Source organism: Pecten maximus, chromosome 4 (assembly GCF_902652985.1).
Source record: "Pecten maximus chromosome 4, xPecMax1.1, whole genome shotgun sequence".
Taxonomy (NCBI): domain Eukaryota; kingdom Metazoa; phylum Mollusca; class Bivalvia; order Pectinida; family Pectinidae; genus Pecten; species Pecten maximus.
In genome coordinates this window covers 34,030,623-34,102,711 of record NC_047018.1, presented here as the reverse complement: position 1 = coordinate 34,102,711, position 72,089 = coordinate 34,030,623, and the positions used below count along the sequence as shown (strand labels likewise).

Sequence of the window (72,089 nt, the reverse complement as noted above, 5' to 3'; positions counted from 1 at the left end):
ACCTAATTAAACGATCAGGTCATATTAAGATACGATCGATTGTCCTACACACGATAAGAACACGTTTCACGACTATGACCAAGATAGAATATACTGAATATTAAATCTCGGAATCAAAGATAAACATCTTTGTTGAGTATTCAAACCCCAATTGATATACCCACGGTAACAAACCGTGTCCTTCTGTTGGCTGACTTATTTTTTTGTTTCCATGTTGATGGTGTGAAATGTTATCAAAGTCATCGACCATGTTGATCAGATACATGTACTCTCATGAACCTGACATGACGGACACTGCAGACAATTCAGCACCAGTCGCTTTCCTCGATTTCTCAAATTCTCCAATTATATATGTCTCAGCCGATTTGATATTTAAGGAAATGTTCCCAATATCTTAATTGCCATGGCTAATATTGATTGGAACACACTGTGAAGCATGCATAGCAGGACATCGAGTTATGCGGATTGATGTTACGACGGTAAAATCCAGTTATTTTACAACAACACCGAAACAAGTTCAAAATCGACCGAATCAATTTACCAATCTTGTTCGGCCAATATGGAAGCACGCGAGGGTAGGTGACCCCCATACCTTTTCACATCCGACTGGGGAATTTAACCCCAGTCACCAAAGTGAAAGGTAAGTGGGTTACCACCCGACCACCTATGTAAATCGATAAAGGTCTATTGGAAGTTTGATCGACAGTCGACAAATTGATGTAGTTGGGAGATATTCTATTTCCTTGTGCGATGTAAAAGTCTGATATGGTCCATTTCCCTTGAAATGCCTGTTAGCACACCGCGGATGTGTCAAAACCTGGATTATATTTATTATATTTCACTTGGCGGTGTCGTCGATGAAGTATTTGACGCACTATCTATTAACTGGTTTGACTTGCTAATCTATACTAACTATAACAAGTCACATAGAGGCCATTTGAAAAGTACAACAAGAAAAAGACCAGGTGTACTGGAAGGGTAAGGGTCTTCTTCTTCATCGACGACATCCGCCTTGAAAATCTAGGTCACGACGACATCCACCTCATACAAATTAGATCTAGGTCACGACGACATCCGCCTTGTAAATCCAGGTCACGAGGAAATCCGCCTTGTAAATCCAGGTCACGACAACATCCGCCTTGTAAATCTAGGTCATGACGACATCTGCCTCGTAAATCTAGGTCACGACGACCTCCGCCTTGTAAATCTAGGTCACGACGACCTCCGCCTTGTAAATCTAGGTCACGAGAAAATCCGCCTTGTAAATCTAGATCATGACGACATCCGCCTTGTAAATGCAGGTCACGACGACATCCGCCTTGTAAATCTAGGTCATGACGACATCCGCCTTGTAAATCCAGGTCACGAGGAAATCCGCCTTTTAAATCTAGGTCATGACGACATCCGCTTTGTAAATGCAGGTCACGACGACATCCGCCTTGTAAATCTAGATCACGACGACATCCGCCCTGTAAATCTAGGTCACGATGACATCCGACTTGTAAATCAAGATGAAGTCTGAAGGTTTTTTAATATTTTTAAAATGATAAGTATGGTTGACACTCAAACCACAAGGCATATATCAACAAACATCGATTAAATCTGTCTTCTTTATACTGCATAACAAGGGCAGAATATGCTATAACACTAACGCGCGAGATATCCCAAAATACAGACTAATGTGGGTAATACATGATTATAGATGATATGTATATATAGATATAGTAGTTAATTAAATATTATAATATCGTAAGCGAATGGCCGATTGGGCCTGCGTGAGGACAGTTTCTGTAGTATCACTACGCTCTCACGAATCGAATTATTTTGAACCTTAAAAATCTTCCTTTACTGTCATCAGTTTTATTAAAATAAACTTACTTCAAACACAACAACACGAAGAATATGAAGTTGTAATTCCCCTGATATGCTGAAGAAAATCGCAATGTATTTCAGCTCGTTGAGATTGACAGGAAATGCTGGCCAGGAACGCAAACTGAAAAAAGCCACCACAAATCGAGGGTAATATATTACGTACTTATTTCCGAGAACCTGCGTTGGATCAGCTGGACGATTTCCTCTCTGACATTTATAGAAAAAAAGTATCCTCGTAAATGCTGTGTGCACTCCTTTCCGAGGTTTTTCCGTGTTAAGAGACCTCGGAATGGCGATAAAAAATCTGCCGGGGTCCTCCAAATCTGCCGGGGTCCTCCATAAACCAGACGTTTCGCCTCCGTTGTAGATTATACACTCCCACATCGGAGATATACATCGGCTGGAGACAAGCTTGATATAGCTCCATCAACTTAACAATCTCTTTAGTTAACTATAACTATTTTCTATAGATTCTGCATGCAAATACAATATGTACACAGGACATACCTATCATATTTGTTATCTGATTACAAGGTGTATAATTATCTCGGATTTTAGAATGTATATTACACATTATATAGTTTTTTCGTTTATAATAATCAAATGTCACATATATTTAATTTAATGTTTATGTTTTTTATATAAATTTTGGAAAACATAAATAGATTAGGATAAATCGTTTCTTTAAAATCCCACGTCGAAAGCTTTGATGTAATTACCCGCCCCCGTTTAAAATGAATCATCTGGATTCTTACATAGATACTGACCTTCTTGCAAAATGTGGAAGTGAATATATTGATATTTGTTTAAAAAAAGATGTAAAAATGACTTCTGGAGGGATGTGTTTAAATCATGGCTTTCCATTAATGCTATTTACTATAAAAAAAGCTATGCATAAACACATACTAAAAGTACCAATCTGGTATAACTCTGATATTAAGATATGAGGATTTCGAATCTTTTATAAGGCATACTATAAGAATAATGTACTTTTTATTAATGATTTACTCAAAGACACCAGCACTGGTTCATTCTATTCATTAGTTGAATTTATTCAGAAATTTCATGTCAACACAAACTTTCTGCAGTAGCTAAGTCTTATATCAGCAGTGAAAGATTTTATCACATCTCATAACATACCTATTGATAGTTCATGTTTATCATATCCTTACATGCCGATCAATTTGGAACTTCTCTTAAGAGACAAAAAAGATTCAAAAATGTTTTATGATGTTTTGATCGAATCTGACTTGCTTCCCACAGGTGCTAGAAATGGAACGATGATTTTGACAATACAGATAAACAAATTTGGGAGAAATATTTTAAAATACCTTTTCTTGTAACTACTAATACAAAGCTTCAGTGCTTCCAATATAGGGTTTTACATCATATATTAACAACTAACTCATTCTTGTGTAAAATTGGAGTAGTTACCTCCCTTTTTTGTAAACTATGTAACTCTGAAATAGAAACCATTTGTCACATTTTATGGAAATGTTCAGAAGTGCAAATGTTACTGCAAAGTTTTGAAAGACTACTGGATGCTTTACTCATCCCTTTTTTATTTAACAAAATGTCTTTTATATTTGGTTTTATTTTTAACAACCATCTGTTTTTTTTTCTTTGTCTTTCTTTCTTGATCTCTTTTCCAATCAGTTCTTTAAAAAATAAACACAAAATACAATGTGCATAAAACCTCTATAGGCTTTAATAATTTCTTATATGCGAGAATATGTATGTGTTCAATTGGTGTGTTGGTATGTAAGTTCATATTTGTACACCAGACTATGTATAATTCCTTTGGTATGTGAGATAATATAAGTTATATTGGTGTGCAAGAATATGTATGCTCTATATTGGTATTCGAGAATATATTTGTTTGATATTGATATCCAAGAATATGTATGCTTTTTATTGGCATACGAGAATATGTATGTTTGATATTGATATCCAAGAATATGTATGCTCTATATTGGTATGCGAGAATATGTATGTTCTATTGGTATGCGAGAATATGTATGGTCTACTGGTATGCTAGAATATGTATGTTTGATATTGATATCCAAGAATATGTATGCTCTATATTGGTATGCGAGAATATGTATGTTTGATATTGATATCGAAAAATATGTATGCTCTATATTGGTATGCGAGAATATGTATGTTTGATATTGATATCCAAGAATATGTATGCTTTTTATTGGTATGCGTGAATATGTATGCTTTTTATTGGTATGCGTGAATATGTATGTTTGATATTGATATCCAAAAATATGTATGCTCTATATTTGTATGCGAGAATATGTATGTTCTATTGGTATGAGAGAACAAGTATGGTCTACTGGTATGCTAGAATATGTAGGTTCTATTGGTATGCGAGAACAGGTATGGTCTACTGGTATGCTAGAATATGTAGGTTCTATTGGTATACAATAATATGTATGTCATATTGGTACGTAAAAATATGTATGTCCCATTGGTATGGAACAAGAACATGTATGTTCTATTGTATGGTGTGTCATCATAATGTATATATTGGTGTTTTTGCGTACAATGATCTTTTTGTACGCCTTGAGTTTTGCTATACCATAATTATACCGGTAATAATCACTGCGTAATTAGAGTGTGTGTGATAATTATTATACAGAACTTCCTAAGTATGTGTGTGGTTATGTACCAATGTATGAGCAGATGTACGAGTGGTGTTATGTAGTGGTGTAATAATCATTATACCGAATTACTTCTTTGTGTGTGTGTGTAGGTTGTACCAATGTATGAGTAGATGTACGAGTGGTGTTATATAGATGTGTGTAAGTACATTTAAGTAGATGTTGTGTGAAGATGTTACATAGTGCTCTGTTTAACATGTACATGTATCATTGTATTGAATAAAAAAATTAAGTTAAAAAAAAAATTGTAAGCCACGAGACAATGTCGTGAGCTGCGTATTTAAATATTTACGTAACGGTGATGAACGCAGCAATATCACGTTATAAGTAAAGACCTACCTTTAATAGCCCTGACCGACTTAGGTCTGTCATTAAGGAAAACCTTGGCTATCACCCAATTGGAAAACATCTCATTTGAGATTTAAGTTACCAATCCATTACTATTCTGATATATGACAATGTAACGCATTTTATGATGTTTCCGTTAAATGGTTTAATTTTCCATTCGTTTTTCATCTGTTTGTCTTTTCCTGTTTAATTTAACTTTTCATTTGGGATGATGTGAGTTGTTGGTCAAATGGTAATTTCTGCAGAGACATTTATGAGTTTTAAGACTGGTCTGTGATTTCCATTTCTAAGTGGTAACATTCCTAGACGAGTGCCTTCCTGTAGTTCAACAAAGCGCAGTCAGCTTCAGCACTGGCAACATATCCGGAAAGAACAATATATACTCGGAGAAAATATTATCGTTACAATATTATACCACAGGGAAACGTCAACATAAACTCCAGAACAGACAGACGCAAATCTGTATTCACTTCGACATCCCATCTACTGTGCAAAATAAACGGAAATTAAAAAAAAAGTTTAATCGTGTATGTATACGGTTCTAAACAGCAGAAGATAGTCATCCAATAATGGGCGAAACGGTTAATCTTCGCCCATCCAACAGACTACCAACAGTTTATAGTTTTATTGGGATATCAATAGCATTTTGATAGTTACAAACGAATGTATACAAGACAGTGTTGCGCGAAACACAATACCTAATACTAATGTATATCGGTGTATTGCAGCTCTGTAATTCCTCTTGTTTATTTCCACCTAACATACTTTTGAACTAAAGGCGGTATGCATGAAGCATCGGTAAGGATGAATAAATATCGGCACGATAACAATATGAATTCCATCTTGGTAAATCTTATCAATTATCATAAAGAGACATCATAACGAGACAAAACTTAAACAATTTACCTTGTAATATCTTCAGCCTTCAAGACGACAATAATTGACTCAGTTTTAATGATTACGAGGTTTGTCGTAACATTTACGTTTACCATGTAATCAAATACAGAAGATTAAGATTGAATGGTGTGGCTATCTTACCTCCTCATCTAGATTTTGACATTTATTTAAACTTTTTCGTAGTTTCCCCAGCTTCACTTAAAGGTGCCAACACTTTAGGCCATGAGCATCATTGACGAGGCCTAGAAGGACTAAACAGCTCTAGGATATAATTTATACATTGTTGACGCTACTGCATATAATTTTCATTGAAAGGTGTTAATGTCTAGAATCTCATTTGGAAATATTTTATTTCCTTATACGAGGTCGTAGCTTGTTGAAATGTCTAGTGGTTCCATTGTCACCAGAGTAGTTCTCATTCATAGAATGTTGATTTGACCTAGATCTTATCGATGAAGCAGATGGCCTTTTACTTCTATATTCTCCTCGTAGTTTTTCAATGGTCTCCGAGCTAGTCTAGATATACAATGTATTTGTTTAATATTGTGATCTCGCTTATCAATTTTTGAGTAAGAATTTGGATTTTGTTATTATGTCGGTATTCTCTCGCGTTTTTGAACAATCCTTGCAGCGCATTAGCAAACAAACAATTGTAAGTTTACTACATTGTAACAAACAACTGTATGTTTACTACATTGTAACAAACAAACAACTGTATGTTTACTACATTGTAACAAACAAACAACTGTATGTTTACTACATTGTAACAATGAAGCAACTGTATATTTACTACATTGTAACAAACAAACAAATGTATGTTTACTTCATTGTAACAAACAAACAACTGTATGTTTACTACATTGTAACAATCAAACAACTGTATGTTTACTACATTGTAACAGACAAACAAATGTATGTTTAATACATTGTAACAAACAAACAAATGTATGTTTACTACATTGTAACAGACAAACAAATGTATGTTTAATACATTGTAACAAACAAACAAATGTATGTTTACTACATTGTAACAGACAAACAAATGTATGTTTAATACATTGTAACAAACAAACAAATGTATGTTTAATACATTGTAACAAACAAACAAATGTATGTTTACTACATTGTAACAAACAAACAACTGCAGCTTTACTACATTGTAACAAATATTAGTTTCCCAACAACTGGTAGTTTGCCACCAGTTTAGTAAACACGCTTATATTACTATGCAAACTCATTACAACTTTTTCTACACTAATTGTCTTGGTACATCACTCATATTTGTTTTTGATGTATTCATCATATCGTTAAGTCGACTTTGCTTTTCATACACTTGTTTTATAAGACGTTAGCAACAAAAGCAAAGACAGATTTAAGCTTAAAGAAACGATTGTTAAAAATGTTACTATCAAGATACTATATATACAGAAACCTCTCGCAGGAAATAATTATCGTGTAAAACAAATTGGGAAAGTTATGTGAGGTCACCATAAAAACCTGATTGATATAGATGCTAATGAATTCAGTTTTTAAAGCAATGTTACATTTGAAGGAAGTTATAACATGAACAGCAGAAAAAGACAATAAATGATCAAATGAATAAATGTTCCCAAATACAGGGTTTATATTGTACACGTACCAACAATGGCCGTTATATGGTATCCTGAGATATCAGTCGTAATATATTGTTTTTTTGGTGAGAATGTCTCTAAGCCAGAGGTCCAGGGTTCGATGATCTCTGTGCATTATTTTATTTGGAATCTTTTAGATAATTCCTGTCCGTATGACGAGAAATCTGTGAACAGGCGCAACATTAAAGCCATTGTGAATTATATCCTCAATTCAGTAGAATTTGACAAGCAAACCATACAACTGGCTCTCTGGTCATTGAATGGTCATCACAAGTTACTGACATTTTGTCCGAAGTAACTTCCGCTAATTAATTGACTATCTATACCAATGACCGATGGACAGCACGCATTATTTCACGGAAATGGGATTAAGTACTTTCAGGTAAACCTAGATAATGTGAACTAGACTCAAAATCACGATATGTCAATGTTCGGTCATTTAAATAATTAAAATTTAGCATTCATTACATAGTGTAAGGTAACATCAACCAACCTGGTCAATAATTGCTCTATATCCATGGCAATATTCTAGGAATAATTACTACCATTTCCATTGAATCAAATATAATTGAATTACATTAAAAAAGTATATTTCGGTTTTGATGCCTCCTTCATATTAGATATAAATTTAAAATAACAAACAAAAATCGTTAAAATAATCTATATATGTATACATATTTATTGTGAATTTTTGTTTATATTTCTAGGGTTTTACAAGAACAATATTATACCATAAATCAGAAATCTATAATTGCAGATAAAAGCTATGACGTCACACAATCTTCGATTAATCTTGCACATACATCAACCTGTCATATACTTTTAATGTCAATGGAGACCCACTTATTTGAACCAGCACTTCAACCTGAGCGAAATAGAGTGTACAGTAAACGGAAAGCACTCTTACCGGAAGTTATGGTATTCACCGCGCCGTCATTGCTAATGGCTGACTCGGTAAATTTGTTAACCTTCGCACGTAGAAGAGTTATGGAAAGAGAGAGCGGATAATGACATTGCATGTTCACTCAAATTTGGCTAAGTAGACGGACATGACGCATACATAATAAACCAATGTGATGATTCTTTATCTTCCTGAAAATTATTAGATTTTTCTTTTAATTTTCATGAAATTGTTGGTTTTCGGATGATTAATTCCCATGAGGTACAGAGAATATCTATCGTGTTTTAAAATAAGAATAAGAAGAATGGGAATGAAAAATGCTATTTAGTATTGATCTTGAATAATTCATTTTGTTTTTATAGTTGAACCTTATTTTATCAATGGGTATATTTCGATGTCATCAATGTCATGTTCATGATAAGCAGGTGTCTATTGAAATTGTAAAATGTGAAGGACAACTGTTTGGATGAATGTAATGATAAATGTAAGTAATAATTGTGAAATCAATTTATCATATGGATTACTGCAAGACTTTTGTAACCAGTGGATTAATCTATTATCATGAAATGATGACGTCATCACTTTCATAGTGACATCACAATGGACGATTATGTTGATCATAAAAAATATCATGAATGTCTACACACAATTTTATTGAACCCCTTCCCCGCCCTAATTCTCACATCTCACCTATACACTATACATGGCATGTAACACACAGCACGCTATATCCTCACTCTCTCTCATGTTATAGGTTTGTTTCATTATAATATCGGGAGACGACCATATTGATTGTCTTTCTTTCGATTTTCCAAACAAGAGTCTCTCTTTCAAAAAATATTAATAAGAATTTAAAATCTGATTTATTAAACCATACAGACTGAACAATGAGAGATTAAATGCCAACATACTGTCATTTACGAAAACAAAATTACAGGCTATATGAAATGTTGATATATATACGTTAGCCTTTCCTTGTTTTGGTGTGATTTCCACTAATACAATTTACTCTTCCGCTTCGAAATAAGCACATTTTCTAATTTTAATTAAAGTAAGGGAATAATTGAGGTTCGGCTTGCGGATGTATACCCCATATCACTGACGATTACGGAGCCCTGATCCACTGATCACTGTTATTGTGTATCGTGTGATAAAGGGCTATGCTATATTGAGTTTTCTGCGTAATCTTTAAATCTATGAAGACTAAGCTTATGACAATTGCTAGTATCAGCTGCAAAGGAAAACACAATTAACTTCAAAATTTACATTTATTTTGATAGATTCTGATAGTAATTGACCCTAATATCCTCATGTTGGCATATTGCCCGTGTCATATTACATCATCTTCACCCGCTTCTTACTTTCTCTCATTCATCCTTTTTGTCCACGTCTTCTATTCCTTCCTTTTCGTATCCTTTCTAGTATTTAGAGAATCTCCCTCGCCCGCACATATCCCCCAGTTCAAAAGTTGACATCATGCCATACCAGATCTCCCTACATTAAAGTGCCCGTGTGTCATTATTGCCTGTGTGTTTATGTCCAGATACACTACGGACTTCCTGGAGGAACTGACCCTAAACCAAAAGCCATTTTATTGCCTCTTAGTCGTCAGTCAATCTACCATTGTAAGCTTGATGTTTCCGAAATAACACTAATGCTATATCTCGCTTATGTTCATTGAATCTGCGAACAAAATATCAAAACATGCTGTTATACATCCTGTAGGGATTTGGGGACGAGCCGAGAGCGAAGTCCCGGTTGGTTTCGAGCCGTTACTGGTATGTCATAATCTGTTTTTGCCGAATACACGATAATTGGATTTTGTTTGTTGTTTGATGCCTTTGTAAGAATCAACCAGTAAAGGGATACGTATTGAAAGCTGTAACCAAAACAGGGCTTCGATAGGGAATTTTATTGTTTACCTGAAATGCATCCCGTTAACATGGTAAATCGAATTATAGTATCATGAATGTCTATTGAAAACGTTTATTGACTTTAAATATATCCCCATATATATCCCCAAAGTTTGCCGTAACGTGCATGCCACGTCGTAATGCATCTGAATAGTTGCACGGCTCAATTGATCTAATTATGGGGCTATTCCATTGTAAATTTCGTGAGATTTGTTTCGGCCTATTTTGTGTTCCTCCGTCGCCTCCTAGGTTCCTAGAATATACGTAACAGTTGTATGATGCAGTTAAATGAATTTTGGCTTTATTTACATCTTAACTGTGAATTCGTTATGGAGGTGCATCTTGTGTGCCGTTGTTAAACCCTTCTTCACACCAAATAGTCGAGTGAAATGTAATGATATTTTGTCAAAGATAACTTTTTAAGAAAATAGTTACCATCGAAATTAAATTCATCGCCAAGGTAATTAGGTTATGTGTACAATCTGTTATAGGAAGAACTATGAAACGATACAACCGACAAACACAAAGTAGACAAATGAAACAGTATATATATGTACATTGCATCTTATTGTTTTGTTGCCTTTGTCGGCTACATGTATCTAATAAAAACAACATTCTTTGTTAATGTAGCGTTTTAGCAGCAACTCATACCCGAAACATTCAACATCATTCAACTTCTTATTAATCCGCCAATCACTGAAGGGTCCCAGTATGACGTACATTATTATTATGACGTGCATTGTCATTCTTTATTGGTTATAAAAAATGAAATGAATGATGACAAAGAACTTATTTTCACTTTAGCGTTTCTTTCATTATTCGTCAAAGTCTGAAACCTTTTAGGAGAAAAACCACATCGTTTCATGCCAAGGGATGGAGTCCTCAATTGATTTGAAAGTTTCATTAATTTTGCAGGTATTCCTTTTAATCCGATAGATTATTTTTTTTATGAATTGACTTGATAATTAAAAAGTCGCATTGCAGGCGTTTTGGTGTCGTTGGTGGGATTGTTTAAGTTGTAATAGTCATCTTAGAAACAATTACAGAGCTCAAATTACGAAAAATATTACTGAAGATATCACTTCAGATATTAAATGGTTCGGCTGCTACTTGATGATCTTTTACCGATTTTTTTATTTTCATTTGGGTGCGGTAATTTAATCCCTTTTACCAAATTAGAACTCTTGTAAATGATTCCACATTTGAAAATGATACTTAAGCCTTCGGTATGGAAGCTCCATCTGGTAGTGTTATTGTTGTCTTTCATTCCATGTGGTCTTGTCATAATGCTACATTTCGAGGATGACACCGGTAACAATAGGTACATGTACATTAAAAGTAAAAATAGGAAAATATCGGATTCTGTTTTATTAATTCTCCCTTTCTCCTGAAAAGTTTGATAAAACATCAAAACCATGAACCGTAAAATAGACAGATCTAACATCCGCGTTCGCAGACATTTCATATTTTCCAATTCTTCTTGCTTGTACTAGTCAGGTTATACAAGGTGGGGGAACCTACGTCACAAACGTTTTCGTGAGAACAAACACGTAAAATTGTAGCAATAATACTCACAGAAATACCATAATAACATTTGCATTTTTTCAGCCAAAAATCTTGATGTATTAATTAGTAAAGAGACGAATCGTGTTTTATTGGACGTATTTTGACATTATTCCATCTCAATATTCCGTCTTAGCTTAAATTGTCGGATGAAACCACGTCCTGACAAAACACCGTCAAAGTTACAAGTATAAGAGGACGGTCTTTGAATGCTAGAAACAACGAGATATTCTGTCAATAATCCGCTTCCAGTCAAAGAATCCTGGATACATCAGATGTACTTTTGACCATTTCGACAAATAGCAAGTCGCGGAATATGAGTAAAAAGTGAGACAGACTCGCCGAGAAGCGCGATATTCATCCGCCATCTTGTTGTTCTCTTAGTAACGTTTATGACGAGGTTTCTCCATCGTGTCATAGATTCTAATGATCCTTGAGCTACACTTTAAAACCGTTCAGATAATACCATGGGCTATAATGTCACAAATCTCTCACAAATTAGTCTTTAAACCATTGCCCAGTTCAGAGCAAATCATGGCATTGCCTATACATATTTATTTCAACAATAAAAATCAAATTGGTTCATTTTTAGTGTTTTGTGTGTCAAACAAGGAAGCCCTATATGATTCTCTAAAGAGAGACCTGGCTCTGCAGGGGAATTAACAGTGACAGTGTCCAAAAGAGGTAAATATTCATATTTTAAAGATAATTTCGGCTCTAAATATAGAAATACTATAGCTTTGGCTAGCCTATAGACTTCCTGGAGGATTATGAATAACCGTTGTTGAGTCCAGCCATCCGTGTAGATAATTTTCTGATGAACGGATGTTTCGATGGCTTCAATCCCTAACACATATCTCTCTATTGTATAAAGAATGGCACGGAAGACACATACGATATTAGCAAATCTATACAAATTGGAAGTTAGATATAGGAGAGCTAAATATTAATTCGACAGCATCATACACCTGTTTCATCCTTCTAGGACGCGTTAGTGATGCTGTTTCTCATGAGAAGGTGCATTCGATAACAACATGTATTTCCTCCCCAGTTAGCAGTACTGTTTATACATGTAATAATACTTTACATGAAAGGACAATCTTCTTCAGATCAATTCCGATGTCGCATTTATTTTTTATTGAATGAACACGGCACATTGTAATAAACGTAAGTGAAATAAATCTGTTATAAGCCCGATATTCTCCAACAAATTGAATTGAAGATTGTAAGATTTGTACGAGAGATATATATAAAAAGAAATGCGAATTAGGTGTTATGTACGGTAGTTTTGTCCTATCAAGTAATTTTCCGAAAGATTTGTAATCGAATTTTCCATTACTCTGTTCGAAATCAAATCAGATTTATTTCCTCTGCTAATTGAAATAATGAAAATGCACTTTTATATTCACGCAGTAAACATTCTCCGATTTCTTTCATTTTTTGTAAGCAAATATTTGATTTGTAGCGCTTTTTATCGATAAACCAGCGTTTCGTGTAAAGCGCAGATAGCGTTTGTTTAACGAAAATTGTCTAAAAATAGGCGTTGTTTCAACATGATATCATTGTTCAAATCATTGAACGAATGTTGCGGGATCGTTTTAATCGTAAGAGTTAATTTTTTGAAAGTGGTATGACTTTCTGATATAATTGATTAATTATAAGAATTAACATTAAAAATAAAAATAAATTCATTATTTATATAGGCAATCTATATATAGCTATTTACTGGTATTTACCTGTATTTGTATCACATTATAAATAATCAATATGAACTTTGTTTTCTAGGATTTAAATTATGATTTTATGCAAGGATTTTCAATCAACGTGACCAGTTGTTGTGAACGGCGAAATAAGTCACATGATTTTATTAAGGCAGGGCCCGAAGAGAGAGGACAGTTACAATGGTATACATGGAGTCGGGCCCGAAATTCCGGAATTCTACTTTCCCCTCGACGCTTTGCTTTGCCCCAGGGCTGACCGTGACTGATGCTTCAATGTCCACGTCAATGGAGATTAATATGTTGACCGCATCTAATCGTTATGTCACGTTGTACACTGAAACGTCACTTGCAGTGGTCAGAGTCAGAAGATGACCACAGGGGACATCTTGAGCATCTCGACACAGCCGCAGCTGACGTTGACACCGATCTGAATGCCTTATAATGGCGGTCACACACAAATGTAACGTGGCAAAAACTCAGAGATTGGTCCCGATCGTAACAATAGAATCATAAGATTGGAGACCAGGAGAGTATTACTACTACCCAAGCCTTGATTTTCAGTTGGCTGAGAAGGACAAGGTGTTGTTTGGTTGGGGTCTCTGCAAAAGACGACGACTATTACAAAGGAAATTGCAAACGGAGACCATATTCGGTTTCATTATTGATAACGGAGAGAAAATAAGATACTCAGTCGAACTAATCACTCTTTGAAATAAGTAAAATACGGGTCCAATGTATACATGCTTAATATTTTCCTTTTATTGTAAATAAATCACGTAGTAAACGTGAATTAGGAAAACGTTACACCTCCATTAGATTAATGATCTCATAAAAGAAACAAAATAAAATGTCGATATTAATATTTACCGTCTATTCTTTTAACAATAACTTCGTTTAAAAAGTCAGATACAGAGATTTACCTGCTATGATGTACTTTCAGAATTATTTTAACTTCAAGTTTCAGCCATTTGTAAAAGCCCTTCGCTGGCTGTTAACCCCTGCCACTTTCTACGTGACAACATAAGAACAATGTTCAGGTGTATTAGTATTTAACATAAATAGTTTGATGAAAGCTAGGCATGCGGTTTGTAAGTGAACACTGACACATGGTTTGTAAGTAAACACTGACACGTGGTTTGTAAGTAAACACGGACACATGGTTTGTAAGTAAACACTGACACGTGGTTTGTAAGTAAACACTGACACGTGGTTTGTAAGTAAACACTGACACGTGGTTTGTAAGTAAACACTGACACGTGGTTTGTAAGTAAACACTGACAGGTGGTTTGTAAGTAAACACCGACAAGTTGTTTGTAAGTAAACTCTGACACGTGGTTTGTAAGTAAACACCGACACGTGGTTTGTAAGTAAACACTGACGAGTGGTTTGTAACACTGACACGTGGTTTGTTAGTAAACACTGACACGTAGTTTGTAAGTAAACACTGACACGTGGTTTGTAAGTTAACACTGACACGTGGTTTGTAAGTAAACACTGACACGTGGTTTGTAAGTAAACACTGACACGTGGTTTGTAAGTAAACACTGACACGTGGTTTGTAAGTAAACACTGACACGTGGTTTGTAAGTAAACACTGACACGTGGTTTTCGGAAAGAAGTTTCCCAATAATTACATGATCTCCTTGTTTCGTTTATTTTTTTTTGTATGGCTTATCGCCCATTAAACAGCTAAGGTCATTTTAAGGCGGGGTATCATTGTAATAGTTAGTGACTACCTCACTAAACAACTTAATGGAGGCCCAACACATGCCATCCAGAGCAGTTAGAGTAAAGCGTCTTGCCCAAAGCATAGACTGGTTCGTTGCTCAACTTCCCGCGAAATACAAAACGACCTTGGTTTGGGAGCGAAGAATATCGGATGTTCACCTCACTTTAAGTTCTACAGTCAAGTTATTGAGAAATATCGATTCATAACCAGCGGCAAATGTTAGATATTACTTAGTCAATACATTCTTTCATTGTAAAAACAAATAAATAAAACATATAGTGTAAACATTTGGACGAGCGATTCGCCGTACACCAATATAAGGGTATTAATTTCTACAGCAGGCATACACAATATGATTTCGCTTTTCCAGTAAAACAATTGTAAGTCAGAAGACCTAAAACGTACGTGGTACTAGAATTATACTATCATGAGTTACGTACACAACATCTGCCTCTGTCTGCATGATGCTCAACTTTACATACGTACGTCATACCTCAAACCCTCGGAGACTTTAAGACATGTATTTCTTGTAGGCTTTCAGATTCGATTATTAACTTTGAAGGCTGAATGAATTCACAAAGGGTGTCGGAGGATTTTTTCTTTAAAAATGACGATAATACCATAGGACAATTGTTCACTCTCCATCTTTAGTCTTGTTTGTAACTTATCTGGGAGTGGTATGCTAGGCACATTCCACTCAGGAGGTGAACACAATGTAATGTAATTGATGGACCTCACGCAGAATCGGAGTTTTCTTTCTGTCTTCTATCCCGGTACAATGAAGAGGACAAACTTTACCCGATAACTTTCTTTTTTTCTCTTTCATTCTTTCTTTGTCATCCAAATACATCCATCTTTATATGACCCTTTGCTGTGTGTGTCCCCTAGACACCGTCTTCAAATGGTCCTGACTGTTAGTGTCACCTAGATATAAATCCTTATATGAACCGTGCTACTTTTGTCCCTTTAGACATCCGTCCTAAAATGACCCTTCTCCCACAGATACCTGTCAACATATAGCTCTGGCTGTCGGTGTTCCTCCATACAACCGTCCTCGAATGGCCATGCCTTATATGACCTTTTCCTTTTTAACGAAACGAAGAATTCGAGATAGTCATTGGCTCACTGTCCACCTATCACAACAAGTTACTGTCCACCTATCACAACAAGTAACTGTCCACCTATCACAACAAGTAACTGTCCACCTATCACAACAAGTAACTGTCCACCTATCACAACAAGTAACTGTCCACCTATCACAACAAGTAACTGTCCACCTATCACAACAAGTAACTGTCCACCTATCGCAACAAGTAACTATCCACATATCACAACAAGTACCCGTCCACCTATCACAACAAGTAACTATCTACCTATCAGAACAAGTTACTGTCCACCTATCACAACAAGTACCCGTCCATCTATCAGTTACTTCAGCTAAATACCCAAGCTAAGGAGCATTGCTTCAGAATAGCTGATCTTACCCCAGGGAAACAATGTTTATTTAAAATTTTAACTTACGCTTCAGTTCACGAAAAAATGTACCTACAGTCTATGTACAAAAAGTAGTTGAACGATAATCGTCCCACGATGACGACACATTGGTTTCCGCGTTGTCGAAGTCGGAACTAAATGCGGTATATAAAGCACACCGACACCGCTTACAAACTGAATCCCCGCTGGCAGCGGATTCGTTATTCGAATCTCCAAACCGCTGCTGGCAGCTCTGGTAGCGGATTTGTTATTCGCTGGCAGCGGATTCGTTATTCGAATCCCCAATAACGAATCCGTTGCTAACTTTAGCCCGTTTTACATCATCGGAAAGGTCTTGGTCTCGTGCTTGAATTGGCGTTCTATTTTTGTCGTCTGCTCGCATGGTTTTTGTTTACAAATAGAAGAAGCGAGATGGAGCCAAAGTCGAGATACTAGAGTGAAGGACAGAAAGATATAGTAGATGTGTTTGCAAGAAACAAATTAGGATTTCTCCTGTCAATAGAGTGGAACGGGTAACGTGGTGTAATGAAAAGCGCCTGTAGACGGAGGCGAACTGGAGAAAAGTTATATATTTTCGTATGAAAGTCAGATTGTGATTGGCAAGAACAATTGAGTGTGTATTTGGAGAAAATCTTACGAAGCTTATCGTCCTGAGTGTATGTCTTCCAGAGTAAAAGGTAAAAAACTAAGCCTTTTGATCTGGGGTTGCATCACATATCACGTGCAAGAACACTCAGTCGTGTTGACGGGAGCATTAATTCTGACAAATACGTTGAAAGTTTTGGCCAAAATTTGTGGCTTGTAATTGCTAGGCATTTTTCAGATAATAATTACGTATTTCAGGATGATAATGCTCCTATCCACCGTTCCAGAGTCACAAAAACATATATGGAAATAAACCAAATAAGCACAATGATCTGGCCGGCACAGAACCCCGACCTTAACATTATAGAAAAGTTGTGGTTGATAATTAAGAGGGCAATTGAACAGTCAGTTGAAAGAATAGAATCTTCCGAACAACTTTATCAAAAAATAGTTTCCGTTTGGACTACTTTTGAGGTGGAAACAATCCAAAATCTTTACCTGTCAATTCCAAAAAGAATCTCTTCTGTAAGAAGAGCCCGCGGATACATTAAAAATATTAGGTAAATAATTCAACATACTATATATTAATCAATATTCAATATAGCTACGATCTTCTTCTTTCCAGTGATATAATATTTTTTTTAAAGTGCAACGTCACAATCGTTCCACTACTTTTGTCCATAGACTGTATATATAATCTAATTGTTGTAGAATATGTCACGTCCCTGGTAAAGAACAACTGTTTAATACATACAACGCATGCTCCTCAATTAAGATGATAAACCCATCACTGGCCAATTGTTTTAACCATGACACTTGTACATGTATGTGTATTCACACCATTAAAGCAGTATCTCCGATCACTACTCGTCTGACTGATTTCCACACATGCTGTTGATGCTTTCTCTCCTGTGTTACGTCTCGTATTCATTCCGATTGCGTGATTCCTTCATTTCACTATTTACCACAAAATTGACATTTCTGTCCAATTTCCTTATCAGGGTATTCCCACAGGAATAGGACTTTCGCGGCGGTAAAGTGTACATTATATGTAAGTCGGGAAAAGTATGTCTTATCCAAAATTATGTATATAAATTGCTTTTAAATGGAACAATAAGTGACGTACATAATCGAAACATTCACAAGAGTTTCACCATGTCAATGTTACATTGATATTTAAATCAGACTTTAATCAATCGCTGTCGTCTCAAGAATTGCACTTGGGGACATACAATCTATAAAAACTGAAAATAAGATATTGTTCAAGATGTCATTCAAAACGAATGGTTGTCAAAATTTGTTGAAGGATATTATATTATTTGATTTTTTTAGAATGTTTCATTCATTTAAGTCTGTTGAGATATCGTTTGTTTTGGATGAGAAAATTTGGAAAAATAATGATAATAAAAAAAAAACAAAAAAAAACACAACATAAAAATATCTTTTATATATTAAATATCAGCTACGTTATTACACGGAACTTCATCGTTAACAGAGGAAAGCATTATCTATAAAAACAGATCTGTTGTGTTTTATCGAGTAATAGTCTGGCTAATAAAAAGAAAAGAAGTTAAAACCGCAAAAGAATGGTTTGGATATTTGACCTAAAGAAATGAACCTAAAATGTTACAGAAAGCTGAGAACTTCCAAGATTAATTTGAAACTATGCCCTTAGCTGTATATTTATACACAGTTTTTACATTATACAATTAAAATTGACTGAGTGTTTCATGATTTTGTTATGAATGAATAGTATGATTGGCAGCATGTTCTAGACTTACTAGTGACAAACAGATTATCCGCGACAAGCTGATTATGAATCACTCCAGAGAGAAGAAAAGGACGAGCACCGATTTTGATTATCTGAAGTGTGGGAGAAGTAGTTATGTATACAACAGACTCACATGCACGTATTTCCAGTTGAGAGGGACATCTCATTTAAGGCCATTGGGAATTACCCTTGTTCCCTCTAGTTTTGATATTTTTGTCAACGAACACGCACATATAATGCTGTCTTAGACCTTTGTCGAATCTGACTGCTACATGTAATTACTGACTACAGCCCACTGCCTACGTATACTGCTTATACTGCTTACTGGTTACTGGTTATTGTTTACTATTTACTGTCTACTGCTTACTGTCTACTGTTTACTGTCTACGCTCTACTGCTTACTGTCTACTGTCTACTGTCTACGCTCTACTGCTTACTGTCTACTGTCTACTGTCTACTGCTTACTGTCTACTCTCTACTGCTTACAGTCTACTGTCTACTGTCTACGCTCTACTGCTTACTGTCTACTGTCTACTGTCTACTGCTTACTGTCTACTGTCTACTGTCTACTGCTTACTGTCTACTCTCTACTGCTTACAGTCTACTGTCTACTGTCTACGCTCTACTGCTTACTGTCTACTGTCTACTGCTTACTGTCTACTGTCTACTGTCTACTGCTTACTGTCTACTCTCTACTGCTTACTGTTTACTGTTTACTGTCTATTGTCTACTGTCTACTGTCTACACCTACTGGTTACTGTCTACTGTCTACTCTTTACTGTCTACTGTCTACTGTCTACTGCTTACTGTCTACTGTCTACTGTTTACTGTCTACTGCTTACAGTCTACTGTCTACTGTCTACTGTCTACTGCTTACTGTCTACTGTTTACTGTCTATTGTCTACTGTCTACTGTTTACTGTCTACTGCTTACTGTCTACTGTCTACTGTTTACTGTCTACTGCTTACAGTCTACTGTCTACTGCTTACTGTCGTCTGTCTACTGTTTACTGTGGACTGCTGTGGACTGCTGTGGACTGCTTACTGTCTACGGCTTACAGTCTACTGTCTACTGCTTATATATACTGTCTACTGCTTACTGTGTACTGTCTACTGCTTACTGTCTACTGTCTACGCTCTACTGCTTACTGTCTACTGTCTACTGTCTACGCTCTACTGTGTACTGTCTACTGCTTACTGTCTACTGTCTACTGTTTACTGTCTACTGCTTACTGTCTAATGTCTACTGTCTACTGCCTACTGTCGTCTTTCTACTGTCTACTCTGGACTGCTTAATGTCTACTGTCTACTGTTTACTGTCTACTGTCTACTGTCTATTGTGGACTGCTTACTATCTACTGCTTACTGTCTACTGTTTACTGTCTACTGTTTACTGTCTACTGTGGACTGCTTACTATCTACTGCTTACTGTCTACTGCTTAATGTCTACTGGCTACTGCTAAGTGTCTACTGCTTACTCTACTATTTACTGTCTACTGCATGCTTACTGTCTATTGGTCACTGTTTGTTGGTTTCTGTCAGTTTGTTTCTGTCTACTAGTTATTGTATTTTGATCTACTGTCTTCTGTCTATCATCTACTACCTACTATTAACTGGTAGCTGTCTGCTGGTTTTTGTCTACTGGTTACTGTTTTCTGTATACTGTCTACTGGAAAATGTCTGCTGCCAACTGCTTACAACCTACTGCCTACTGTCTATGCATACTGCTGTCTACTGCTTACTGGTTCGTGTCTACACCTACTGGTTACTGTCTACTGTCTACACCTACTGTCTACTGTCTACTGTCTACACCTACTGTCTACTGTCTACTGTCTACACCTACTGTCTACTGTCTACTGTCTATACCTACTGGTTACTGTCTACTGTCTACACCTACTGGTTACTGTCTACTGCTTACTGGTTCGTGTCTACACCTACTGGTTACTGTCTACTGTCTACACCTACTGGTTACTGTCTACACCTACTAGTTACTGTCTACTGTCTACACCTACTGTCTACTGTCTACACCTACTGGTTACTGTCTACTGTCTACACCTACTGGTTACTGTCTACTGTCTACACCTACTGGTTACTGTCTACACCTACTAGTTACTGTCTACTGTCTACACCTACTGTCTACTGTCTACACCTACTGGTTACTGTCTACACCTACTAGTTACTGTCTACTGTCTACACCTACTGTCTACTGTCTACTGTCTACACCTACTAGTTACTGTCTACTGTCTACTGCCTTCTGCTGTCTGTCTGCCAACTGAATACTGACTGCTTAATGATATTGTCTACGATTGTCTATTGGTTTCTGAATATTCTTTACTGTCTATGTATACTTCCTTGTATCTATTGTCTACTGCCTACTGTACACTTTCTTCTGCCAACCGAGTACTGACTGCTTAGTTGTATTGTCTACTGTCTACTGCCTACTGCCTACTGTTTACTGTAGACAGTCTTCTGTTAACTGTCTACTGCTTACTTTTCGATGCCTGCTTCTAATTGTCTGCACCCTACAGACCGATTAAAGCCTACTGCTTATTGTCTATTTCCTACTGTCTGTTTATAACTGTCTGTTTGTAACTGTCTGTGTCCTACTTTCTACTACCTATTGCTTACAGTCTACTGCTAACTGCCTATAAACCGTTTATGCTTACTATCTGCAGCCTATATTGTCTTCTACCTATCGCTTATTGCCTACTACCGACAGACTGTTTACCGCTTACTGTCTACTGCTTATTGTTAATTAACTGTCAACTACCTAATACCCACATTTTATTGTCTAGAACCTACAGTCTATTACCTATCGCTAGGTGTCTAAGTAACACCCACATAGCCTCGCATCGAGACTTCGTTGCAGGTGGAACAAAAAAACGGATGGGCATTCTTTGTAGAATTTATATTTATATATATTAAATAAATATCCTAAAGATATGATTTGGTGGTGAAGGCTGTAGATATTTCTGGCTAGGCGATTAGTATATAAGTGTCGTAGACCGTAATTTGCGTTATAATATATTTTATGTTTTACATCAATATCAAGTATGTTACGACTGATATATGAATTTTTCGAAGTCAAACTTAACACACTTGATATGTTTCGAGTGAAAACACAAAATGTAAACAGAAACACATCATAGCTCCATCGTCTGCAGGGTTCTATTTATTTTACCACAGTTTTGAAAACAGACGGAGGGAGATCGTGCTTAATGAACGATGATGGACAAATTGGATTTCTGAATATAGATCCAATTTTAAATCTAGGTCAAACTTGTCAAATCGACAGTGGGTGTTTTTGTTGCCTAACTGACAATGGAAAAATGTACTCTTAATATAATATAGCATCATTTTAATTTGTCTAGTAATTGACATATATGCATGATAAGGCGGAAATGGTACTTTATTTTTCTTCTAATTTCTTCAACGTCCTTTGTTCTGTTAATTTTGCTATTAATCATTAAATTTTGTAAGAAATGTTTACATACTCTGTGTGTAGTTTGTTTCGTCTTCGGACAGCCCACGCTCCTTTATTTGTATTGGCTGCTAAGGAGCTGTATTTGCTGCTGAGGAGCTGTATTTACTGCTGAGGAGCTGTATTTGCTGCTGATGAGCTCATCAGGGCTATGTAAGAGCGGGTGACTGATTGATCAACAGCAATGAGGGCCCGCGCCCCCTTCCTTATTCAGCAGCGATCTTGGATGTACCAAAGAGAGGAACATTTTTGTCGGTTTTTAAATCCCACCCCCTGCTTACCCTTAAATCTTATTTTAGCTTACAGTTGAGCTATTGTTATCATAGCTATATATCATTTTCATGGAAGTAGCCTTTCATTGGTTCGGCGAGTTTTGGCAACTCAACTAGGTGATATTGTCACTTTTATTTGTGTATTAGTTGCTTCTATTGTTTATAGAAGGCAATTACAGGGTATTAAATTTTATCATTATCTGCATTTCAATGGGTTCTGAGTCATGGTTATGTGTATGAAATAAATTTTCATTGTCACTATTTCGGTGGTCATTTCCAATCATATCTGATGTCTGAGTTTTCATGTTAGAAGTGTATGGAATTAAGAATCTCTATAGAGAGTTACAGTAGACAATCTCTATAGAGAGTTACAGTAGACAATCTCTATAGAGAGTTACAGTAGACACTGGGAAAATTATATCTCTATAGAGAGTTACAGTAGACACTAGATATATATATATGTATCTCTACAGAGAGTTACAGTTGACACTAGATATATATATATCTCTACAGGTACATGTATCATGATACATGTGGACCCAGGTAGGATTGGGGCCTGATAGGACTCCAGGTAAACTTGGAGTGCACTCCGAGTGCACTCCAAGTTTACCTGGAGTCCAAACGGAGTGCACTCCGAGTCCAAACGGAGTGCACTCGGAGTGCACTTTGTGTAACCTTTAGTCTTCACTCAACTGTATCTCTACAGAGAGTTGCAGTTGACACTAGAAACATATGTATCTCTACAGAGAGTTGCAGTTGACACTAGAAACATATGTATCTCTACAGAGAGTTGCAGTTGACACTAGAAACATATGTATCTCTACAGAGAGTTGCAGTTGACACTAGAAACATATGTATCTCTACAGAGAGTTGCAGTTGACACTAGAAACATATGTATCTCTACAGAGAGTTACAGTTGACACTAGATACATATGTATCTCTACAGAGATTAACAGATGACACTAGATACATATGTATCTCTACAGAGAGTTACAGTTGACACTAGACACATATATATCTACAGAGAGTTACAGTTTACACTAGACACATATATATCTCTACAGAGAGTTACAGTAGACACTAGACACATATATATCTCTACAGAGAGTTACAGTAGACACTAGATATATATATATATATATCTACAGAGAGTTACAGTTGACACTAGACACATATATATCTCTACAGAGAGTTACAGTAGACACTAGATATATATATATATATATATATCTACAGAGAGTTACAGTTGACACTAGACACATATATATCTCTACAGAGAGTTACAGTAGACACTAGATATATATATATATATATATCTACAGAGAGTTACAGTTGACACTAGACACATATATATCTCTACAGAGAGTTACAGTAGACACTAGATATATATATATATATATATCTACAGAGAGTTACAGTTGACACTAGACACATATATATCTCTACAGAGAGTTACAGTAGACACTAGATATATATATATATATCTACAGAGAGTTACAGTTGACACTAGACACATATATATCTCTACAGAGAGTTACAGTAGACACTAGATATATATATATATATATCTCTACAGAGAGTTACAGTTGACACTAGACACATATATATCTCTACAGAGAGTTACAGTATACACTAGATACATATGTATCTCTACAGAGAGTTACAGTATACACTAGACGCATATATATCTCTACAGAGAGTTACAGTTGACACTAGATACATATGTATCTCTACAGAGAGTTACAGTTGACACTAGATATATATGTATCTCTACAGAGAGTTACAGTATACACTAGATACATATGTATCTCTACAGAGAGTTACAGTATACACTAGATACATATTTATCTCTACAGAGTTACAGTTGGCACTAGATATATATGTATCTCTACAGAGAGTTACAGTTGACACTAGATATATATATATATCTACAGAGTTACAGTTGACACTAGATATATATATATCTCTACAGAGAGTTACAGATGACACTAGATACATATGTATCTCTACAGAGAGTTACAGTTGACACTAGACACATATATATCTACAGAGAGTTACAGTTTACACTAGACACATATATATCTCTACAGAGAGTTACAGTAGACACTAGACACATATATATCTCTACAGAGAGTTACAGTAGACACTAGATATATATATATATATATATATATCTACAGAGAGTTACAGTTGACACTAGACACATATATATCTCTACAGAGAGTTACAGTAGACACTAGATATATATATATATATATATCTACAGAGAGTTACAGTTGACACTAGACACATATATATCTCTACAGAGAGTTACAGTAGACACTAGATATATATATATATATATATCTACAGAGAGTTACAGTTGACACTAGACACATATATATCTCTACAGAGAGTTACAGTAGACACTAGATATATATATATATATATCTACAGAGAGTTACAGTTGACACTAGACACATATATATCTCTACAGAGAGTTACAGTAGACACTAGATATATATATATATATATCTCTACAGAGAGTTACAGTTGACACTAGACACATATATATCTCTACAGAGAGTTACAGTATACACTAGATACATATGTATCTCTACAGAGAGTTACAGTATACACTAGACGCATATATATCTCTACAGAGAGTTACAGTTGACACTAGATACATATGTATCTCTACAGAGAGTTACAGTTGACACTAGATATATATGTATCTCTACAGAGAGTTACAGTATACACTAGATACATATGTATCTCTACAGAGAGTTACAGTATACACTAGATACATATTTATCTCTACAGAGTTACAGTTGGCACTAGATATATATGTATCTCTACAGAGAGTTACAGTTGACACTAGATATATATATATCTCTACAGAGTTACAGTTGACACTAGATATATATATATATCTCTACAGAGAGTTACAGTTGACACTATATATATATATATCCCTACAGAGTTACAGTTGACACTAGATATATATATATCTCTACAGAGTTACAGTTGACACTAGATATATATGTATCTCTACAGAGAGTTACAGTTGACACTAGATACATATGTATCTCTACAGAGAGTTACAGTTGACACTAGATATATATGTATCTCTACAGAGAGTTACAGTTGACACTAGATATATATGTATCTCTACAGAGTTACAGTTGACACTAGATATATATGTATCTCTTCAGAGAGTTACAGTTGACACTAGATATATATGTATCTCTACAGAGAGTTACAGTTGACACTAGACACATATATATCTCTACAGAGAGTTACAGTATACACTAGATATATATGTATCTCTACAGAGTTACAGTTGACACTAGACACATATGTATCTCTACAGAGAGTTACAGTTGACACTAGATATATATGTATCTCTACAGAGAGTTACAGTTGACACTAGACGCATATATATCTCTACAGAGAGTTACAGTTGACACTAGACGCATATATATCTCTACAGAGAGTTACAGTAGACACTAGATATATATATATATATATCTCTACAGAGAGTTACAGTTGACACTAGACACATATATATCTCTACAGAGAGTTACAGTAGACACTAGATATATATATATATATATTTACAGAGAGTTACAGTTGACACTAGATACATATGTATCTCTACAGAGAGTTACAGTTGACACTAGATATATATATATATCTACAGAGAGTTACAGTATACACTAGATATATATGTATCTCTACAGAGAGTTACAGTTGACACTAGATATATATGTATCTCTACAGAGAGTTACAGTTGACACTAGATACATATGTATCTCTACAGAGAGTTACAGTTGACACTAGATACATATATATCTCTACAGAGAGTTACAGTATACACTAGATATATATGTATCTCTACAGAGAGTTACAGTATACACTAGATATATATGTATCTCTACAGAGAGTTACAGTTGACACTAGATATATATGTATCTCTACAGAGAGTTACAGTATACACTAGATATATATGTTTCTCTACAGAGAGTTACAGTTGACACTAGATATATATGTATCTCTACAGAGTTACAGTTGACACTAGATATATATGTATCTCTACAGAGAGTTACAGTTGACACTAGATATATATGTATCTCTACAGAGTTACAGTTGACACTAGACACATATCTTCATTTAGAATTATAGTAGACAGTAAATACATGTCTCCATACAGAGACATTTCAAAACAACTTTGTCACATTGATATCTATTCATGTGACAAAGTTTTATTGAAATGTCTCTGTATGGAGACATGTGTTTTTATATTATATTTACTGTATATGTTCAGTGATGACGTTTCCATATTATAGTGTGTGGAGCTGACTATATTATGTACTGTTACTGTGATTTGCAGTAGGCAATCCTCCCCCCCCCCCCCCCCCCCCCCCACACACACACATGCTGCGACGGGTCTCCCGTATGTTGTTCAGTGAGGTAGTCACTTTCTACTACAATGGCACCCCGCCTCAAAGTGACACTGGCTGATCTCGGGGCAATAAACCCAGCAAGAAAAAAAAAAACAACAACAAAAAAAAAAAAAACAAAAACAAACAACACTTAAATGATAACGGCTTGATAGAGTTCTACATCACCTAAATAAATCTAGCCAATGAAAACTAAGAGGGTGAAATTAAAAACAAGAGTATGTTCTTAATGTTGAAATTTCAATTAAATTTTTTTATATCAATTTACACATTTACCAATATTCTGTGGTATAACGCAGTGGACGCACGCTATGTCGGAACTCCACATTTGTATTTGATAGAAAATTATATCAAGTTTCTACCAGTTTAGAGATTATATCTCACTTTCCTAAGGCCTATCTGCCTTTGAATCTAATATAGTTTTTTTGATGATATCGTATAGCTGTATAATCTCACACTACCGACGCGGTTGTGTGGTGGAAACATGAAATATCTGTGAAATGCGATATAAAAATATATTTCTTTAATGGAGGAAACGTAAATTACAAAGCACAGATAGATACATAATATGGAATTAATTTCATTTTAGAGTTGTAAAATCGAGAGAATTTTAGATTATATTGCAAAATAATGACAGGTGATTGTTACGATACAGACTGGCAATTTGCATCGCAAAACTATAAACGGCACACTAGTAGTTTGTCGTTGTTTCTCGACTGGCTTTAATGGTCGACGGGCCTGGTTAATTGATACAGTGTCATTTTGCCGGGAACAACGGATGTTAGACATCAGTGTTCATGGAGCAGAAGCTGTATACTACGTAGCTTGTTATACATAAGCACTGGAATATCCGACCGTACTTACCAGCTGACGCTTCGGCCAGCTATGGTCATTTATACAACTGTCACGCGTGTTTCGGTCAAGCCTATGCATATCATCAGATGTTTGCTTTCTGTCAGCTAATAATATCAGGGAAGGTTTTGCTTGCAGCACGTATTCGATAAGCAAGCATCTAAACACCAGTTTTGAAATTTTTACAAATTTCGTTATAAAAGTTGTATAGAAGGCACCATTTGTAAAGAGTATCAACGTAAAAGAACGGTTAGTGGAAATATTTCCAGCTTTGAGTGTGTTTGATATTAATATTGATGATCAAATATTAGAGGAAAATAACCGATACTTGATTATATTATTGAAAATGGATGATACGATAAACAAATTTTGGAAATTGCATTTTTGCTCTGGCAAACAATACCAATAGAAATGCAACGACGTAATTCCAGATTATGGATACTTGGAATCGTCTGGTGATAGCAGTTAACTCCGGAGAGTAACTGTGGACGGAACGTGCACACTTCACAGAATTTGTGCTAGGACGATTTTCGATAGATCTAAACACATCGCACACAGAGAAATCCGGATGCCTCAGGGATAAATACAGTTTACAAATGTTTGTTCAATAACTAATTTTAGGTAAAACCGCTGAAGTGGAAATTTGCATGTTGTATGTACCAGAGTGATGGAATTAAAATCTCTGCTTTCGAGTGAAACAAAAGGATGACGATCTGGTAACGATTTTAACACGTAAAACCCGTATAACAAGGGTGGTCTCCTCGTGTACTTTGGAAATTAGTTTGATACATCTCAGAACAAGCTGTTGATACAACGTGGGGTTACGATACATCTAAAACACTAGTCGTTATGGAGTTACAGAAACTTGGCGTGTCTCTAGCGTATAATGTTGTAGATACAGTGGAGCCCTGTGTTAACTCGTGTTTATCGCTGACCGGATGTGTGTCCGCAGAAATCTGCCGGAAACATATAGAGGATTATATTTTCCCGCGTCCTCTGGAATGGGCCTTTATTGTCGTGTATGGAATTTTGTTCTGTTTTGGTCTTATTGGAAATGCCCTTGTGTGTTACGTAATATGGCATAGCCATCACATGCAAACTGTAGTCAACATATTCATCTTCAACCTTGCCGTTGCGGATTTCCTCGTCATTTTCTTCTGTCTACCGACTACAATGCTAGCACACATAACCGAGACGTGGTATTTTGGGGACATAATGTGTAAAATCATACCTTTTCTACAGGTAAGTAAAATTTACTTATTTACATTTATGTGAGGTTTATGTTTGAATGAGAATTATATATCTACTAGGTGTGTACGATTGGTATCGCAAGGTAGTGAGAATTAGGTATATGAAGTTAAGTGATGATTAGGTATTTGGAAGTATGTGAAGATCACATCAAGGTAGTTTTTGTTACTCAAAGCACGGCTAATGAGTCATATATAGTTTGTGAGGAATTAAATATACAAAGGTAAGAGAAATGTGTGTCTACAGGTAAATGTTAAAGAAAATCTGCTTATATATGTAAGACAGAATGATGTAACTGAAGATAAATGTCTACATACATGTAATATATTACCATACCATAGCAATATTATGTAATGTCACTCGTCAATGAACAGATGCATTTTAAATTTCATTAAAATCATAAAATCAATTCACCATTTTTCGGATTTGATAATTCATCATGTATGCACCTATTGTGAGGTCATTACAGTATTACAGTATACCGACCTATTAGAATCGCCTCAGTCAATGTTTTATATTTTACCACGTTGAGATAACACGATATTGACCGAGATAAATGTTCTTTATCTTTATATTAGATATGAAAGTTGTTTGCACAAAGGTGGACATTTTATAATAGATATCTTGATAACACGAAATTCACATTTGGGGAACGCAATATTAACACGTTGTCTCTAAAATTAGAAACCTCAGGTCAATTTCTCAAAATACAGACATCCACGTGACTAGATAATAAGTGACAATAATAATCGAGGAAAATCGGATCATATCTAATAATAAAACTACATGTATTATGAGCTTCGTCGATAATTTTTTTATTGTTCTCGATCAAAATTTAAAATCTGGCTCATTATTGAATAAAAATACATGTATGTTGTTATATAGACCAGCTATATGGAAAACCCAGATGTGTTGATATTTTAACAGTATACATGTATCAACATGGGCGATACGAGTTTCGTCCATAAGGTGTAAAGTCACACGAATATCATGTTAATATATTTCAAAGAAATATATATTATCACACAAAAAACGTCGATTCACCGTGTTGATTATAACTCTGTAACTGGAATGAGCAACAACATCCGTACATCACGATTTTCCCCGTAAAATTGATCACTTCCGTTTAAATACAACGTATTGATTGAGCATATCATATTTAATCAATATGCAAATTAGACTAACGCTCAATAATTACATCAGCTCACAGAATATTTTTATCATTATTTTTATTTTTATTTCTAACGATTTAACTATTTCATTACTCCTGCAGTAGAATTATATATTGTACGTATATCACACCAGCTATTATACCAGTTACATGTGACCTTCACCCAGTGTCAATTTCACTGATAGACTAGTAAGTATGTATTGTGTAATGACAAGGTATATTCCATTGATGTCCCTATCGCTGCTTGCCGGGATGTAAACTGGGATGTTTATGTTAGAAAATAAATTAAATTTTATTGATCAGAAGTGTTTTGCGTATCTATAAAAGCTTCACTTTATTCTGATGTTATGTTTAAAACATATTTTACAGCGTATCATTAATCACCCCGGTAATGAATCATTATCTCTACGCCACCAAAAATAGCAAATACGGTGTATATCAATTTAGCGGTTACATTGTACATGGTTTGATTTGAGAAACAAAATCTTAAACTCGTACGGTGGTATTTTCCTTCATCGCCCCTCATTCATTTAGATGTACATTTAAGCAATGAACAGTGGTTTTAATGTTGTTATAGTCGATATGGCAGCAAGATGTATGGTGGGCAAATGGCATGGGAACCCGTTAGGGTTTCCATGCTACATTTGTCCCTATACATCTTGTCGATATGGCAGCAAGATGTATGGTGGGCAAATGGCATGGGAACCCGTTAGGGTTTCCATGCTACATTTGCCCCTATACATCTTGCTTCCATATCGACTATAACAACATTAAAACCACTGTTCAATACTTATATTTACATTGTCTTACCATTTTCGTCAACTTTGAAAAAAACTAAACCGACACAAAAAATCCCGCCTTTTTTAATGTCACATCACCCACTGGGTGTTACAGCCTGAGGCACTGGGTGTTATAGGCGTATGGTGGCAACTGCCTCTTAGCATTATGTTAATGGAGCCAATGTAAATATTTAACAAACACAGCAGACTGTCGAACTAGCTTGTGCTTTTCACAGGGCAACTTTTACGTATCCTATCACAGGGACTTAACACGAATACTGTGCAATATTGATCGTTGGTTGGGAGTGCATGCCATGTTCACGTGCATGATAAATGTATTTAACGAATATTGAAAAAAGGATCATACAATATTATTATATGTAATCCCCTCCTCCTCCACCAATTATTATGGTTAAAAAATAATGAAATTAAATTCGTTGTATCTAAAAGAAGTGGATTAGAAAAAAAAATAAAAAAATCCTGATACGATAAATCTTTATGTATGCATAATCGTTAGTGCTGTGTCCGTCCTGTTAAAATGTACACGTACTGAAGTGAACCTATTGGCTTGTGTAAAAAAAAAAGAAAAAAAAAAACCAGCAGCCAACTCTCTGAGAAAATAAATCGTGACTGGTACCTGTGTCCACGACAATACATAATTAACTAAACGGACACGTTGATCCGGAGACTTATTACTTGGGCGTAAACGTGTACATGTATAAAGACGGAAGGAACATTTTAAATTCTCTTCAATTTTGCAGATTTTTCTACAGAAATCAAACATGGCCAGTTACTGGCATTTGTAATTTATTTTACTCGAATATCGGCATGAATCACGCACGCAATTATCCTTGTAACATTTCCTTCGAACGAAATAAATATCAGGATTTGTTTGTTTGAAAGTCAATTACTCGATTTTTTATTATATATTGGAGTACCGGAATTCTATACACTGTAACTAAATCATGACTTATCATCGTTAATACATACACTGTAATCGAATAAGGATGTGTATTGTAATTACTTGCACTGCTGTAAAAAAGGACCTGTTATCGTAATTACTCACACTGCTGTTAAATAAGGACATGTTATCGTAATTACTCACACTGCTGTTAAATAATGACACGTTATAGTAATTACTCACACTGATGTTAAATAAAGACACGTTATCGTAATTACTCACAATGCTGTTAAATAAGGACATGTTATCGTAATTACTCACACTACTGTTAAATAAGGACATGTTATCGTAATTACTCACACCGCTGTTAAATAAGGATATGCTATCGTAATTACTCACACCGCTGTTAAATAAGGACATGTTATAGTAATTACTCACACTGTTGTTAAATAAGGACATGTTATCGTAATTACTCCCCATGTTTTTAAATAAGGACCTGTTATAGTAATTACTCACACTGTTGTTAAATAAGGACATGTTATAGTAATTACTCACACTGGATGTAAATAGGACATGTTATCGTAATTACTCACACTGATGGTTAAATAAGGACCTGTTTATAGTATTACTCACACTGATGTTAAATAAGGACATGTTTATCGTAATTACTCACACTGATGTTAAATAAGGACCTGTTATAGTAATTACTCACACTGTTGTTAAATAAGGACATGTTATAGTAATTACTCACACTGATGTTAAATAAGGACATGTTATCGTAATTACTCACACTGATGTTAAATAAGGACCTGTTATAGTAATTACTCACACTGATGTTAAATAAGGACATGTTATCGTAATTACTCACACTGATGTTAAATAAGGACCTGTTATAGTAATTACTCACACTGCTGTTAAATAAGGACATGTTATAGTAATTACTCACACCGCTGTTGAATAAGGACATGTTATAGTAATTACTCACACTGATGTTAAATAACGACATGTTATCGTAATTACTCACACTGATGTTAAATAAGGACATGTTATCGTAATTACTCACACTGCTGTTCAATAAGGACATGTTATAGTAATTACTCACACTGATGTTAAATAAGGACATAATATCGTAATTACTCACACTGCTGTTAAATAAGGACATGTTATAGTAATTACTCACACTGATGTTAAATAAGGACATGTTATAGTAATTACTCACACTGATGTTAAATAAGGACATGTTATAGTAATTACTCACACTGCTGTTAAATAACGACATGTTATCGTAATTACTCACACTGATGTTAAATAAGGACATGTTATAGTAATTACTCACACTGATGTTAAATAAGGACATGTTATAGTAATTACTCACACTGCTGTTAAATAAGGACCTGTTATCGTAATTACTCACACTGATGTTAAATAAGGACCTGTTATAGTAATTACTCACACTGATGTTAAATAAGGAAGTGTTATCGTAATTACTCACACTGCTGTTGAATAAGGATATGTTATCGTAATTACTCACACTGCTGTTAAATAAGGACATGTTATAGTAATTACTCACACTGCTGTTAAATAAGGAAGTGTTATCGTAATTACTCACACTGCTGTTGAATAAGGATATGTTATCGTAATTACTCACACTGCTGTTAAATAAGGACATGTTATAGTAATTACTCACACTGCTGTTAAATAAGGACATGTTATAGTAATTACTCACACTGCTGTTAAATAAGGATATGTTATCGTAATTACTCACACTGCTGTTAAATAAGGATATGTTATCGTAATTACTCACACTGCTGTTAAATAAGGACAAGTTATCGTAATTACTCACACTGCTGTTAAATAAGGACATGTTATAGTAATTACTCACACTGATGTTAAATAAGGACATGTTATAGTAATTACTCACACTGCTGTTAAATAAGGACCTGTTATCGTAATTACTCACACTGATGTTAAATAAGGACCTGTTATCGTAATTACTCACACTGATGTTAAATAAGGACCTGTTATCGTAATTACTCACACTGATGTTAAATAAGGACATGTTATAGTAATTACTCACGCCGTAATAAGATAGTGACGCGATGTCATAATTATGTCACCAAATAGGGACCTGGTATATTAATTAGTGACACTGTTATCAAAAAAGGACGTACAGTATCTTTGTAATTGCATAAGGGTGTGTACTGGTAATTACAAACGCTGTAATTTGTTACAAATTTACAAATATTTTGTGCTACTTGCAAAAATCGACTTAGGGAGTTTTGGAGAAAAGTCGAAAATACCATTTGTTTACGGACGTACGTCATTGAAGGAAAACAATGACATATTCATCCTAATTACACAACGTAGTTAAATAACGACCAATTAGTCGTAATTACTCGCTGTAGAATGGTGTTTTTTGTATATCTTTATAGGGATTTATTGAATTAGAGGGCACAGCGTCACAAAATTACATACAACAATCATTCCTATATCGGGGATACACGAATTCTCTGTACATCCAATATCTGGGATACACGAATTCTCTGTACTTCCAATATCTGGGAAACACGAATTCCCTGTACTTCCAATATCTGGGAAACACGAATTCCCTGTACTTCCAATATCTGGGATACACGAATTCCCTGAACTTCCAATATTTGCCAATTTATCATTGCTTGGTTCTGTTCCAAGTTAAGTCTTTGCATATAAATACTGATTGAGCTCTGCGTGAGGTTATTTTCGGTAAAGACTATTTAGGATGTTGTTATTATAATATGACCTCTATCTTTTCAGGTTGTCATTTCAGTATGACTACACTTTATGTTAAATTTTGAAACATATAATTCTACATATGACTGCATAAAACCGTGATGTGTTCAGTCAATTAAATAGATTGATAGAATACAAAGTTATCCTCTTACTGTACATATTTCTCTATTTATCATTTTTTCTTTTTTCATAGCATTTCCGGTATTTTCTAAATTACAAAGCTCGATGTTTCTAAGGTAACTGCAATCGATACTTTCAAGGATACCAAGAGTATCAAAATGCTTTCTCTTATGAATTCTGGTTCGATCGCCAACGTTGATGGAAGACGACATTGTCTAATAGGCTTCTACAATGAAAGACCCAACCGAGCGTATGTTTGTTGCCGACATCATAAATAACGCTAATTGAAATAAACATAATTAAACGGGCCAAAATGCAACATCCTAATGTTGATTGGATTCCATTGCGATTTTCCTGTAGCTTTAAAATCTAATTCCAGTGTAACGCACTACTCAAAATATTGCAGTATAATGTATGATATTACGAAGTATTAGAGTATGGCTTATTACAGTAAGACATATACCCCAGTCCGACATTTCACTGTAAGACGGATTTGTTTGGTTTATTGTTGTTAATTTCCTATCAACAGCTGAAGAGATTTAAGGACGACCTCCGTGCGTGCAATATACATGTACATGCGTGTGGTAGTTCCGTATTTGTGTTATGGGAGGCTGCGGTATATTCGTGTTAAGTCTCCTTGTGACAGTCCGGAACTTTTGCCGATCTATAGTGTTACCTCACTGAACCATACTGCCGAATATACCAAGCAGAACACCCCACCTGGTCACATTATACTGATGTTTAAAGACTCTGCTATGTCGCGGCCAGGGGACAGATCCCAAAGCCTCCCTCACAGGGGGCCAAGGCGCAGCAGGTACAATTCGTACGCCCTACCTGCAGGACTGACGACACATCACAGTGCGACATATCAGAGCACTGCACATTACAGTACGACATATGATAAAAGAACATATGGCAGAACGACCCACCACAGAACGACACACCACAATACGACACATCACAGTACGACACACCACAGTACGACACACCACAGTATGATACCACAGTACGACACAACACAGTACGACACACCACAGTACGACACACCACAGTATCACACCACAGTACGGCTCACCAAAGTACGACACACCACAGTACGGCACACCACAGTACGACACAACACAGTACGACACACCACAGTATCACAACACAGTACGGCTCACCAAAGTACGACACACCGCAGTACGGCACACCACAGTACGACACACCACAGTACGATACCACAGTACGACACACCATAGTACGGCACACCACAGTACGACACACCACAGTACGACACACCACAGTACGACACAACACAGTACCACACGCCACAGTACGACACACCACAGTACGACACACCACAGTACGACACACCACAGTACGATACCACAGTACGACACACCACAGTACGGCACACCACAGTACGACACACCACAGTACGACATACCACAGTACGACACAACACAGTACGACTCCACAGTACGACACACCACAGTACGACACACCACAGTACGACACACCACAGTACGACACGCCACAGTACGACACACCACAGTACGACACACCACAGTATGATACCCCAGTACGACACAACACTGTACGACACACCACAGTATCACACCACAGTACGACATACCATAGTACGACACACCACAGTACGACACACCACAGTATCACACCACAGTACGATACCACAGTACGACACACCACAGTACGACACACCACAGTACGACACAACACAGTACGACACACCACAGTACGACACCACAGTACGACACACCACAGTACGACACCACAGTACGACACACCAAAATAACACAAAACACTGCTAGGACGTAATGTACAATGGAATCCTTGTAGAGATAGGAGCTTGTTTGTTACATGAACCACACCAATGCCTTTCCGGAAGTACTTTCGATACAATATCAGCGAGTCATTTATATGGAATTTTTTTCTGATTAATTTTAGAATTATACTACAATACCCTAATCACTCTTGCTGATCTGGTTTTCCACTAAATTACGCGTTCAGTTTTCAAGGTCTTCTGGTTTACTTGATTGTTCACAACACGAATATTAATTTTGTCGGAGACGACTATCGCGCATGTGTCCTCCAACTAATAGATAGGGACCGTTTCCGATGTCAAACCGAGACTTCACCTCGGCATGACCCGATACATCCGGGTATTTGGTTTAAATTCCGATTGATCTTACTTAGTATTCATACATCGACAATTTAATGTCATTATCTGAGAGAGAGAGCGGAATTATTGGTGTTTGTTTGGAAGTTTTTACGATCCGTTTCACTTAAGACACATAATGACATGCTGTTCTATCTAACATTCGCTAATTAACTAGAAATCCAGTAATGCTATGTGTTATACGGGGATCAAATAACACCAATCGTATTCTGACTCCCACATCAAGCTATAAGGAAATAGTACTGGACATTCTTAGGTATAGTGTAATAACGTTGTTATTTCAACAACAACCCACCACCAAGACATTGATACCATACAGCGCGCCATGTACTGACACTCCCAACGGCAATCCCACACATACTGTACACTTTGGATTGAATACTGTATATTCTCCCCTATACGATGAGAGGGCGTGAGTTAAACTACAAAAATAACGTATTACCAATCCCTTTGTTACCTTTATGACAATAAAATATTTCTAATCTAATAACAGTCTGCATTTGTCATCGTGGTCCTTAACTTTTCCGGCATGTTTTCTACTGAATTATATAACAGTTAACACTTTAAATTGTACAAACTACATTCCATCTTCCGCGTAGGAAGACATCGGGAGTGTTTGAAGATTCAATTTCGACAAATTGTATTACAAATGCAAACCCGTTATAAGCCTTCTCCATATAACTTCCGTATGATACAGTCATTGAAATTACCAAACAAACATATGATAAGTACATTATAGTTCCCACCAGACTATATATATACAAAAGTAAAATACAGGCCGAGTGCGATAGAATTCTTTGTGTTGCAATTGTTTAATTTAAAAGATAAGAAAATAATAACGAGTATAAAGCTCTTTGTTTAATGAATCATTAATTGATTTAGGTTTCAAATACTACCTTCACAGTGTCCGTATGTCTGTCTGTCTATATTCGTCCAACTTTCGGTCCATAAATCTCTTCGCCGTATAGTACTGATTATTTTTCAAGCAATACTATGCGAATTTCCTTGATATTTTATTGGTATTTTTTAACGTCAACACAACCCAATGATGTCTTTTAAGGATGGTGCCTACTTTAATGAGGATCAACATAATTAAATTGGCATCATGTACATATCTTTGTCCATCACAATGATAAGGGAATGGACTAGTTATGTTACCCACGTACGTGGTAGGTTCCTTTCATTGCTTGGCGACAAGAGATCATCTAGTACCAATCTTAACGACGTTTGTTTGTACCGGCCCAAGGACAAAACTCATTCATGCTACAATACATCTAATGGCGAAAAGATAATTGTCGAGGTACGAGTTACAAAATACATCGTTCAGTGAAACCGAGGTTTGCGACAATTTGCCAGTTCTGGATAATAGCGTGTGTTTAACCGGAAGTGACATTCATGAATGCAAATCATTGCCTGCTATTTTAGAAATTTGAAAAACCAAAAGTAAAAATGAGTCGCATAGCCCACGACCTGTTGTTGAGAATCATAAAAAAGTAAAGTAAATGCAATATGCATCGTATTAAATGTGTAATTCAAATCAATATAAACACTTGGTAGCTATTTCCGGCAGTTGACATTTGAAAATACAAAATATGAAAAAATGCAATACCGCTGAAAGAAAAAAAGGTTTAACTAGGGCATCTACATCAGTAAACATAGTATTTCTGGCTTTTTGATTTTAAAGAAACAGAGAAATATCAGAAATGAAATGTCGCAAATAGCTAAAGGTACAACTAGGGCACGTGTAGCCCGGAAAAGCGTGCACACAGTAAACATTGTATTTCTGGCTTTTTGATTTTATATAAAAAAAACAGAAATATAATTAATGTCACCAAAAGCTAAAAGAAAAATAGTTTACAAGTATGACATGTGTCTAAACTAAGAATAGATCAGTTGAACGAATTTCAAGTTGAACCCAAGAAAAGCTCCGCGGACTGACACATGGACTATTTCCCTATTTCTGCTGGGAATAAAACACGTCTGTTCAACATGTTAAATATACATGTATCCTTATGATCACTATTGTTCACTTGTTTTTGCTTGCTATTGAGCATTTGGCATTAGTTGATACATCTAGAACTGAAAACAATACATCAACTACAATATAGAATAATAACAATCCCGTCATCAGTTTACATAACGCACATTATTTCGTTAATATGTTTAGTTAACAGCTATATGGAAATAAAGGACCAAAAAAAATCCTAACCTGAAGGCAGGGCAGAAAAATGATCTCAGTAGATATACTTGACTGGCTATCCCTTGGTAACTGTTCTCCCTAGATAAACATTTCTCCGTCCACTCCAAGGATACATGTAGGAAAATATCATTATATACCATTATGTCCACGCTGCATTTTGCTTCGGAAAAAAGTGAAAGCGGTGGAAAAGTTTCTTTACGACCAACCTTACGCGCTGCCTGTAACTAACTGGCCAGTTCATCCTAAAGTCAAATGACAATTGCATCAATTACGAAAATTCAGTATAATATAATTTCTATGGATACCATCGAATCTAAATTCAAGATGTTGAGTGACTATACAAGCTCTCCAGAGATGCCAAGCTTCAAAGAAGATGCTTTATTCCAATTAGAAAATGGATTTACAATTTGATTAAATATCTACTTTCTAGGAAGCAAGGATTCTTTAATCGCGGCGAGTATGGGAAAGCACTGTGAATTTGTACGATGTGATAACATTAATGTTTGATGTACGGTATTTACTTGTCTACGGAGCTATCTGGAAGATTCACAATATTAAGAATGTTTCTGTCGGTCAAATCATGTGTTATTACAGACATATTATTTTCAGATGATGTGTCTTTGTTAAGATCGGCACATACCAATGTTGCTCCTTGCTCATAATATTGATGATATTTTGCAGACAACTGTTTCAGTTCTCTTTGTTAGTTTCGTTGCTGGGAGGCAACATCTATCACACATATTCGTTCTGCTTTTGGCTTCCAAATCAGACAAAGCACTGCTGTATTATTCATCCCTTCTCAATGCTATTTGAAGAAGCGATTGCGCTATTGAACTCCTGGATAAAATCGCTTTTCCAGACTTCTGTAATGATACGTTGCCCCGTTTTACAGCTTCAAAACAGTCCCGAATGTTTCCTTATCAAGCCAGTGATCATATATTACAGGCGCTCCATTACTTTAACTTGGTAGACAGCATCACCAGGGAATCACTCTCGCTGCCAACCGGGAAGTTCATTTTAGGCAAGTTACTCCGTCCTTAGATTTGAGTCCTATACTAGCCACTTACCTCTTGCAGCAATACTCAATTGTAAAATTGACTATGGTATATACAATCCGGTTTCCTCTTCATTTTAGCACTTATACCTCTAAATCATTTTGCAGCGGTATTCTAAGTTCAACTTCCATATGTCAAACATTGTATCAGTTGTACCATTAACATCAAGACATTAACGCGTTACCCGAAATCGCATTGTACTTATGGACGAGCTGGTTTTCGGAACCTCTCTGTGTTGCTTGTAATCATATGCACTATGCACTACACTTGCTTTGAGAACTTTAATGTCGCTTAGAATCCACGTTAATGATGTGTAGTGCTTGTCTGCTTCTTTTTTCATCTCCTTTCTCAAGAATACAACGTTATGTTTGTGTTGGAAGACATTTGCCCTTTCATGAGTTGCCAAATTGTCTATGCTACTATGTTATGCACCATTCCGTTGTTCATTAACAGAGTTAAGTTGCTGCAAAATAATATCGATATGTGATCATTACCACGTGTTCAAAGCTTTTCCACTATCATAGTTACTTTGTTTTCCTTCCGGGTTAGGGAAGCTGGGCTCAAATTTAGCTTTAAAACCGCCATTTCGTGTTGTTCAGTTTTGGTAGTTTTACGACATTGCTGTGGCCTCCATTCAATTGATCGTCTTGAAAGGTATACTTTAAAGAGGTTTGTAGAGGTTCGATATCTGTTTTAGGCAATAGACGACGCCGGAGTCATCAAGAGTCAGGGGTTTTACACTAGGAATTTGCGGCAGTGACAAGCGTTCTGATACTGATAATTTGACCCCGCCTTTCACTCCCCTCAATTGTCCCAACTTTAGTTTTGAATGCCTTATATCGACGTTTATGTCCACGGAAATGTTTACAGATCAAAATTCACGTATTTCTTTGCACTCTATTCTGTAATGGAGATGCTGTCTTTCATTACCTGCTTTAGTTGTATGACATTTGGAATTAGTCTGTTTCCGTCTATTTGCCTCTTTGATATTTGAAGAAATCGGTTTGACTATAATCCACTTTGGTAGATTCATCTCTGTTTGGACGCGGACGCATAATTTGGTTAAGGGTATAGGGCGGCTATTTCATTATGCATTAGAAGTGTTGAATCTAACCGTAGTCATAGACACTATGCCATGCCATGTTTTCTTATTGTATTTTTCTCTAAAGCCGTTTTAATAATGTTGTAGCACTTTAAATCTCGTACTCATAATCATCGTGCATGACACTTTAATTGACGCAAAGATCCCCAGATCTGTTCTCACATTTTAAAATTGGATGTTTCAAAAAACGCGTGGCTGTTGGTGAAACTGTTTGATTGGGAAAATGTAATTTGATGAAATTTTATTGGCATATAACTATTTGTCATATTGCAATGCTGTTCCGATCAGCGCGTAATGATAGAAACAAAATTACTTGCTATATCTTTATTTTATCCAAATCCGTCATCATAATATATAATAACGACACGGTGAAAAAAAAGATTGAATCGAATTAGAGTATTAACAACGTCGATGGAAAATGAAGTGCAATTCAACGGCAATTCAAATAGATGCTGACCTCGTCTGTGATTTCCTATAAGGGATTTCAACATTAACAATGTAACGCGCGTGTTGCTGCGTACGGAAGACGGTTTACAATACATAGGAATATACCATATCATTATGTTGCGTCAGCATGTAGTTAAAAACATGAAATCCTACATTATCCGGCGCGGGCGTAGTTAATCATGCCTAACCGACTGACATATACAGCGTGGTGTTAGAATTGATATCACATGATGCAATAAACTCTAATACAACACCTGCGCCTTCGATTCAAAACACATTTTTCATTTTATAAATATTTTATCAGATTTGAAGCTAGTAGAAAATATATATTTATTTAGTCGACTCACATGATATTTAATCAGATTGTTCCATGCATGAAATACGCGTGTGTCATTCGGGATGTCCTTGCTGAACCGGCCCACTCAGGTACTACATTTGTATATACGTAATATAAAATATATGTAAGTCGCGTCAGCTTTGTTTGGAAATGACTTGTTGACTTAATACGAATTTGTATGTCAACAAATAAGGTAACTATTATTTTAGCGGTGATCTTGTTTTAGCGATTGTCGTGTTGAGACATTACGTTAAGATATGATTTACGTTTATCGCAATTTCTATACTATTCATATAGAAAATAATGAAGATGTTCCTATTCATCATTTTGTATTTTGATCGAAATTGAGTGCACCGAAACCAGTACGTATGGCTCTTAACAGAATCGCGTCTGCCCCCCACCCTCGATTTCAAATCCTTTTATGAATACTATCCATTCAAAACATTGAGAACTCGTAGACTATTCGTTACTTTCCCTCGTCTGAACAGGTCTGTACACACTCATACATATACAAAGGGGTTATCTGTCTGTGTGGTTCAATAGGGACTCTGTTAGGAATATTGGCGAAAGTCTCACTACTCGTACCACTTAGAAAAGGCACTTGTTTGGTTTAGCCGCTGGGCTTGTGTGTAAGTTTGTCTGAAGTAGAAGAACTTCAACCACTTCATCACTTGTTAGAGAAAGTTAACATGTTTTAACACATTAATGCTGACGAAAACTCATTAATATCTACTTTCTTATGCTAACACAGCACTGAGTCAACCTTGAGACAGGATTTGAGTTATGTAACGCACACACACGTGTTTTTCTTTGGTCATGTGTTTTGTTTCTGCTTTTATAAAAGTCGTTTAGAATGACATTCACATAAAAAATACGTTTTTTACTCTTTTATCTTCGTGTATATTGATGTATGTCAATTTGACCAACACTGTAACCAGCATCCTTTCACAGTCAAGGTCTGTGATACGGAGATTAAAACAGAGTTTCAGACGATTGATGGTGTCTTGGGCTGGTTTGCTCCAATACCTGTATTTTTCAATCACATTTCTGTCGGCCAATCTCGACGTAAATTCACATTAAAGCACGCCTTTGTTGTATATTTGGGTTTTTCTCTGTCTTTGCCATGGAGTTCTGCCAATTTATGGATTTAGATAATGAAAACTTGGATTTAGGTGTGTCAGTGATATGTGATATGGTTTCATATTGCACAACCGATTCTAGTATAGGAACCAACCACTTGTTTTCCCATAAACTTCAGTGTTAGCGTTTTGGAGTATATTATTAAAATTCTAGAATTTAATTTGACCATTATGATTCAAAACAAAAGTTTAGCGTCTTATTTAGCATTTAATAATAAAAAAATGCTAGGTGATTTAGCTCAAACTTTTCCAGTGTAGTCATTTTGAAATTGGATGAGTTCCACAGTGAAAATTCTAAGAAATCTTAAATGCTCTCTTTTTGTTATTATGGCATTAACTTTAGAACAAAAACGCAGTCTGACTTACCAGATTGATATCATCATTACCTATGATAAGTTACCTTATCAGGCTAACAATCAAATTTGAACCTTCATGATATACTGACAAATCAGAGGCTGCCAAACATTTTATCCTTGGCGCAACCTTGTATGTTCGAATGGTTGGTTGTTCCCCAGCATTAGAACGTTGCAGTTATATACTCGAAATCGGCCATTTTAAGTTTTTTGGAAGGTTAGAAATAAGACAAACTTCTTTATTCGATTTAACTGTATAGTATCAATTATTATTTATTACTACTTTGGTATGAAATGAATAAATATTTTACTGTGTCAGTGATGTACAAATTATCATAAAATGTTGTATTGCATTACTGTACGATTTTCCAAAGGATGACCAACCTGTCATTTCGATTTGAACGCTTACATTAAATTAGCTCTGACATGTTCATTCATCTGTATCATCACACGGATGTCACTGCTGCTTGAATCATTTTATTCTAATATGATAGATAATTTGATACTTCGTAATTTCTTTCGTTCACATTTATGGAATATAACAATGGCGTCTAATTGAATATGATATATGATGATATGTCTAGAAGCGTTCCGAATGAGTTATGCAGGACATGGGATAAAGCTGCAATTAAGCAAATTATGGTAAAGGTGATGTTCCGCGTGACACCGTAGTCAAACCTTCATCTAGATAGGAACTGCGATCAGTCTTACAATCTTAATAAACGTCCTCTGGTGATTGAATCCATTCAATCATCATGTATATATGGCGTGATGCACTTCGACCGTTCAGCAAAATGCATAAAAGTCGTGATAATTTGTCAACTAATGTGTTTCTATCACGTTCTAGTCACGTTCCTTTGGTAAATTGAATACAACATATATGTTTTGATCAATTAATGATACGTATATTCAAATATCACGAATGCTCATGTCGACCTTGACCCTCGACCTGGTTGTGCGATCCTATAACAAACCCATTCACTTGTGTTGCGGTACAGATGATAACTGATTTGAGGCCGTATTCTCAGTCTCGTGGGAATCAGCATGTGTGACTGAACCTCAAGGTGTTTCGGCATCGATTATCTCCTTAGCGAATAACCTACATATTATACCAGACAGGTTCATTCATACTATACATCAGAACGCCGGAAATATCAACTATCACTCACAAATAATTACCAAATGGGAACTAAATTAACGCCAACAGTATATCAGTATTGTACATGAGTTTCGTTTCGATATATTCACTTACAAATAAAAACGACTCTTTTCTCTTAGATAGTATTTCGCCGCAGTATCAGCTAATCAAAAGCGACGTTACCACGGTGTTGTCACATTTTACATTATAGACATAAATATTTAATCTAATAAAATGCCTGTCACATGTAAGATTGAATTATTCAGAAATATCAATTAGGTTACCAACTAGCAATGTATGCCTGCAACACGAATTCATTATTACTTACAATGCATATGGGCATATGGTACTCTACAATCATATATATTATTTGGTTATAGTTTAAGATGCAAAGCCAAAAAGCATGTACATTTAGTCAGTTAGATTAATTGACAATATAACTGATAGATTGCTATACTGAAATATATATATATTTAATTATATAATGTTGTCATGCCAACTAAACGAAAAAATGATTCAATTTGATATAAAGAAAAAAAATTTTGTTGATACTACATGTATTTATTTACCAAAACGACACAAAACATCAGATGATTCTTATAAAATTGGCTTATTCAATAACTTGATCGGCAGAAAGATACATATGCATGATCAAATAAGACTAATTCCGTCATAAAGAGTATACGTATCAACTGATTTAATTTGTTTTTCTTCCCCAGACCACTTCTGTAGCTGTCTCCGTCCTCACACTGAGCGCGATATCTGTCGAGAGGTACTTCGCCATTTGCCAACCACTGAAAGTCAGACTCACCAACCGGACGATTATCAAGATCATTGTTGTGATATGGCTGGCCGGAATGGCTGCATCTATACCGGAATTAATTTACAATAAGCTGTGGGAAATAGTTCCGCGTCAAGTCACGAAGTATTTAGTGCACTGTGGAAAGGAGTGGCCGGTAAACTATGACCATAATTACCAGTTATTTATTCTAGTTGTCCTCTACTCAATCCCTATATGTCTTATGGCCTTCACGTATTCCGTGATTTCCCGCCAATTATGGAGGAACGATATTCCTGGAACAGCCGAAACTAGTAAGTAGCTTTATTCAGTTTCCGACCTCCTGATCCCCCTTTCTCCTCAATCGCCATAAACATAATCAAATTTCTTCTCCGTCGACGGATATTGCCCTCAATGCATTCAACTCTCAGGCAACATTTTGTTGATAGTTATGAATGATAATGAATGTTGCAAGAAGCCTTAAAAGGTTAATTAACTCTCCGATAGCGGTAAGACATAGCAACACATTATATGATTCACTTGATATCTAGACATTGATATATATCTGCGATTTATCATTATCACTTCCATTAGCATTATAATCCGGATTAATTTGTTTTATTGTATTTCGTCTGCTTTGCCCTGATGTCTATGTACATGTTCGGAAGATTTGAACAACTGCTGAGTTTTTACAAGTGTTTAGAACAGTAAGGTATGTCAAAGTGAACTTAACCCTTTAAAGCACTATAATACTGAGCATGACTGTTTCATGCATTTAATTTCCATCAGTGATAGCATTGATATATAAAATGCATTCAGTTTGGTAGACAGTGCTTTAAACAAAACTCGACAAAATAATGGATGATAAAGGTAGCAGAATTTCATTGTACATCGAAATATTGGACAAATTGCTCTTCTTGAACTTTCTCTTTTGTAAGCATCATCGTCCTTATCATCTCTTCATGATATTTAACGTCTGAGATCAAACGTCCCTTTCCACTTCTCTGCAAATCAATTGACCCCATCATCACGCTTGCCGTATCCATTCCCTATTAATCGCGAAACTCCATCGTTCCCATCGACCCCCGCTAACCTCTATTTATTGGTAAACCCTTTATTCCATTATCTCTTTCGTCTTCCTTTTCAAATCTTCCTACAATTCGCTTCCCCTCAACCCGCCCCTCAACCCGCCCCTTTCCCCCCAACATTAAAACTCTATAAGCTTAATAAGTTAAGTGATACTGATCCTGTTAATCCCTTGACTGTTATTGACTTCAGAAAGCCTATATACTTTGGTAAATTGTACATCATTTTTTAATCTATACCGTAACATTTATGTACCCCAATTATCTAGTTCACAACAAACAAAAAGGATAAAACGATAAAAAGATATTTCATGACATAGCTTGACTTAATAATCGCGTAGAACTTTCGGTCACCTTTGAGGTCTTCCATTGCGGTATTCAAAGCAAGTCTGAGAGTACTAATGCATTATATGTGTATCGAATTGTTCATATCAGTGTTCGCAAATGCTGGGTTTCATAGACAAACATATGGCCATGCTTGGGTAGTAAGCAGGTTCATTGGACTTTTATTAGACTTGGACATTTATTTTGACATTTTCAAGACACAGTGTTAAAAGGTTCTTTACTACAGCCGGAACAGTCGCTTAATTTTACTGTTGGTAGATTTCTTCGTCAGGTAGATGACTAATCGATTTGGTATTACCGTAAGTCATATTGATTTGTTTTAAAAGTATCTCAAATCTTTCCTATGTGGCTTTTAATCATCATATGAACAATATTATTATCGATTCCCGATCTCGGCTCGTTTCCACATATTTGCTTCATACGCAAGAATATAAACAAATAATCTGCAATGTAATGCATTTTTAAGCTAAACTGCATCCGCTAAGGCAAATACACGGAAAGAAATTTCCGGAGAATTCTAAAAATAATCAAATTTACGTGTTAAATCTGTGTTTATCACGTAAGAAAATGGAAAATGTCAAATGTGCATGGTGTGTGATTAACACAAATCGTATAAGCACGTCCTGCGAAAACTATTTCCGAAAAAAAAGTACACGTAATTTTTTATTTTTTTTTTATATTTCAAAATATATTCATTTCCACTTATTTTCGAAAAATGGCATTACTTGAGCATGGAAGTATATTTCTGCGCAGATGTCACATGATATTTATATTTGACATAAATCAACCTTCCATATTTTTCCTTGACAAAGAAACTCCAAAAAGTCATGTAAATACTTATCCATGGGCTATTTTGATGGTAGCAAATGCGATACTCTAATTTTGTTTTCATGTGAGTAATGTTCAGCCAAATTTAAGTACACATTTTAAGTTGTTGTGTAATACCTTATTTGTGACATAGTGAACCATTCCAGTCGCCTGTTCTTCGATATTGGTATTGTGAATTTTGATAATAAAAATATATAAAAAGGTACAGTTCAGTTATATAAAAATTAATGCAATGATGGTTATGTTTTCCCTGTTTGATGTTTTAAACAGTCTTCTTTAAGTGACGTTTCTGTTGATACATGATAACTATTATCTAATATTATTAGATGTGAACATTTCGGGAAAAATGGGAAATGGGAATTAGATCTTATGATACAGTTTATTAATAATGATACTGAAATATATCGTAATTTGGCCGCGTGGTATTCAGTAAATACTTAAATGTTATAATTTTGAATATGAATTCATTTTTTTCCATTCTTGGGTTCTTGGTCACTCATTGAACTAGGACAAATGTTTAATCGATATATTACTTGATTTATTAATTTATTGCATAGTGTTCTTATATCGCGCCATTTCTGTTATGACCTAATTTTTGACAAGTCGTGTGATAAAATGATTCCAGTTCATATATGTAATGGATATTTCATATAAAATTCAATTTGAAACTTCACGTGGAAAATAATAAGAAAATGGCGATTTTCGTGCATTGTTTAAAATCTACCATGTCGGTACTAATACCGTACATAATCTGAAAAAAATATCAATGAAGATTGAAAACAATCATTTGGTGACTAAGGGACAGAAACTTAATTGAACAAAGATTCCTCCCCAGGAGGCTTATGGTTCTTTACAACAAAAGGTTCATAGTGGACTGAGCGACTTTGTGAACAGGAAGTGGCCAGGAAGCTATTCCTGGTTTTCTTGTTCATTAGAGCTACTGGAGACTACATACATGTTTTGTCAGTAATCGGTACAGACACTATATTACTGTAGCTAGTTTTCTCTAAGTGATACAGGGTATTGACAGGTAATGACTTGGTTACAGATATATATTCACTTGCATATACAATAAATAAATGGTTTTTACAACGCTACTTATTTTCGGATTATCATAGTCGTAATAAAATTAGAAAAGTATTAACAGTTCATTTGTGTTGTGGACTGTGGTATTTTTTCAGCAAGGTATATTTTGCGATAACACGATTCATTAAAGTCGATTTGATTGATCTTAAGCGACTGTTGAAAGAAAATTTCTATTTCAACAGGGGTAAAAAATGCTTTTGGTCGACGTTTTTACTCTTAACAATTGTTTATAGGTTTTTATGCTACTGAAAAAAAACAATGTATTATAAATCATAATGGGTGATGTCTGCTTGATTGGTTTACGAGGTTAAACGTCCTCTCAGGTGTCAAGGGTCATGCATCGACGGGTTCGAAGGAGACATCAGTCAGAGCCATATGAAGACTGGTGTGAAAGGGAAATCAGTCAGGGTCATATAGGGACGGGTGTGAAAGAGACATGATTCAGAGTCATAAGAGGATGGATGTTAAGGAGAAATCAGCAAAGGTCATGAGGATGGATGTGAAAAAGACATTAGTCAGGGTCATACGATGACGGGTGTGAAGGAGACATTATAAAGCGTCAAATAAGAATGGATGTGAAGGATAATATGAGGTTGGATGAGAAAGAGACATCAGTCACGGTGATACGCGGACGGTTGTGTAGGAAACAACAGTCGGGTTTATTAAAGGACAGGAGTGAATGAAACGCCAACAAGCGGGATTACATGCGGACAGATGAAGGTGACAACAGCAGCCGGGGTTATATGAGGACATATGTTAAGGAGATACCAGAAGAAAACAAATTATAGGGAGAGACGGGGGAAGACAGGATAAGATATTTATTCTTCGTGGTACAGTTGCGCAATGGACTGACATGAAGGAAATCCCGATTAAACAGGGGATCACCTCCTACGATTAAAATTCAGTGGGATGCAGCAGACCCTAACCTGCGGTTCCCCAGTGCTGCCTTAATTTAGACAATTCATCACTGATCCCCCATGAGGGGATGGAGGAAGGTGGGGACACAACTAGTCCTTTAACGCGCCTCAAAGAGTTAATTGATGAAGTTGGTGATCAGCTGCACAACGCTTCCACTGACAAAACTTAATCCATGATGGACATATGTATTTATATCTTCCACTGTTTCATATTTGAAAGGGAACTTCTCATCGGTGAAAATCTATCCATGTCGCTCACTGACTCATGTAACTGTAGTTCCATTTTAAATAGAAAAAATAGAAATAACAAAAAAGATGACATATATCGGTTTGGATTTCATTTGTATGTATATTTTAAATGCATTCTTACATTTGTGTTTTAATTGAATTCAGTACACAATATCCTGTCGATTTTGAAAAAATGAATGAATATTTGTTTATTGATTTAAAACTTCTATATTAGGAAAACATTTAAAACATTTAATCTGATATTTAAAGATTTTTGTATTCACCTCCTACAATCGTAGGAAATGTATCACACTGTTAAATCAGTAGGTTGAAACCCTATATATATATCAGTATATTATATGGTCGTTGGGCCGTTAGCTCGGATTTTTTTTTGTCTCGCTACAAAGCCATGAGCAGTCGCCGCTTTGGGACAGCGATATCCACTCAATACTCAATTAATCCAGCAGACAGTCTACGTATCTTACATAATTGGCATATTATTTACAGAATGCAATTTTCACAATATTGACTACAAGTTTACTCAAGAGCTATCTCGGCAAAACAAAGCTGGTCATGGAAGACGGAAGGAGGTCTTCATATCAATCTACGATTTTTATAGAGATTATATATCTCGCTCCAGTACAATTAATTATCCACTTGTTGGTTATATCCAAATACCAATTTAAACGGAAAGGAAAGTTAATGTTTTGTATCAAATTTCTAAACCCGTTAGATTATAACCATCCGTCAAGGAACAAATGCTAGTGATGCTAGTACACAGTATATGATCGACTAGTAATGAATCTATTTATAGATAGATTGTAGTCGTAGAACAAAGGAAACCATAATTGAAGAATCATTTCAAGAAATGGGTCATGCAGCTGCAAACTTAAACACAAAAGCTATTTTCGTCAAACAGGTGAAATAGTTTAAACTCAGTAAAATAAGATGTTACATTCCAAGAAAGACTGCCATAAATCACATAGCATTATTACGTTCATTAGTGGGGTTCATTTTGGATCATCTTTCAGGATTCTTTTACGAAAAAAAGAAAGCCAGGATCAGAACATCCAATTTGTAACTCGAAATAGGAATGACGTAATGTCAATCGTAAAAAAAATGAAAAGGCAATATCCGGAGTTACAGAATGACAGCAGAACGAATTATGCAACAAAGCATTGAACGACAGTAGTTTACCTGTAAATACGGCCTTTCCGTTAACAACAATATACTACAGTCGTCAAACATAATCCTAACTCAAAACAATAAAATGAGGAACAAACGGTTACACAAATACTATTTTGAATTAAAATTATAATATGACCATGCATTCCGTAAGTTAAAGCGCTTTCGGTTTCATCATAAACATCCTTGATGTGCTCAGAATATGAGCTTGGTGATGACAATGAACATATTAAGTTAATCTAAAAATATTATGTTTTTTATCTGACCATGATGTTTATGTTCACGATATCAGCATTTTCCCATATAGTGCACTGGTGTCACTTTTTTCCTCATTTCATCTTCAATATCAAAGATGTTTATTAATAGCTAAGCTAGGTGAACCCATTCATTATCTGTACATTGTGAAAGCGTTCATTTTCAAGAAAAGCGGACATTCTTAAAAATATGCGACTTTGATCTATTTTGAAGAATTTCCCCTCACAACTCTAATTAATTCCGAGGTCTAAGATATCTTTTACAAGGTTTTCCAGAAGGCTTTTCGATATTTACACCGACGTTTCTTGAATCCCGGATTAATCTGATATCGGCAGACTGGTTTCGAATATCACGATTTTATGTCAGAGTCGATTGCTGAAGACCATATCCTGGAGAGAACCACGCTAATGAAGACTATTTGTAAAGTTTATTATCTTCATCATGATCCAATTAAGATTTTTAACCTATTCCATGCTATGCACTAAGTACCGTTACTGCACTAAAGTGGCATTACATTGTACATTGATATTCTGGTTAAAATCCGAGAGGAGCTTATTAAGGTAATATTTAACATGTAAATGTATTTTTCGTTAGGTTGATAAAGTAAATATTATATATTAAACCACGAATATAGTGGTATGTTGTATTGTTATAGTATTATTGTATGGGCTAACCACGAAAGTTTGAATCTACGAAATAATCTGAATGCAAACCACGAAAGAAGGAACACGTGTCCATTTCATGTTATACAGTAAGATATGGAGTGTATCGGTGTATTAGGCCATGGTAGTTATGACTAACATAACGTATCCTCGCCATTACTATGGCCATTTGTATCAGTTTATGCCAACGCAACATTATAACTTATATATCAACAATAAAGATAATCATTGGAATGTAAAACGTAACATCGAGTGGACATGTTCATGTCAATGAACCTTCGATAATCAAAAAGTGTGTTCATCAGTGCCTGAATGCAAGAGCTCTAGATAATTTTCTGCTGAATAAGTTCGATTGCAAAAACTGTGTTATGAGCCGTAGGAACTACATGTATGTTCTGATTTATTTTGAGATTGCGCTCTATCTGACTTGACACGCTATCAATGCTCCAGACGTCCCCGTCGAAGACTATGTATTGCATTAGTGATGCTCATTTCTCTGACTTGAGAAAAGATATGTATGTATACGTATACATCTATAAGCATGACTGTATGTTTTAAAATCGTATGTTCCAGTGTCCAAGTCAGCCAATCGGATCGTTAGATCATAACTTGCTATTTTGTTTGTTCTAATGTTTGTAAATTATCGGTTATTTTTGTTCATGATCAGCTGTACTGCATCGGATTCTCACTTTGTATTGAAAGGTTTTTATCTTTCGTGTTTTTTTGTACAATCCATTGAGAACGTTACGGGAGTTTAAAACAACGGGTTTATTCTTTAAGCATATTTTACAACAATACCCAAAATGGTCTAGGATATTGAGGATTCAAAAAAGTTTGTTATGGGCTTATTCAAATATGTGTCAAAGATAATATGATAAGCTGTCTTCTCCACCTTTGTGTTATATTCTAAGTTCTATAGTCAGTTTTTCAAACAATCTTCATATTTCAAATATTTTACGGATAATATTTGAAGCTATTCTTATCATTTAACAGAAATGTCTCTTCAAAGCATTTTGGCGCAAAGGTTTGTAAAGAGAATTCTTATTTGCACTAACGCTGTGAGTCACAAAAGCGAACATTGTTGGAACTTTCCAAAAGATGAGCAAAATCTAAGATTCCTGTTTTTTGTTTGGCAGATCATGTGTGTTCCCGTTCCGGTTCAGCTATTTCCGGTCCAGAGAGCCAGCTCCATTCACGTCGCCGAGCTGCGAAGATGTTGATGACGATAGTTGTGGTATTCGCCGTGTGCTATCTGCCTGTGCATATCCTTAATCTCATAAGGTGATTATCAATGTACGGCGTCCGCGCATGCGTGATTAGTTCATTGCAACTGTATATGTTTAAAAGTAACACATTTCTTGCAAAGGTAAAAGGAACATTTGTCACTTGGTTTATAACATCCATTACTTCACATGGATCAATATGAAAATCTTCGGGTTAATTAATTCCATATACATCTCAGACAAATATATTTTATTTCATGATATAACGTTTCGAAACATAACGTTAGGTACAAAGTATGTCACGCGATCCCCGATAAAAATCATGTAAACGGTCCTAAAAAGCTTGTTGAATTCGTGTTTCTAAAATCGATTCTGAATTACTTTAGTGTCAAACACTATAGCTTGCATGCAAGTTAAACTTTAAAAATGATTAAGTTATTAAAGAATTAGTGTAGAGAATGGTTGAAATGCATTTGTTTACCTTTTGCTTTTGCTATGGTTGTATTTGTTCTCAGGTCGATTAGACTAGATATGGACATTATAAAAACACATTAACCATATAATATTGTTTGATGTTTTTTTTATTTCTATATCTTAGGTTCACGGATTCATTCCTGAGTATAGATGAGAATATCATCATCAACGTTGCTCTCATCGCCCACATCCTCTGTTACGTTAACAGTGCGATCAATCCCGTCATCTACAACTTTATGTCCGGTAAGTAAGATTATAATAGTAACGATCCAGTGTTATTGGTCTTAGCTTCATTATGGAACCCTGGAAGGACAAGACGTATTTTGTACAACACGTGGCGATTGCTGGGTGGTACATATCACCTCTGCTCGTTGCTTCCCCCCTTGATACAACGTTTATATGTCTTCATCAATAAATGACCATTTCCCTACTTCTACCTGGTTTTCTACTAGATATATTACAGACGAGTCATAGAAGCACAAATCTGCATGATGCTGATACATATTCATATTCTGCAAATGCTGTATTGATTACCAATCAAATTCTAATTCTCTACTAAACTAATGGCCTTCATATCGCTTTGCCATTGTATGTTGGACGGGTACAGGTACATAGTTCCACTTATGTCTATCACGACCCGTCCCGTCAACAGATAATATTCATATACCCCCTAGCATTCTAATATCAACTTAGAAATATAATTTTACCCTTCTACACAGAGCATTGTGTCATGGCGAAGATACCTTTTGCATAGGAGCTTGGACTTCATGTTCTAATTTACAATCGCACAACAGTAAAATATCCGGAAGGATGCGTTGCCAACATGTTCATGTACATACACTTTCGACTTAAACATACAGATCTAATCAAAGTCAGTACATATTCTGTAAGTAAAGAATTGGGAAAATCAAACTTAAACTATGCGTGAAGACGAAAATAATACCCTTTTGACCTAATATGTGACTGCCTTTCAATCTATTGGTTATAAACACTTTTCCAGGAAGCATGCTAAGGTTGAGGGCTAATTACAGAAAAGTGCTAAATAGGGAATGACAATCACGAACGTACTCTAACTGCAAGCATCTATTAAACAATGAGTAACATAAACTTTTCCCGTGAAAGTAAAATGTCAGTTGGTGCCGTTGCACGAATAATTACAGCTTATTCATCGCATGCCTCCTATATAAATCAAATCAAAATCACTGATAGCTTTGCTTGCTTGTAAACCCTCGGGTGTTTAGTTATGCGGCTGTCGGAGAAGGAAGTGTTTACCGGACTCGGCGTTGGGATAGCTAATTTCCTTCCCACACCATCTTGCATACCAACCAGACACCCACCTGCTGCCATTTCCCGTGACAGGACGACTGCTAGACAGACAGTGGTCAATGACGCAACGGCCACCTACAACTGGAAGTTTTAAAGACAAATAGTGCGACAGAGGTGATGCCTATGGTGATGGCATAGAAGCTGTTAAGATGTAAATATACAAAAATGTAACAATTTATCTTGTACAAACAGTAAGCTCTGCTGGTAGATTTTCGTGGGATGATCTGTACATGACGACATTTTAATGATTAGAACCAAAACAGATAAATCGAAACAACCACAGATCGAATATAAAGTAACACTATATTGAATATTTATTGTCCCTGAGACTTATCTTTTCCAGGTTACAGTAATTTGTTTGTTCTTTTTTTTTAAAATTTGTTTTTTGTTTATATTTTTTCATCGGCCGGAAACGATTATGGCGAAATTGCCAGTGATGAAAAAAAAGAAAAGTTTTATGGTTTAATATCGAGTACATGTAGTTGTTTTCAAAACCCGTAGTTGATAGCTTCATTTTTCGACGAATGCACAACATATATTCTGCAAAAAAAGAAATAATAATATCCGAAAAGTAATTGATGACGTTTTGTAGGAAGCATATCGCAAAACTACACTCACAAAATGATCCAGTTATACGCTATCATAAACGACCTATTCAAAAATTCATCGTGTCTTTGAGCATGCGTTATGCGAAATTTTTAAACATAAGATAGCAAAGATGTCGGAATCAATAGACAATAGAAACGACAATAGAACAGTCTATTTTCAAGTATTACAACGCTTTCCGGAAGCAAAATGCATGGAGAAAAACAATGCATTCTGACCATTTAGTCCCTTTAAGTTACAATTTCAGTGACTGAAATGAAAATATTTCCGTGACCGAAGTTGTTTGTAAGTTGCTGTGATATCAAAGTATGTTAGTGTTCGCATAATTGCTTTATAACGGGTTAAGAAAGGTTCCCGAAAAAACAGAGTTATGTCCCCTCTCTCAAAGTGCCACATCCGGTATGTTCATATACCCTATTTACTTTCATTGAATTCACATGCTTTTGTTTTCCTTCGTGATTTTGTTGGGTTTCTCCTGGGGGCTAATTTTCATTGCTGTCTCCTATTTTCTGTCGATTTTTTCGTTCATTTCCAGCGTAATTGATCGCCTTTGTATTCATGTATACACCTTGTGTCTGTCTGAACAGCTTTGGTCGTAACAAGAGTGGCCAATTACTACACATATTAAGCTACTTAAGCTTTGGTCACAAGTAAATTGGACTATTGATCGAAGTAAACTCATTAGTGCCCTAATTCGACAGCATTTTGATCTGTCACAATGTATTTTAACTGACCTTCGTTAGGCCATGCCCCCATAACATACTCTATTAACCCATAATATACTACAACACCAAGTGAATATGTCAATATGATAACTACTGTTTTACCTGGCAACAGGCATACTTTTTCAATGAACGGAAACAATTTCCATAAAGGTTCATTAGTGTATAAACATGATTTTTTGTTATCAAACGAATTTGGTAAAACAGCTACTGACGATAAAGTAGCATATCAGTTTTGTGTTCAGTTTTAAATTTGAGAAAATGATATATATATATATATACATAGAAAAAAAATGCCTATAACATAATTTGCGATATTCATGAATTCCGTTAATGGTATTTTGACCTGCTTACGCCTAACCGCTTTCTTTTGACTGACACAGATTATTGTAGGATTACATATAGGATTTTCATTTTTCATTGTATTTGTAAAATCGAACATAGGACATCCACTTACATAAGAAGGAGGACATAAGCGAGGTAGAGTAAAGAGGAAAGAAATGGAGGGAGGAAAGAGGAAAAGACCGAGGGGGAGGAGAGAGGAAAGGAACGAAGAGGAAGAAAGAGAAAAGAAACGAGAGGGAGGAACGAGGAAAGAAACAAAAAGAAGAAAAGAGGAAAGGGACTAGGAAAAGAAAAAAGGAAAGGAGAGAGGTTATTGATAAACATATTTGATATTTGAAGTATAATATTGGTAAGTTTTATGTAACAACAATTGTCCGTGTTCCTCAACATGAGTAGCGTTTCGGCCAAAGGATATTATCAAACAACCACAAAACCACGAACATTGGATGTGATATTAATAACAATGCTGAAGTTTTTCCACACAAACCTGTTTCATAGCAGTGTTGAAAAGGAGAGAAATATTTTGTCAATATTTTGTCAATATTGCATTTTCTTTGAAAATATGATTGTCAGAGTTTCCTTTTAATCGTCAGTAACACTAAGTGACATTTCCGGTGATAATTTTGTCGTTCACTGATAGTGCTGCTGCAGATACGATCAGTGTCGTTGTTCGCCAGTCTCTCAATTTCTAGAAGCGTAGGAACTCAAACACTTGAACTGACGTCAAAATCAGCTGTGAATGATCTGTTGTGACAGTTATCATTATACCATGGGCGTCGCAGCATGTTTGTTTTGTTTTTGTTAATAACATTGTGATTGGAGTGTTGTTTTTTGTCATTGTACTTCCAGGACTTTGTCATTCGGAGTGTCTGGTGTTAGTGCAGCTACACACGATATATTTAACAAAGTATGACTATTCAACGATAGCACATGAATTTATCTTTCGGATAATGATAATGAAATTTATTCCTGCATGGAAGGATAGTTTGTATCTTGAGTTGAAGCATCTATAACAATATTTCGACTGTCCAAGTGGTAATTTGAATATTGATATTTTGTTTAAAAATATTTTCAATTTCAGAAAATAAAAATGTTTTAAGCCTAATGATATTCGCTATTCGCGGCTATGAGATTGTATAGGTAGCTGCGCATATAAAGGCAGTGTGACTTCATGTCATGTAAACATTTTCGATGGTTTATTTTTGTTTGTTAATCATACCTTTTTTCCCCGAATTATCGAAAAGAAAAAGAACGTTTTTTGTCGTACTATATAATGTATATGGTAAAAAACAACTATATATCGGCAAAATATCGAAACCATATTCCAAACTCAAAATCGATAATACAAGGGAAACATCAAAGTAAAACAAATCCAGTAGAGCAAGCGTCTTCTGCTTCATTGACGATATCCGCCATACAAATCTAGGTCACGACGACACCCGCCATACAAATCAGGGTCACGACGACACCCGCCATACATATCTAGGTCACGACGACACCCGCCATACAAATCCAGGTCAAATCGATGACACCGCCATACAAATCTAGGTCAAATAGACAACACCCGCCATACAAATCCAGGTCAAATCGAGGACACCCGCCATACAAATCTAGGTCACGACGACACCCGCCATACAAATCTAAGTCACGACGACACCCGCCATACACATATAGGTCACGACGGCACCCGCCATACAAATCTAGGTCACGACGATACCCGCCATACAAATCCAGGTCAAATCGATGACACCCGCCATACAAATCTAGGTCAAATAGACGACACCCGCCATAGAAATCCAGGTCAAATCGACGACACCCGCCATACAAATCCTGGTCAAATAGACGACACCCGCCATACAAATCCATGTCGAATCGATGACACCCGCCATACAAATCCAGGTCAAATCGACGACATCCGCCATACAAATCCAGGTCACATCGATATTTTCCTAAACTAAGAACTAAGATGGTATCGATATAACCACTAGACATATCAACAAGAAACGATTAGGTCTGATTTCATATTGTAAAAAGACATATAGTATTTCTAGATGAGATCGAGATCTCGACCATTAAACATTAAAATTGTCAACCTGCATCACTCAAAAACTGGTATTGATTGTAATTTTTCACGCCAGTAGTCGACATATGTCACGAAAATCATGGTGATAGGAGCGAACCCTTGAATAACTAACCAAGGTAGGGGATGCAGCGCTATGCAGATGCTATCTAGAAAGAGAAAAAACAAATACATTTGTATATCAGTATTCTCGTTTCTCATTTGATATGGGGTCAAGATTGTATAAGTTATTGATCTCAGAAAAAAAATCTGAATCTTGCAATAATGAGTAAAAAGGTAATATTCAGAATGCATTTCTTCAATTTGCAAAAGCGGAAAAATGAAACGCCTATACATGTATGTTAGAGTTAAAGGGACATTTTGCTGTTGAAATGATTGTATGATTCAAAAATAAAAGTAAACTGGAGTCTTGTATTGTCCTCACTTAGTAAAAATTTAAACTTTACCGCAATAAGACACTAAAAGTCTAAAGATACCCCAACTCAAAGTTTTTGAAAATATAACTCCGAATTATAAAAATTAATTGCAGACACGACAATGACAAACGCGGCTCCCCGTGATAGTAATTAGCTGATGAGCTGATGACGGAATCGAGAAGAAAATGAGGACACGACAAGATAGCGAACATCATAATAAGTCGCGCAAATCTTGACAGCAAGTTGGAAAGATAGAGGATAGGGAACGAGGCCGCGTTGGTCGAGTCGAGAGAGGAATTCGCATTTCTTCTGCGGTTTACTCGACAGTCTGACAGGTGCTGGATGTTACAGCTGTACCACGCTGACAAATAAGACATACAAACTGTATATTGCTGTACCTAATCGAATCACAAAATGATATGTGACTGTGTGTAAGTTAATTTTTGTATGTAATATTTTAAATGGTTTTGATATTTATGTATTGCCTCATTCACTAGCTTTACATTATATCTTATGTTATTAGGGAAATAGGATTTTTCATCACAACACAAAACGATATACCTACAGTGTATATCACTCGCCATTCTGTGATCGGATTACGGTTGTTTTTGGTGTAACGTGATGTTTAAACATAATATGACGGAATAGTCAAGTGCAGACGCATGGCGGCAGAGTTTTGAGCATTTCCGGTACAGATTTGATATTAACTTTATCATAGTTAGCCATAAATATGAGTGTACGCCTCTTTATTTATCGATCTTATTGAATTACTGTGCTCATTTGCCGTTCAAACGAAGGAATGTCCCTATAACCAAATACATCACTCTTAAGGTATAATCGTGCTACTGTTGTTGACATGGCTTAGTTCATTAAGTCACCTTACTGTCCAGATGTAAGCTCTCATTATCTTACTGGTCGAAGAATATAAAAAAAATCCCCCATGCACCAAACTCTTTCAGAGCTCACAGACATACCTAAACAGGAATACTTTTCTACCAAGACAATATATCAGTGATTGTCGTCTTTGGTGAAGATGTTCAAACAGTGGTTCAAGAATACTGTAAAAACGTGTTACTGAATGGAAACAAAACATGAAGTTCAGGGTCACTGATCTGTCAAATAAAGTCCATGGTCACTTAATTGACACATGAATTTCAAGATCACTGAACTGTCACATAAAGTTCAAGGTCACTGAACGGACACAGAAGGCTCAAGGTCATAAGAAAGCGTGTGGCTATGGAGACTCTAATTGACGATGTCAGTTGAGGCCAGTTGTCTATTGAGATACCAAAATAAGAATAAAGGAAAAGTATATACTTGGGACAAATCTAAATCTTTCTAGCGTTGTTATGAATGGCAGTAGAGCGTTTTTTCAGTTTCCCTTAATTAGAATCCATCGAAGGAATTCTTCGATTCTGTCATGTACAAACTTCGTGTTGATGTCTCGTCCATGGATAATAATTCAATGGGATACAGCAGGTATGGTCTTTCTCTTAGGGTCTCTCGACAGAAGACACCAATGAGACCGTCATCGCCGAAACCGTGAGTCGCTCTCTAACATTCGAAACATTCAGTGAATAAACCAAACCTTTACCTTCTCCTCTTCCTGCAATGGCTATCTGACACGGAATTCAGTGATTACTCGCACTGTGCTATGGGTGTTTACTGCCAAGTCACGCAACATTGAACTGCCATTGTGACAGCTGGAAGGTGGAAGGAATTTATATATGTATATTTCATTCTAAACACATAGATGCATGAAATGTCTGTTTAATTCATGAAAAATGGTGTTTGTCTATTCATCGATGTTTGTTCAAACAATTGATATGCCTTAAAACTTTAACTCTTCCACCAGAAGCTTGCATTTAGATAATAGTGTTACTTGATCACGATGTGAGAGGGAAAAATATTTCGTGCTTTAAATTGCGAATGGGTGAAGGCACCTTAAGCATAAAACTGCCAGCAATCTGTCAAAAAATGTAATCAAGTCGTTACAGCTGTAATGGTACTTTTATTGAAAACGTTTAATATCAGACTCAATTGTTGAAGAAACAATATGATTGATATTAATATCTTGGTGTAGGATCAATCCAATTTAATAAACAAGAAGATTTGATAACTGGTGTTAGAAGTAGAAACTTCCACGACATTTTAGTACTCACCTTAAAGCATCTCAGCTACTTTTCGTCTTTGCTGTATTAATTGCATTGTGGGTAGCTTAATTGACACTGCAGGGATCGGTCTTTTGTGTGACTTATGGCAAATACCAAACTTTAATTGTTTAAGCCCCACCGAGACCCAAACACAAAGTCGATATAACAGTGGGTTCAAACCTTGACTTTCAATTTATTTTTAATTAAATTTTACATGTTTTGTTCTTTGGTCCCTGCCAGCTATTGTGCCAACCAGATTTCACGTAATATTTACCAGTCTTTGCTAGACACATTTATAATTTAAATTGTACACGTTTCGTGTAGTGTTGATGACAGATACGTTTGGATATAATTGATGTTTCGTAATCACTGCTCCTGATGACGTGCAACCTTTTTTTATTTTTGTATTAATCACATTGGATGTTATGCCAGATTTTGATCTTGATTAATATTTACCTTTTACATGTTTAACATACTGATGATCGATAGGAAAATATACAAGAGATACAATCTTTGTAATAGTAACAATAATGCTAAGTAAGAAAGACAGCGAAAGCTGCATCACAGCATTACTGCGGACTTCCAGGACTGATCAATGTTTCGTGGGGGTGAAAGTAGGCAAATCTGCATTGGCATAAAGACGTCAAAATGAAGCTACATACATATAGTATTGCTGAATAGTAGCAAGTAGGTTAGTAGATACCTATTTCGTAGGGGACTGAAAGAGCTGTGTATATAGAATAAGAGAGAAACAGAGGTCACCAGCGTCGGGTGGGCAAGTGGTATGGTTTTCTCCGGGTACTTTTGTGCTCTCCCTCTGTAAGACCCCTCTCACCTTCATATCATAGGTCATAATGAGTCATTAATAAAAGTTGATATATCTTGTTTTGTAATGGCTGTAAAATAAATAAAGTTTACATTTATATTAATGCTGACGCCGATTCATGATGCACCACAGTAGATATGCTAGTATGTATATTCTGAACTGGTACCAAATTAAATCTCCTTGTAATTACTCTTAGCATATAAACGTTTCGTAAATATACATTATTGTATCATTGAAACCCAAGTATTCACTATCAGACCACGTCTTCTTGGAAGGAGACAAGTTTTGTGAATGTTATCGCCTGATGACGAATACAATTGTCACACGTTTACAAAAGGTTCAGGTTGATGAAGACTTGGAAAGTTTATCGTCAGCATTGGGATATCAATATTGAATAGCCCTACTAGAGCTGAGCAGTTTGATGACTCGTCATCGCCAACCTGTTTCTCATGATAAGGTTATAATTCATTTAACTTTAATTCCGGAACACCCTGTCCTATCTTATCCTTGTATTTGGTCAATGTTCTGAATGAATATCAATAATTTGTTCTTAATGTCATGCCCTCAATATGGACATGGATATAGATATATAATTCGAATAACGATCTTATTTACCTGACTTTTACCGTGAATCCATATGAAACAGTTATATCTTATTAAAACTCCATTACCTTACATCGTATACACGTACTGTTTGCAATCATTAAAACAAATACCTATTGTTAATGGTAATACAATAGTGTCTAACATAAATTCAATGGAGAGTTTGAAAGACAATTAACCAGATCAATATACAATGCATTGCATATATTCAAAAGCATGGCATAGTAAATAATGATTGAATGTAACCTTATTTCAACCTTTGATCAAATCAAGTCTATATCATGTTTGTTTTCGTACTTGCAATATCCCAATGTCCAATGGATGTTTGAGATATTTATATAAGAAATATTTGCAATAACCAAAATGCACGTCCTTCCCACTTTAAAAGCATTGGAGTATTTTATCGTTGTCTGACGCTGATATCGTTGGTTTCGACCAATGCTATATTCTATATGGTTTATTTTATTTAAGTCAATGTCATGGAAGCGGCACCTTTCATTACTTAATTAAATGTTCGAAATTTGAAATGATCATAAAAGGTCCCTACATTAATAACTGAAGACCGATACAAATAGCCCCAGTCTAAGAATAAAATACGGTAAATATAGCCAGATATCGTAATTTATGATAGACTTCAATATATTAGAAATAAAACAATGATAAATAATAGTTTGTCCTTTTAGCTCTGATAAATCATTCCTAGGTCTTTTTGCAAATAGCAAGTAACACGTAGTATATTATTCGTATTCAGGCAGGACCAGCTTGTTATTTCAAACGTTCGTTTTGGTAGATGATTTTGATTGGTTTTGATATCACTTCAAAGTCAATCCAAGGTAGCATCCACTGGCTTGGAAGAACAAAGTCAAAGACTGAAAATCGCATTCCATGTTATAATGGATTTTTTTTCTCTATATTTTGAACTCCTCATAAAGTGCAGTCGTAGTATATTATTAGATGCTAATTAGATATTCGACATTCAACATAAAAAGACCAAACATTTATATTATCTCAACAGTTATTTCAATCTCAAAGTGCATTAACCGGCAGATTGGAGAACGATTGATTTGGTTAATTAGTAGAATGCCTGCATCTGTGCTTGATTTTGATGAATATAATTTAAATCGCAAGAGAAAACGACATATAATCATCTTGCACCACTGAGAATTGAAAAAAATAGCCGTCACCGGAATCTTTCAATTCAGCCGGTACAAAATCATGATTTCATTGAAATGCCATTGTACTGCACAATGCATCTTTTGCATGAAATACAGATTTCGCTACACCAATATTAAGCTCATTTAATGTCTTCCAAATCGTTTTTTTTCTGTGCAAAATTGATCTTAGGTTCGATAACAAATAACTCGCCCACCAATTTTACACACTACCAGTATCCTAATGATACACGTTTTTCTCTATTGCAGCCTTGAATGTATTTTTGCATAGAAGCAAATAATCAAAACAAAACTCGAATAACAGATGCTATATCCACGATGATTGTTATGTATATTTCATAAGAATAGTCTGTTATACATTACAAAACATGAAAAAATATATATTGGATTTTGGAATCGTTAGTTAGTGTCAGTTTCCACAAAATGCAAATTTATATTGCTTTCTAATGTAGATATAACAGAAAACGTGTGTTGTCAAACGAATCCCCTATTAATCTTCCTACATTTCAGTTATCGAGAGCACACATTACATGATGTATGAAGTATACACCAATCTGATCAATAGCGTCGCTTCAAAATATGCCATGTCAGATCTCTAACTTTTACTGCTGTCAGATCAAGGCTCAGCTACTGTCCCTGAACAACGAATGTGTCCCTCATCACCACACAGGTCAATGTATTGATCTGACACAACTCGCTCAACCCGTTTAAAAGCTTTATCATATGAACTCTGGTAACAAAATTTAAAATGTGATCTTATCGCTGATAAACGTTCAAATTCCCTCGATTGTCTCCCTTAAGAAGCGGATTATTTTTGATAAAAAACAAAAGGGTATTTTTTTTGCGACAATTAATATACCCCCCCCCCCCCTCCCCTATTACTGTGTATCTGACTTCAATCATAACAATAATAACATAATTATCTGCAATATCATCAACTTAAAATATTTCTATTCTAAGGCCAATTTAAGGTTCAGTTACAACATTAATTAAGCATAAATACAATATTGTGCATAGAATCAGAGACCCAATTTTGAAATACCCTGCAGAATCTCAACATATGGTGACATGATGTTCAATACTCGATTTGACGACTTTAATTAAATGTCATTTTCGCGATATGTCTGATTGTTTTTACCGTACCTACTCGGCAACATCAATCGTGACGTTATGTATGTATTCTGGTGTTACAATGATATCTAGAAATAGTAACAAAATAAACATAACAATATATTGATATTTTAGGAGATTTTATTTAATTCTGTGTTTGTTATATTTCCAGCAAAGTTCCGGAAGGAGTTCCGAATGACCTTGACTTGTTGTCGGTGTCGTCGTCGCCAAAACTCGTCCCTTGTTCCACCGGGTATAACGTCATCGGCACGTAATAGAAGCTCTATTCCTCGCACTGAAAGGTTCACCATGAACACGGTGACTATAAAACAACCCGGATGGATTACGTCCCCTAGATATTCAACCGGAAGTGAGAAAGGGAATCATATACGGATAACATCTACTCGATAAATCTAACTGGTCCTGCACAGAACAGAGTTATTGTAGTCAATTGTTGATTTTTTCTTTTTTATCGACTGCTGTAAAATAAAGGTTGATTTTTGTTTGGTTAAAACTATTTTAACGGTTAGAAACATTTCGAAATGAAAAGAAGTAGCTTTTCGATGAAAGCTAAACATTGTGTAAACTATTCAGGCACTAACAGAAATCATGTGCTCGTTCATCCTGATGCAGATGTATCTAGATATATTTTATATTTGTAAATTTATCAAGACGTATCGGTCAGCTCCGTGCTTCACTACTCAGTCTAACGGAAGTGCGAATATTAAATCTACCGGAAGTGAGAATATTACTTCATCGTCTACGTATATTTGATTAATCAACCGGATGTAGGGATTCGTGACTGGTCAGAGGCTGGACAAATAAAGTGACCGTCTGTCTTTGACATCAGAGGAGGTTGACCGTTACAGTCCCAGACGATAACCGGGAGTGTCTCAAACGTTACCAATGTATATCGAATTTCTAAATGGAAGAGGAAATTGCGTGTCCGGAATCAGGACCGGAACTACGAACACATTCATTATTCATAACCTTTATAGTGCAGGACCTTTTTATGTAACTAGGCCACTTAAGGTCGTTTTCTATCTCCTTGCAAATTTACGAAAGCAAGGCACGTGTGAACATAATGTGTTATTGTAAGAATCCAGAACACTCGATATCTAATTAAAAAATAGTGAAGAAATACATGTATAGTTAACTGAAGCCAGGTTAAATGTCAATTTGAAAAGTTTCTGTAGAAGACACTCTCGCTGATGTTGTATATTAGAAGCCCCCAGATATTTACCATCACAGACCGTTAACAGATTAATGCTTGCATGTCATTAAGACCATGCTAGCGCAAGTAACAGGTTGTTTTGATAAGTGTGTGTGTCAGTCAGGCATCCAGTATATTGAGGGCTGGTACATGTCATAATATATATATATAATATATATGGAAATCGACAGACGGAATTATATTAGGCAGAGTAATGGAGAGATGGGATTATATTCGACAGAGTAATTGAGAGATGGACTAATATTCAGTAGAATAATGGAGGGATAGAAATATTTTCAGCAGAAAATTAAGATATTGAATTATATTCCACAGATCAATGGAGATGGGATTGTTTTGGCAGAGAAATTGAAAGATAGAATAATTTTCGACAATAAATGGAGAGATGAGATTGTATTCAACTGAATAATGGAGAGATGGAATCATATTCTACAGAGTAATGGAAATATTGAACGATATTCTACAGAGAAATTGAGAGATAGGATTATATTTCACAGAGAGATGGAGATATGTAGGATATCATTCAAAATAATTTAGTGATGTAGTTATATACATTATGCAAGCGGAGGGATGGATTTATATTGTATAGACCTACAAAGATGGACTGTAGTAACACAGATTAACAGGTACTCTCTGTTATGCTGGATGATTAAAGGGACACCGAATATATGCTTTACTAAGGTATGAGAAGATATCATGCATACTTTACATTGTACAAACAGGACAAACATGAATGTTAGAGTACTAGTCTGTCTAACGGAGAAAGGCATTCCACAAAAATGGGTGTATGGTAGGCGTGTTTCAAAACGCAAGATTGGATAATGCAATATCATTAAAGAAGCAAACAAGTGGGTTATCGCATTTCTTTGAGAGACTGTGGTATAGAATTGCAATTTGAGATTTAATGTACATTTCAAAGATATCAGACACGGAGTATGAATTACCACAGCGTAGAGATGGGCATGCATTTCACTGGGTGATCAAATGTACCAATTATGAAGTAACTGAGATGTTGGTACGTCATTATTCATAATACAAATCAGAGGGATATTATGAGCTACCTAATTAGTCAGCGTAGAGATCGGTATAAATATTTTTTCACTGAGTGAACAACTCATAAAGTAACTGAGTTGTTGGTACGTTATTATTCATAAGATAAATAAGAGGGTTATTGTGAGGTACCTCAGTTAGGGTAAAGATGAGTATGTATTTCTCTGAAAAATCAGATGTACTACTCGTAAGTGACTCAGATGTTAGTACGTCATAATTTATTATATAAACAAGAGGATTACTATGATGTAATATCATGTCCCTTATATAGATACCTTACAAGTATACATATATATATATAATTATTATTGAGGTATATGCATATTGTATTATTTATGTATCAAAATGTATATTTTATTACATGCAGAAATTGATTTGAACAATTATGATGAAACAGAGTTTCAGTATAATGGCGATATTGTTCACTGCAGAAATGTAGCTTTTGTCTAGCTTAAATATTTAGTCCTTATTCAACTACGCCACGTTGATGTTTGTACAATTTTATGAAATCAGTCTCCCATATCGGTCATATCGTAATTGAAATGCATTTATCAGATTTAAAAGGGAACTCAAAGAAATTATGTTCTTAGACTTAAGATAAACAATAACTGCATATTTTAAGACATATAACCATTTCAGAATATCTGTTTTTACGTTCAGTAAGCTATTTACAATAGCTGGTTTATGCAGCAAGCTATGTTATATAATCCAAGTGTATATGCTTTCATCTTTTTATTGAGTTTTCTTTTAATTTGAAATTATTTTATATTATATCCCGGGAAATGATATATATATTTTACTGGAGTATTTCCCCTTCATTATTCACAATAACGGTTGTATTGTAGCCATTCTATGAGACATTTATAATATGAGAAGATATATTGGTATCATACTTTTACTATTTACACAATGATATAATTTTGTTATTCAAAATGTTGTAAACAGTTTATCTTTCAAATGATGTTTTCATTATTTTGTGTCGATGGAAATGTTAATTACTCAATGTTACATGTTAGAAATAACTCCATGTTTTAGATAAATGGTTTCTCCATGTTACATATCAGAAGTGACTCCCAAGTTTTAAAGAATTTACTCCATGTTATACAGTAGTAGTTACTCCATGTTATACAGTAGTAGTTACTATGTTATACAGTAGTAGTTACTCCATGTTATACAGTAGTAGTTACTATGTTATACAGTAGTAGTTACTCCATGTTATACAGTAGTAGTTACTATGTTATACAGTAGTAGTTACTCCATGTTATACAGTAGTAGTTACTCCATGTTATACAGTAGTAGTTACACCATGCTATACAGTAGTAGTTACTCCATGTTATACAGTAGTAGTTACTCCATGTTATACAGTAGTAGTTACTCCATGTTATACAGTAGTAGTTACTCCATGTTATACAGTAGTAGTTACTCCATGTTATACAGTAGTAGTTACTATGTTATACAGTAGTAGTTACTCCATGTTATACAGTAGTAGTTACTCTATGTTATACAGTAGTAGTTACTATGTTATACAGTAGTAGTTACTATGTTATACAGTAGTAGTTACTATGTTATACAGTAGTAGTTACTCCATGTTATACAGTAGTAGTTACTCCATGTTATACAGTAGTAGTTACTATGTTATACAGTAGTAGTTACTATGTTATACAGTAGTAGTTACTCCATGTTATACAGTAGTAGTTACTCCATGTTATACAGTTATAGTTACTCCATGTTATACAGTTATAGTTAATCCATGTTATACAGTAGTAGTTACTATACGTCATACAGTAATAGTTACATTTTTTATTTCACCTTTGAACATTTTATCATATAAGAGATGAGTTTCTTTAAACAGTTGGTAGTATGACTTCAATATTGTTGTACGTTAGTTGTAATATGACTTAATTTTCTGCTTCCTGTACTAACAATGTTATTACGTACTTTGTTTCTTGATTCATATGAAAATATAGTGCGACTTTTGCACAGTGTAAGATAACATTTTGAAAGTGATATACAACAAACCCAATATTATTATTATTATAATTGTATAGGATATGCTTATAAATATTTTTGTGAATTATCGGAATAAAGGAATTTCTCAAATTTCGTTTTCTTGTTTTTAATCGGTATACGATAAAATATATCAAACATTCAATAGCAAAGGTCAATAATAAAGGTCAATAACAGAGGTTAATAAAAATGTTTAATAAATATGGTGAATAAAAAATGGTTAATTACGAACGCCAATAAAAATGGTCAATAACAAAGGTCAATTACAAAAGCCAAAAAAGCAATGATCTATCAAATGTCAAGCAAATGGTTAAAAACAAAGGTCAACAAGCATTTTGAGAATATTGCTAAAGCAACACGTACCCAATATCGGCCCCACTATATATAGTAACAGTAACATTGACCCAAAAATTCTGGAAACTCGAACTTTATCTATGATGCCTCAAGCTAAAGCTACATACCAGCTTTCACCAACAAACTATGAAGCATGGCTAAGTGTGGAGTGTGTGGACGGACTGACAAACGGACGGGGAGGAAACTTTAAGTCGCCTCGGTTTCATCGATAGGGACTAATAAGAATGGTCAACAACAAATGCCAATAGCAAAGGTCAATTAAAATTGTCATTGTCATAGGTCAAAAACAATAAGCAAAGATCGCAAAACAAAGATTATTAACGTAGACTATCTTGAACTCAACTGTTCGTACATTGAAGGATTGATAGATTGTTACTGTTCAGCGATATATCAGGTCATTATAGTCATTAAAAGAAGAAGCGTACTTCAGCGAGTAAGACAATCATGTAGTGCCGTTTCACAGTAATATCGCGTTGATGTCACATTTGCATGGCATATCCCCCGGTACATTATACTGACAACAGAATGAGCCTTGTATGTCTCCTTCTCCATCGTCCCCCGTACCTAGTATCAAGCAGGGAACATCAATTTCAATTTATATTACTTTGGTATGTCAACGAAAGCGAACATTTCTGTTAAATGTAAGCATCTCAACTCAAGGTCAAACGTGTGGACAGAGGAGATTAGAGACAAAAGTAATTTTGTTTAAAGAAAAGATATAGATCTGAAAGGAGAGGTGCCAAGCTGCAGTCACTCGGTAATAAGCAATTTTGCAGGAAACTGTTGGTCAGCTACATATAGTATTCAAAATATGAGAATATAAATATCGGTGGTCAAAAGTCAGAGGGATGCAAATGACATTTTTAATTTCAAAGCTCATACGAATTCAATATCTGAGTTACATTTTTGAAGCTTTCTGCTAGGAAAGTATCAGTTGCTAAGAAATTAATAAGATTGAAATTTGTAGAGTTAGATAATATATATATCTATCAGAGAGGTCTTACAAGGGATACCTTTTATGATTTTGAAGGTTGGAATACAGGTATGCAGTCTTAATTTTTATTCTCAATATGAAAATTGTTTCTTTTCCTAGTTTCAACTGTTGAAACAATTATATTGAAGACACTGGTATGGAAATTAACAGCCCCTTTTCTGTTGTGCTTGTAGATAAAGATACGAGGAACTGATTGAATGATTCAGCTTTGCTATTGATCGCCACAGAAGCACCAGTTTCATTTTTATTTCGAAATTCATACACTGTAAATGTCAGGTATGTCATCAAAATCCGATATCTAGCTTTAATTCGGTATCATGACAACAGATGCGTGTAATGCGTCTTAGATGACGAGAAACATTCGAGGATCGACATATGGCATCACCGTCTCTTAGTTCGCAGATGATTATTGACTATTTCTATCGAAAAGTACCGTCTAAGGTGTTTTAGTACAGTTAACGTTGATTCCTTCTGTTTGGTTCACGTTTTACAGCATCGAATGTGAATTATATTTTAGTTGCTTTATATCAAATTAACATTATATGATATTAATGTTTAGTTTATTTCTCCTTTGCTAGATTAGATTACAAATTAGGGTAGTTGATAGTTACATTTAGCTTTGTTACATAAAATAACAAATAGATGTACACAAACCGGAAAGTGAATCAAATGTTATCTCAAGAGTGTTGTTAATAAATTTATAACTAGAAATATGCAAACAATTTAATCTATTAGCAAATTCCTGTTTCCTTGCCATCGCAAATTATTTTCGCTAACTTTAATTTTCTCATGAAAGTGCATATAAAGCTTGACGTCATATCTTATCTCACAATTAAAGGTTTGTATAAAGCAAATCAATACAATATGAATAGTATTAAGTTGAGTACGAAACAGAGATTTATCGGCTAAAGAAAATTCCATATTGTGGACGTAGACCGAGGTTATCA

The 72,089-nt window shown here is 35.4% G+C and overlaps 1 protein-coding gene across 1 annotated transcript; it reads left to right on the top strand.

Annotated features, from left to right (window-relative positions):
* Positions 1 to 28,292: 28,292 nt before the first annotated feature.
* LOC117325902 (orexin receptor type 2-like) lies at positions 28,293 to 68,671 on the top strand. Its single transcript, XM_033882406.1, has 5 exons — positions 28,293 to 29,382; positions 45,801 to 46,173; positions 53,587 to 53,731; positions 54,272 to 54,390; positions 65,679 to 68,671. Exons 1-5 carry the CDS (start codon positions 28,990 to 28,992, stop codon positions 65,915 to 65,917), a joined length of 1,269 nt encoding a protein of 422 aa, XP_033738297.1. The 5' UTR covers positions 28,293 to 28,989; the 3' UTR covers positions 65,918 to 68,671.
* The last annotated feature ends 3,418 nt before the right edge of the window (positions 68,672 to 72,089 follow it).

Bases quoted from the DNA above. Each gene is read 5' to 3' on its own strand.
- LOC117325902 (XM_033882406.1), top strand. From the start codon at position 28,990: ATGGAGTTACAGAAACTTGGCGTGTCTCTAGCGTATAATGTTGTAGAT. The intron at 29,383-45,800 runs GTAAGTAAAATT...TTTCTTCCCCAG, and splicing joins AAATCATACCTTTTCTACAG to ACCACTTCTGTAGCTGTCTC. The intron at 54,391-65,678 runs GTAAGTAAGATT...TTATATTTCCAG, and splicing joins CATCTACAACTTTATGTCCG to CAAAGTTCCGGAAGGAGTTC.